At 32.1% G+C, this 72,089-nt stretch overlaps 2 protein-coding genes across 5 annotated transcripts; one reads left to right on the forward strand and one right to left on the reverse strand.

Annotated features, from left to right (window-relative positions):
• Positions 1 to 621: 621 nt before the first annotated feature.
• On the reverse strand, positions 622 to 43,313 carry LOC123671963. Of its 2 annotated transcripts, XM_045605881.1 has the most exons (10): positions 43,102 to 43,313; positions 42,793 to 42,865; positions 34,573 to 34,681; positions 33,936 to 34,041; positions 33,105 to 33,394; positions 31,268 to 31,427; positions 10,136 to 25,916; positions 6,752 to 8,201; positions 5,305 to 5,612; positions 622 to 857 (listed from the first exon to the last, which is right to left on the reverse strand). In XM_045605881.1, the coding sequence occupies exons 2-10, from the start codon at positions 42,857 to 42,859 to the stop codon at positions 850 to 852; spliced, it is 18,279 nt and encodes a 6,092-aa protein (XP_045461837.1). In that variant the 5' UTR covers positions 42,860 to 42,865; positions 43,102 to 43,313; the 3' UTR covers positions 622 to 849. The 2 variants fall into 2 exon arrangements, with proteins under 2 accessions (XP_045461837.1, XP_045461838.1); XM_045605882.1 differs by lacking the exon at positions 43,102 to 43,313 and having other exon boundaries at positions 33,936 to 34,494; positions 42,793 to 42,825.
• Positions 43,314 to 44,546: 1,233 nt separating this feature from the next.
• LOC123671964 (WW domain-containing adapter protein with coiled-coil homolog) lies at positions 44,547 to 62,341 on the forward strand. Of its 3 annotated transcripts, none has more exons than XM_045605883.1 (9): positions 44,547 to 44,838; positions 44,955 to 44,988; positions 45,441 to 45,716; positions 46,239 to 46,393; positions 47,994 to 48,210; positions 49,191 to 49,871; positions 58,337 to 58,521; positions 60,096 to 60,223; positions 61,332 to 62,341. In XM_045605883.1, exons 1-9 carry the CDS (start codon positions 44,713 to 44,715, stop codon positions 61,408 to 61,410), a joined length of 1,881 nt encoding a protein of 626 aa, XP_045461839.1. In that variant the 5' UTR covers positions 44,547 to 44,712; the 3' UTR covers positions 61,411 to 62,341. The 3 variants fall into 3 exon arrangements, with proteins under 3 accessions (XP_045461839.1, XP_045461840.1, XP_045461841.1); XM_045605884.1 differs by having other exon boundaries at positions 44,602 to 44,838; positions 45,497 to 45,716; XM_045605885.1 differs by having other exon boundaries at positions 44,706 to 44,848; positions 45,497 to 45,716.
• The last annotated feature ends 9,748 nt before the right edge of the window (positions 62,342 to 72,089 follow it).

Consider the following 72,089-nt stretch of genomic DNA (forward strand, 5'->3'; position numbering starts at 1 on the left):
ATCTTGCCCCACTGTGCGCCGTTTGACGCATGACATTGTCAACAATTTTTATGTTATTATTAAGTTATCACAAATACACGCCACTGGCGTAAATGTTTATTACAGAGCAGAAAAAATATCAAAATACCTATAGAAATCTTCTGACCACTCTATTTCAAATATTTTAGTTCTTCAAAATAACACCGATTGATTTTTTCAGAGGGCCCCACTTTACGGACCAATTTTTGACAGTAAAATTCGAGTAAAACGTGAGTACAACTAGATGGCGCTCAACATCAACAAAATCGAAAAAAGCACTACACTGGCTCACTATCTTTTCCTTATACTATGGTAATACCGACTTTAAAACACTATTACTCTTGAATGGGAACCACGGCATTCGATATTCAAATCTGCCCTGAAAATTTGAAGTTTCTAGGTCCTTCCATTCGAATTAAATTACACAGGCGGTCGGATAATAATGATTGAGGACGGATACGTCATTAATGGTTAGTGAGTCGGATCTTATCGTTTAAGACCATTCCCAGGTCAAAATTTTGGACATTATGACCAAATGATAGAGCGATCGGTTCGGAGAACAAGCGCTCAATATAATATCAGGAAAAAAGACAGATACCAATATATAGTAATAGCATTTATTAATAGAATAACATTAGCATAAATAATATTTTTCACATCATACACTATACAAATAAAATAGCTACTTAAAATAATCAAGAAGTAAATACATCGTTATTGTATAAGATAATCACAACAATAATAATTATTCACAATATAATTCACATATAGTTTTTATATACAGATAATATGTACATCAATAAAAAATCCTATACTATTCTTGCCAGTTGATTAGTGACCTGAAATGATAATAATTGAAATGAATGTTTGCAAAAACTAGAAACTGATCTTAGAAAATTTTACATTTTATGAAGTGATGGTTGGATTATGAATAAAAGGTAAGGGTCCCACAAACTAACGTGGCAAATGCGAATATTTGACCGCTTCTGAGTCTGGATCCTACCAATTCATTATCGATTGATAATGTTTGATAATCGGTACTACTATAACTATAATTCGATAATCGGAAACCCCCCTTTAACTTGGTCACTAAAAGAGGTACAAAAAAGGTTTTCTACAAAAGTTTCACGAAATCGACTAGTGTTTTTTAAAATGATTTTACAAAATGAAATATATACCGAGTGAGCAACATATTGATTGCAACTTCATTTTTTCAAATGGAACACCCTGTATATTTTTCTATATTTGACTAGCTCTTTTTCCCCTGACTTCGAATATATAACATATGTTTGGTCTAACTCTTTTATTGTGAGAACCACATAGTTTCAAATTTTAAGAACCACCTGGCAAGCTAAGTAATCAATTTTCAAGTGGAAGGCTGCGATAATACAAAATGCCTTTTTTTGAGTTATCTCGTGAGCAACGGTATGACATACGTTTTTCACTATAAATTGGAATTGGATGATTTGGATGCAACTCCATATATTCTTTCCTTGTAGCTTTCTTATTTTTATTGTTCTTCACATAAATATTTCAAATTTTTCAGCTTCTGTGTAGTGAATATTCGATGAATATGAATATGACCAATGAATGTTATATATCGTTGCTTACGAGATAACTCAAAAAAAGGCAGTTTGTATTATCGCAGCCTTCCACTTGAAAACTGATTACTTAGCTTGCCAGGTGGTTCTTAAAATTTGAAACTCTGTGGTACTCAGAATAAGAGAGACGGGCCAAACATATGTTATATATTCGAAATCAGGGGAAAAAGAGCTAGTCAAATAAAGACAAATATACAGGGTGTTCCATTTGAAAAAATGAAGTTGCAATCGATAAGTTGCCCACTCTGTATATATTTCATTTTGTGAAATCATTTTGAAAAACACTAGTCGATTTCGTAAAACTTTTGTAGAAAACATTTTTTGTACCTCTTTCTGTAACAAAGTTGAAGGGGGGGTCAAATGTACAAACAGAAAACTTCATATTATAGTTTATTATTGGTAATAAATTAATATAATTAGATTTCTGGTAATGCAGCTCCGAGTGTTATTCCGTTCTAAATGCATATTTTTATAAGAATTTTCATGATGGTTCCAAACTGGAAGACTGGACAAGGACGGATAAGGCGAAAGGTGCTGATGAAATATGAGTGTATTCTTGAAATTCCTCGTTATCACTCCAATGATAGTTTTGCAATAAAGAAAAATTAAAAAAACAATTATGAAATAAGGAAAGCAATCACGTGAACCAAGGACTTTCGAGCGCTCGTCCATTCATAAGCCGATTTAGCCACACAGTATACACACGATTGGTTCCCAAAGGTGAATGAATTTCGACCACTCAAAAGCTCCCAACTCCACTTCTGTGCTTTCCTCATTTTTTTTATGGTTCTGACCACGCTATCAATACAAAATTATGCCGCTCGGTTGTTTTTCCGATATTCTGTTTTAATTTTATGAGGTTCTGACGACGCCATCAACAGGAAATTTTGAACGAAGTTTGAAATTGTTATTATATATATATTATAAAGCAAAATATATTGTTACAACTCTTTCCCTCGTTGTATTATACAGCAAAATATATTATGACGACTCTTTCCTCGTCCTAATTTCCACCAATCACAAATGCGCAATTTTAAAGCACAAATAGTTTCTACATGAAAAAACTGTATAACAAGAACAGCAGTTTTTTCGAATTTACCCGCAGCCAAGATGCATAGAAACCCTGGTGTGTCTACTTATACCTACATATAAAACTTTCAGACTAAACAGGAGATTTTTTCAGGTTTATGCCTACTTAATTTTAAGAGGTCACTAGAGTTTCAGATGGCGCATACATCGTTTATATTTGACATTTCTCGTGATTCTCTCGAGTACAGTATAATTAAGATGTCTAAAAACCAGGTGTATGAACTGATTAGCTTTTATTTTGCCAATTTTGAAAATATTAGTTTTGCTTCGTTATGTCAACTGTAGGTAGCGCTATCAACAAATTATGATTCTTGTTATTTATTATTTACGAGTTTTGTGCCATTATGTACCTATATGTATATCTTTCATTATAGTTATGATCTATGGAAGTAATTCTTGTAATTGAAATACCAATAAACTCGCTCTATTACAAATAATTGAATTCATTCCAGTAAACGTTTCGTGTTTTGTTTCACGACTTTGCACGATCATACTCGGTTACACGTCGCTTTTGATTGCTCAGTATCGGGTTTTAATTAATGTATCCAATCAAAAACAACGGAAAAAGATCGAAATGACAAGTATGACATTGCGGCGCCGCCACGAACTAAAACTAATATTTTCAATTTGGTCGAATGTCATTGCATTCAAAATTTGACGAGTGCATTCACCATGATTTTAGACATCATAAGTATAATAATATTTATATTCTATGCTAGTGACAATCTTCTACACTCTGAATAGACTGATAGTCGTTTGTCATTATATATTCCAATAATGTCATTACAAATTCGATATTAACTGAATTGTAATTTCTTGTGAAAGGAATTCGAACACTTCTGAAGAGCGCCGCCTCAGAGAACTCTGATTAGTTCTAACCAAACAACAGGTTGGACTATCTCGAAAAGTCTGAAACAAAATCGAATCAGTGCACACACCAGAGTTTTAAATTTTAGCATCGAAAAGCTAATTCTTGGCAAAGTTCGAAATGTCAGCACATAGAAAATAGTTTTGGCCGATACCTCAAACCAAAGCATTCCACGAAGAAAAGAAGAATTAAGCTATAGCTTTAATTTTTTATCACCTTTGTCGGTTTGACCGCTGAATACCAAATTATGTTTGCGCACGAAAATGTATCCCGGAATTTTGTCCTTTACGCACTTTTTGTCCAATCGATGCGCCCCAATGCGCGCGATAAGGGAGCAATTTTTGCACAACAGAAATATCAAAGGTTCTTTTCTCTTTTTTTTAGTTTTTGGGTCATTGAACACGAATCGGAGGGTTTTCAGTGGGCATTTGTAAGAAAATGGTAATTTTCTTAATCTTTAACCCTTTGTCTGGAAAGACGAAAATTCACAGCAATGTAGACCAGACAACAGATCTAATCAACTGGAAGATCTAAATACACGTGAAGCTTATAATAAATTGGCATGTAAAAGAAATATGATTAATCCAGTAAACCTTTACTTTGGGGAGCTGCCTAAATATCGATATAACCTTAAACCATTTTCAAGAAGAGCATTTTGAAGTTGCAAGATTGAAGCAGCAAACGAAAAACTACTGAAATGTACCATTTGAGACCTCTCATTAGCTTCAAAGTCCATCAATCTAATCAGGATAATTAGTATTGTATCAAAATTGGTTGGCTCAATTTATTTCTTTTGAGTACATCCAAAGTTGAGTATGATACAGTCGATTATTTTCAGGCAAAAAAAAGCATGAGAGACGTTGAAACATCTAATTCGAAATTAGTGACAAAGTTGAAACTCTTGCCAAAATAAAATGAAATAGTCGACGACATTCTGTAAAATTGACCAAATTGTTTCAATGCTTCAATGCGACAAGAATTACAATGAAGCAACACTTCCCAGCAATATCTTCGTTGGATATAAGATAATAAATGTTGAACAACATGTTGTGTGTCTACACACTAGGGTTTCTATGAATTGTAGTTACACTAGAAAAGAATCACACTCTTTGTAGATAACTCATTATTTTGAGCTGAATATAATGAGAATATAGTGATCGTTGGAGAGAAGATCGATCCGTTCGTTATCCTCACGGGTCTGTCTCAACTGCTAAACATATTCTTCCGACCCCCTAGTTGCCTAGACACGCTATGCAAAATATATAACATTGGCGATAAGGCTCATCAACTTACAACCAAGAGAAATTTAAATTTTTAGAAAACTCCCACCATAAACCACAACTGTGCGGATGTGTAGCCTAGGGGCAACTCCAGAAAGCATTTTAGCAGCATGTGAAAGCTTCCTGATCAACAAATATGGGTACACAGGAAGGACAAAACTGCCTGAGATACATTAATCGAAGAAAGACATTATTCAAGGTTTCATCCAAAATACATACACTACTATCAACAGTAATGGCAACAACAACAACAAAGAACCAAAAATCGACAAGAAATAATAAATCGTTTCGGGTAAAATTTTTACCCACAAATTTAAAATTCGTGTTCAGCGACCCGAAAAGCATAGTTGAAGAAAAATCAAAATCTTCTCTTGGAAATTATAAAAAACATTAGTATATTAATGTATGTTGTAACATAATGTCATAATATAATAAAATAAATTCTAACCTGTACTTTGATAAACATTTCTTTCAAGTGGCCACAACTCATCCAACTTCTTGAACCATTCTTCCCCATTTTTGGAATCTGATTTCTGTTGAGACTGACTCATAGAAGTCCGACTGGATGAAGGCTTGTTATTACGGTCTACTTTCCTGTGTACGTCTCTAGAATTATGTCCTTCGAACATTCTTCTCCTTTCATCAGAAGGTATATAAGGTTCTCTCCCATGCCATGCGTCATTTCTTTTCGTTTCCAACGGCTTTGATCGTCTGGAGGTTTCTCTGCGATAATCACTTGAAGTTGATGTATACGCACTGAAAATTAATCCATTTCAACATTGAATGAGTTTTGTCAAAATATTATAAAACAGATTAGAATATATTCAGTAACAGCAAGAGAATTACACCTATGAATAATAAGTATATTTGCCTCAATTATTGTTTCGATGATATGGTAATATTATATAATAATTAAAAAAAAATGTATCGGTTTGGCGACCTTTTATGTATGTGTTTGACAACCTCATAGCTGAGTACACTACTCGCCACAAAAGAGAGGTAAATGTTTGCCTATAAATTCTCCTTTCAAGGAACTTGAACTTAAATTAACTATGCTAGGGTCGGTGATGGAAGATGCAAAGTGCAAAAGTGCACATAACCGTTCATTTGTTGGAGAAATGTGAATGTCATAGAGATTAATTCGAATCTGGAGGTTGTCTCAGCTGAATGAATGTATAATACCAATATTTTATGTAGGTCACCTGATTAGAATGATTGTACATAAAGGTTAAAACTACAGGTTTAAAACGAAAAACAATACTATAAGAAGATTCAAATTACTTTAATAATATATTCTAAAACAAGTTGCAGAATGGGCTCCTATTCCAACACGAATGCGAAATTCGAAATCGAGCGACGAAAGAGCGAGTTTCTAGTGACTTTTGTATTGTATCTTGGCAGTTGGTGTGACTGGTACGAAAATTGACAGATTACGGAATTTGAATAGCACGTTTCTAATTTCGAAATAATTTACAATTACGCAATAAATTCGCGAATTATGTCTGACTATATCGATTTAACTCCATCAGAATCAAGAGAAATTGTGAATAAAGTTGCAAGTCATTTCACTATTTCCAATTTATATTATATTGACAATTGCAGTGTGTTGAAGTTTGATAGGATCGGAGGTCAGTGTACATAGACAACCACAAAACGAAAAATTTAACCGTATTAGTACTGTTATTAGTACTGTAATGAACTCATTACGATACTGAAATAGAGAAAAAATATTCCATATTCGATGAGAACTATTGAATTTATGTGACCTATGTTCAGCTTTCAATTTTAGTTTGGTTAAGTTATATAATATAGAATATTTTTGATCAATTTTATAAGTCTGAGAAATGATTGAAAGAAACCCGATATTAATTTTCAAATTTAAAATTCGCATTTACCTTGATCGAGGGTATTGGGAACGAGACCATTCTGGAGCTTTAGGTTTTCTTCTCAAGTCTTCGCTCTTTCTATAACATTCAGTGTTCTCTCTTTTTTCACGGTCCTCTCTATTTCCACAGTCAGCATAGTTATGGTGTGAGCTTGTGGATGCTTGATAGTGAGAGCTACATGCTTCTTGAGCACTTCTTAAAATGCGATCTGTTCTGGTGTACTTAATATTTTTGGAGCCAGTGGATTTATATGGACCACTATTTTTTAGTTTATCAAATTCTGCATTCAAATCACGAACCACATGAGGATGTTGCACACCTAAAGGCATAGAAGCAACGTTTTTGGTTTCACATGTTTCATGCTTAACAGTATCTTCAATTTTTATTTTCTTAGTCTGACTTTCATACTCATTCAGTGAATTTTGTTTTTCTGAAATTTCTTCTTTAACATTTGGGAAGTTAGTGTGGTTACCTGGTTCTACCTTGATAGATATTTTCCGCTTCTTATTTTTATTTGAAGAGGATGAAACATCGTCAAAAAATTCACAGTAATTTTCTCTCATAGCCGCATTTCTTTTCATTGCTTTTGTTCGATCATACATATTATATTGCATTTGTAGGGAGGAATCATCCTCAGGAAGTTTTTCAGATTTCTTAATACTCTGTCCTTCCAATTTACGAGTTTTAGAATCAGTTTTACTCCTATTATGAATGGAAGGTAATGATTTACTCTTATATGATGTTTCGTTTGGACTGAAGAGTTCAGGCATATCAAGAGAGTTATTGAATTCCAGATCTGAAGTCAAATTTTTTCCTTTTTCATTAAGAGAAGTTTTAGATAGTTTGGATTCAGCTTTCTCTTTTGGTTTTTTAGTTTGATGCGCATTTTGGTTTCTTTGCTTTTTTGGAGGTGCATATTTACTAGCAGGAATTTTTTGAACTTTTACGGGTTTTTTTCCTATAGTTTTATTGGAAGATTTGTTACATTCTGATGAACTATTAGGAGATAATGTACTCAGACTTGAATTGCGTAAACTCCTGATAGTTTCCTGTGCACGAAGAGTAATGTTCGCAGTTTCTTGTGTTGGTGAAGTAGCAGAATGATTATTCTTAATATCCACTTTAGAACTATTAGCCAGTGACTTTTCTCTGACTGGTGTTATTTTATCTACATAATTTGAGGTTTTTTGATCTATCAATGCATATTCAGAATTCTGTTTACTGCCTGATTGAACAATAGAATTTTCAGCAGGCTCTTCCAAATTTTTTGTTTGATTTAATTGGTCAGCAGCAGATGATTGTCCTGTTGAATTAACATCACAATGTAAGAACAAAGCATAACGATGCATCATTTCTTCATCAAATGATAATGCACTTTCTGGAAAAGGAACTTCATCAAGAGTCGAATCTTGTTTGGGGTCAGGGACAAGTTCTTTTTGACCACCCACCATTGGATCAGCTGAAAATAATTGATTTTGAAATATTATGAAAAACCTCTAACAAAAAGGTAAAACAGGATTTGTAATGAATTCAATATCAATATTTGAAATTTCAAACCATGAAAATTTTTTAGGCGGACATAACAGTAAAGCATATACTACAAATTTTATGGTTTTATGCTATATTTTGTATTGGTTGATATCTTGATTATCGGTTTGTTTTATCATTTTCAATTACAAATCTTTAAAATTGTCTGAAAAAACAAATTCTCCTACTTCATGATCACACTATGTTCAAACCAGGATTATATTAACACGTAAACCTGCAGACCAATCAGAAACTACTTCATCTAAACACTCTTCTTCGGTCGGTATCGTTCGTTATCGTGAAATTCAAATGCCGCACCATAACTCCGATTTGATTTCCCTTTTACTCATTGGCCAATTCTTTTTTCATCTCTCTCCAATATTCTAATATAAATATTTAAGACCTTATTGTAGAATATAATTCTAAAGTAATATATCGTATAACAAAATTCGGAATGAATATCAAAGTTTTGGTGACAAATACCAATGAATTAATAAGAACATACAGCAAATTCAGTGGTCTGATACCTTCAAAATGAAGCAGTCATAGATAAAAAGTATTTTTTTTCCCTCCCTGTATTGTAATAGCGTATTCGACTGGCTGCACCAGTGCGAATTAATTCGAATTTTTGTAGTGCTAAATGACATAATTAGCTCGACTTAATTCGAACTGGTGCAGCCAGTCGAATACGCTATTAGCAACCTATTTTGACACTGCTTTAACAAACGTAAGTGAATGTTAGTCAACAATAAGATGTCTAAAAACCTGGTGTATGGACTGATTAGCTTTTGTTTTGCCAATTTTGAGAATATTAGATAAGCTTCTGATAGGCTAGGATCGGGTTTTAATTGATGTATCCTGTCAAAATCAAAGGAAAAAAGATCGAAATGAAAAGTATGACATTGCGGCGACGCCACGAAGTAAAACTAATATTTTCAATTTGGTCGAATGTCATTCCATTCAAAAATTGACGAGTGCATACACCATGTTTTTAGACATCTTAGTCAACAAGGTATTGGTTGCCCGTAACGACACCATAAGTTTTGATTTAATCAACGTATTACAAAAATCCCGACAAACATCCGGTGATATTAATTGAAATGAATACTAGTGGTACAATTATTTACATTATCAACAAAATGCTGAAACACGTTTTCTCGTTTCTTCTCGATGTGTATTACATTTTCTGACTCCACAGACCCTTCATTTCTAATCAAATGTTTCTGTCACTGTTGAAGTAGTGCAAGAGACTTCTGGCTGGGTCTAATTGTATAGTTACTTCCTTTTTATTGTTGAGGCTCTCAGCTACGTAACTTTTCGCAATATTAGCGGATTTCTATCCAGCATTTCGCTTGATAGCTAAAACATCAACTCCAGTATGTATTTGCTAATAAAGTTGCCGACGTTCTTCTTTAGAAATTTCGCAATTTTACTTGGAATTGACAAAAATGTATTTTTTCCGACAGGCTCATTTAAGCACTTTCCATCATGATATCGCATAAAAAGCGCGGATTAATAGTCGTACTAGAACTAGACTAGAACATTCCAAGATTTAAGAACAAAGTGGTTAAACTGAGCGAAATTATGTATATTACTTCCATTTGGCGCCCGCGGGAAAATCGGTTCGGTTCGGTTATTCGGAATTGACAGTCAACGATCATTCGGACAACTTCGGATGAAGTGGTTTCTGATTAGTCCGGCAGATATACGTTTTAATGTATCCTGTTAAAACCTATTAATACTATAAGAAGGTTAAATGGAATGAATCCATAAGATTATTAGATATACTGCACCTCAATTACTGTGATTATAAATGTCTGTAACATTAAAATTTTTCGTTTCGATAATAAAAAGTAATTCACTTACTAGGAGCATTTGAATCGAATTCCTCTTCTGCGATGAAAGGTGGGATTTCTAATTGTTCTTGGATCAGTTCTGAAGCAATGTACTCGGCGGGTTTTGCGGCCATATCTTCTACATTTGTATTATCTACAGTTACTTCACACCCTACATCATTAAGGTTATATAAAAGATGTAGGAACTCTGGATTATCAAAAATCATTTGTAGGTTTTCACTCGACATTGTTCCATTCACAAATGAATTTGAATAGGTGCTGCCTGATGCAGTTTGATTAACATTGTTGAAATCAAAATCGAAAATATCATCTGACATGTTAAATATTGATTCATCTGCTTGAGAAGTTCCTTGTGATCTTATAGGTGTACTTTGTGGCAGGTTCAATCTGTTGTTTAAAAACACTTCGGGTTGGTTTATAGGCAGAACGGCCTTCTCTTGAAAATCAGCATGTAGAATTTCTTCATTTTGTACTTGATTCTGTTGGGCGAATTGTATATTATCAGAGTTGTCTGAGAATAATGAAAAACTACCTTGAAGACTCTGAGCTATAGTTATAGCAGATTGAAAACTTGTTAGAAAACTTTCCATTCCTTCAGAATCACTTGACTGAACCACAACTTTATTGACAAAGCTATCTGAAAGTTCTGGATGTTCCATATTACTATTTAACAAAGAAGAAACTTGTGTTGGAGGATAGTTTGCTCTTATTGTTTCTATTCTGTTTGATTCCAAACTCGAATCATTCAGATGTTTTCTAGGTCCAACTGTCTTACTATCAGCTCCTACTTGCTCCATATTGAAAGTAGAACTTGTAGAGGATTTCACTGAAATATTCTGTTGCTGGTTTATATTTTCAATAAAAATTTTATTTCCAGAATCTTCATTCAATTTCACAGATTGTGAAATGGGATTCATTTCATTCAATGGCTTCAAACTCAAAGATTCATTCAAAATATTTGTAGATTTTTTCAGGTTGGTATTGAGACCATTGAATTTGTCAAGATGTAAACCTTGATCACTTGAATGATGTTTTGATTTTCCAACCAGTTCTTTTGATTTCGAGCAACTTAAAATAGACTTGCTACATTTTCTGGATTTCTTTGTCTTGTGATTAATTTCACTTTTGAAAATATCATTAGAGCAATGATCATCAAAAATATTAGCGTTATCAATATTTTCAGATGATAATTTTTTTTTGTCATTTGTTTTCTTCATAAAAGTATCAAACTGTCCCACTTGATCTGGCTTATTTTGAGTAGAAATGAAAGAAAGTGAAGGACTTGGTGTATGCTGTACATCACCGGCATGTGAATTTTTATTATTCTGGTTTGATAAAATAGGTTTATCCACGTTAATTGTGACTCGATCAAGGTTTTCAGTTTTATTTTTAGGTTTTTGGATTTTCACCGAATGTCCAAATTTCTGAATCTCAGATGCAGTATCATTTTGACCTTCTACTTGAATGATTTCAATGTCATTTTCAGATTTGCAAGGAACAGTTGTTTCAACTAAGGTTTTATATTTGGATTTTAGAATTTTTGTATCTGCAATTTTCTTTTTTTCTACAATGGATTTAATTTCTTTCTCAAGAATGGAAGTTTCTTTTTTAGTGTCTTTTTCTTCATAAACAGTTTTCGTCTTGATTCTTGCATCAAGGTTAATAGTATTTTTGTTTGAGGTCCCTTCATTCCTAGAATGGAAACAGGAATCATTCACAATAGTTTTTTCTGCTGTAGGAATTACTGTATTGTAGATACCATATCTATAAGGAATGAATTCTGTGCTGATTGGTAATATGGGCGCACTACAGATGTTCAAACATGGACTAATGGGTGTACCAACAGCTAATTCATCCATTGAATAAACCCTTTCTACAATTACTTTTCGATTTTCCTCCATTTTGAATTTCGAATTTGGTTTTTCTTTCTCATTAATTTGTTTCATTTCTTCTATTTCGCCTAGTGAAGTGCTTTTAGTTTTTTTTATTCCTAAATTATTGTAATTCAACAGATTTGGATGTTTAAATGTGTCTGATATTACGTTGGTGCACACACTACCTTTGTTTGCTTGCTCCTCTGATACAATAATAGAATTGAGTTGTTTAGAGGTTTCAATTTTTGTCATATTCTGCAAGTTATCACAATTTTTCTTTTGTTGGTTTTTAGAGCAAGGCTGTAGCATTTTTTCTATGGAAAAGCTTAATTCATTCTTGGGTGGGTTCAGACAGTGAACTTCAGGTGTTTCTTGACATATAGATGAAAATAAATATTGTTCTTCAACTGAAGTTTTTCCTTCAGTACTGCACATTTCACTTTTATGTAATGAAAGATTTAGGGCATGTTCGGGTTCTTTTGTAACTTCTACATATTCAAGGCATTTTTTAGTGATCTCAGTGGAAGTGTGGTTTTCTTGGAAATTATCTGTATTAATATTAATCTTTTCAGTTGAATGGCAACTGCTTTTAGTTTTTGAAGACTTAATTTCTGGAATATCTATTTCTGAGGGTTGCATGTTATTCTCTGCTTTTGAATCAATAGATATTTCTAAATTTTTAGACGTCGATAGCTTACAACTATTACTTATATTTTCACTGGAAATTAATCTTTCTTCATTTAATACAAGCATGCCCTCAGTTCTTAGATTAATAGTATCCAAAGGTAGAGGGCATTCAGTGACCGGAATGGTTTCTTGATATTTAATTGGGTTGGATGCGTCATTTTTTGAATGTTCAACAGTTTCTTGTAGAACGTTTGGTGGGACCTGCAAAACATATTGCTCATTTTCTTCAGGTTCTGATTCATTCAAAGGTAACTTTTCACCAGATTGATGAAAGATCTTGAGACTTGTTTCATTTTCTGATAATTTTTCTTCTTTGTTAAGGATGATTTCAGTATTACATTTCTTAGATACAATAAATGTGTCTGTTTCCTCCTGCCCTTCAAAGTGTTTCCTTTTATTGTTTGGTAACTTCATAATTTCACTTGTCTGATCCATTAACAGTGATTTTTTCGGAATTGAAATTCGTACATTACCAAGTTTTTGTTGTGATGAAGTATCAGCTGTCAGCTCCTTTAAAGGAAGATTTTTTGATTCATCAACCAGTGAACATCTTCCCCACTTTGTATCCACTAGCATATCTTTTTTTGCATTGAAATAATATTTTTCATTTGCTCCGTATTCAATGCCTACTATGTTCTGAATGATGGGTTGCTTTAAATAAGTTGACTTTGAAATATATGGACAACCATCTGGTGTCGACGTTAATTCAGTTTCTCTTGGTAATTTATCTTTTTCATTGCCAACGGCAACATTTTCATTAATAACATTTTTTAAATGATTATCCAATTTTGGTAACATTTCAGAATCACTTATTGATATATCCTTTTGGTCACTTTCAGATATTTGGACTTTTTGAATAATGTTTCCAACATCAAAATTTTGACGAATTATATCTTCTGAATTTTCATCTGGTTTTGGGAGTACTTCAGAATCACTTGCCAATTTATGTTTTTGATTCTTGAGTAAAATTGCTTCAGAAATTTGGATAGTTTCAATGGTCCTGTTGATACCAAAATCTTCATGATTAACATCTTCTGAATTTCCATCTGGTTTTGGTAGAAATTCAGAAGCACTTGATTTATCTTTTTCACTTGAAGGAATTGCTTCAGATACTTGAATTTCAGTCTCAGTGATGTTGCCAAGAGAAAAATCTTTTACACCTGAGTGATTATCTGATTTTTGTACCACTTCATAATCGCTTGTAGAGTTATCTTTTTCGCAAGTTGAAGAAACAACTTCAGATTCAATTTCATTCCCATTGATGTTGTCAACAGGGAAATCTTCAATGATTGCATTTTCTAAATGATCATCTGAATGTGACAATGTTTCAATATCCTTTGTTCTTTTATCTTTTTCGTCACATAGAGAAACAGTTCCAGATACTTTAATTTCAGCCTCAATATTATTGCCCAGTGAAAAATCTTCAGTGATAACATCTTTTACATTATCATCTAATTTTTGTATCACTTCATAATCGCTTGTAGAGTTGTCTTTTTTGTCACTTGGAGAAACAGCTTCCGACTGACTTTCATTCTCCTTGATGTTGTCAACAGGGAACTCTTCAATGATTACACCTTCTAATTGATGATCGGATTTAGGTAATATTTCAGCATCCTTTGTTAAATTATCTTTCTCATCACATAGAGAAACTGCTTCAGATACTTGAATTTTAGATTCAATATTGCTGCCAACATGAAAATCTTCAATGGTGACATTTTTTGAGTGATCATCTGAATTATCTAATACTTCGGAATCACTTGTTGGTTTATCTATTTCTTCACATAGAGAAACTGCCTCAGATACTTGAATTTTAACCTCACTATTGCTGCTAACATGAAAATTTTCAATGGTGACATCTTTTGAGTGATTTGAATTTTGTAACACTTCAGAGTCACTTATTGATTTATCTTTCTCATCACCTAGAGAAACTGCTTCAGATACTTGAATTTTAGATTCAATATTGTTGGCAACAGGAAAATCTTCAATGGTGACATCTTGCGAGTGATCATCTGAATTTTCTATTACTTCGGAATCAATTGTTGATTTATCTATTTCTTCACATAGAGAAACTGCCTCAGATACTTGAATTTCAACCTTAATATTGCTGCTAACATGAAAATTTTTAATGGTGACATCTTTTGAGTGATCTGAATTTTGTACCACTTCAGAGTCACTTATTGATTTATCTTTCTCATCACATAGAGAAACTGCTTCAGATACTTGAATTTTAGATTCAATATTGTTGGCAACAGGAAAATCTTCAATGGTGACATCTTTTGAGTGATCATCTGAATTTTTTAATACTTCTGAATCAATTATTGATTTATCTATTTCTTCACATAGAACAACTGCCTCAGATACTTGAATTTTAACCTCATTATTGCTGCTAACATGAAAATTTTCAATGGTGACATCTTTTGAGTGATTTGAATTTTGTAACACTTCAGAGTCACTTATTGATTTATCTTTCTCATCACATAGAGAAACTGCTTCAGATACTTGAATTTTAGATTCAATATTGTTGGCAACAGAAAAATCTTCAATGGTGACATCTTTTGAGTGATCATCTGAATTTTCTATTACTTCGGAATCAATTGTTGATTTATCTATTTCTTCACATAGAGAAACTGCCTCAGATACTTGAATTTCAACCTCAATATTGCTGCTAACATGAAAATTTTTAATGGTGACATCTTTTGAGTGATCTGAATTTTGTAACACTTCAGAGTCACTTATTGATTTATCTTTCTCATCACATAGAGAAACTGCTTCAGATACTTGAATTTTAGATTCAATATTGTTGGCAACAGGATAATCTTCAATGGTGACATCTTTTGAGTGATCATCTGAATTTTCTAATACTTCAGAATCACTTGTTGATTTATCTATTTCTTCACATAGAGAAACTGCTTCAGATACTTGAATTTTAACCTCATTATTGCTGCTAACATGAAAATTTTCAATGGTAACATCTTTTGAGTGATCTGAATTTTGTAACACTTCAGAGTTACTTATTGATTTATCTTTCTCATCACATAGAGAAACTGCTTCAGATACTTGAATTTTAGATTCAATATTGTTGGCAACAGGAAAATCTTCAATGGTGACATCTTTTGAGTGATCATCTGAATTTTCTATTACTTCGGAATCAATTGTTGATTTATCTATTTCTTCACATAGAGAAACTGCCTCAGATACTTGAATTTTAACCTCATTATTGCTGCTAACATGAAAATTTTCAATGGTGACATCTTTTGAGTGATCTGAATTTTGTAACACTTCAGAGTCACTTATTGATTTATCTTTCTCATCACATAGAGAAACTGCTTCAGATACTTGAATTTTAGATTCAATATTGTTGGCAACAGGAAAATCTTCAATGATGACATCTTTCGAGTGATCATTTGAATTTTGTAACACTTCAGAATCACTTGTTAATTCTTCTTTTTCATCACTTATAGAAACTGCTTCAGATATTTCAATTTTAGCCCCAATATTGTTGCTAAAACGAAAATCTTCAATGATTACATCTCCTGAGGGATTATCTGAATTTTTTAAGATTTCAGAATCACTTGTTGATTTATCTTTTTCGTCACTTGGAGAAACAGCTTCAGATTCAATTTCTCTCACATTGATCTTGTCGACACAGAAATCATCATTGATTGCATCTTCTAATTGATTATCTGATTTTGGTAATATTTCAATGTCCTTTGTTGAACCATCTTTTTCCTCGCATAGAGAAATTGATTCATGTACTTGAATTTCAGCCTCATTATTGATACCAACGGAAAAATCTTCCATGTCTTCTTCTAAATGATCCTCTGGTTTTTGTATAATTTCAAAATCACTTGTTGATTCATCTTTTTTGCCACTTAGAGAAACAACTTCATATAGAATTTCATTCTCATTGATGCTGCCTGCAAGGAAATCTTCAGTGTTTATACCTTCTAAAGGATGATCTGATTTTGGTAGTATTTCGATATCCTTTATGGACTTGTCTTCCTTGTCACATGAAGAAACTGCTTCAGATACTTGAATATCATCTGATTTTTGTAGCATTTCAGAATCACTTCTAGATTTATCTTTTTCATCCCATGAACAAACAGCTTCAGATTGATTTTCATTCTCATTTATGTTGTTAACAATGAAATCTTTATTAATTTCACCTCTCGAACAATCCACTGATTTTGGTAATTTTTCAGTATACTTTGTTTTATCTTTTTTGTTACAAAGAGAAACTGCTTCAGATACTTGAGTTTCATCTTCAATATTGTTGCCAATAGAAAAATCTTTGATGATGACATCTTTTACTTCATCATCTGATTTTTGTAGCATTTCAGAATCACTTCTAGATTTATCTTTTTCATCCCATGAACAAACGGCTTCAGATTGATTTTCATTCTCATTTATGTTGTTAACAGTGAAATCTTTATTGATCTCACCTTTCGAACAATCCACTGATTTTGGTAATATTTCAGTATGCTTTGTTTCATCTCTTTTGTTACAAAGAGCAACTGCTTTAGATACTTGAATTTCATCTTCAATATTGTTGTCAATAGAAAAATCTTTGATGATGACATCTTTTACATCATCATCTGACTTATGTAACATTTCAGAATCATTTCTAGATTTATCTTTTTCATCCCATGAAAAAACAGCTTCAGAAAGATTTTCATTCTCATTTTTCAATTCATTTTTCGAACAATCCACTGATTTTGGTAATATTTCAGTATATTTTGTTTTATCTTTTATGTTACAATGACAAACTGCTTCAGATACTTGATTTTCAGCCTTAATATGGTTGCTTACAGAAAAATCTTTGAGGTTGACACTTTCCGAATGGACATCTGATTCTGGTTGCACTTCACAATCACCTGTTGCTTTATCGTTCTCGTCATTTGAATGAACTAATCCTAATACGTGGATTTGATTTTCAATTTTGCTTTCAAGTGTTGAATCGTTTTCACTATCATCAACCAATTGAACGTCAGCTTCTAGAAGTGGTTCAGATTCATCTAATTTAGTATATCCATCACTCCTGGGAACTACTTCAGATTCTTGAATTTCTGTCTCGATGATGTTACCATCTGACTTCTCATTAATTACATCTTCTAATTTTTCATCTGATTTTGAGAGGTCGTCCGAATCACCTACTGGCTTATCTGTAGAATCTTCGATAACGGCACCCTCTAAATGAGCATCTACTATTATTTCAGAGTAACCTGTTGATTCATCTCTATTGTCACTTGGAAAAGCAACTTCACATACAGGGATTTCAGAATTTTTTGTCAATTTATCATTTATGTCTCTTAGACTTACTTGTTCAGTTACTTGGATTTGAGTTTCAATTATATTGTTAGCTGATGATTCTTGGTTGACATTTTCCAAATCATCTGTTTGTATAGGTATTTCAGAATCTATCGATTCATCTTTTTTGTAATTTGTAGAAACAAATTCTAATGAAACATGTTCTGAATGATCATCTGCTATTAGTGATAGTTTCACATTACTTGGTGTTATAATGCTTTTCTCACCTGAAAAAACAGGTTCAGATGATTGCATTTCAGTCTCAATTATGCCTTCAACTGCTAAATCTTCATAATCATTTACTTTAAGAGATGATTCATAACTACTCATTAATTCATCTTTTTTATAACTTGGTGAAGCTACTTTAGATTTTTGCAATTCGATTTCAATATCTGTTGACAAATCTGCATTGATTGTTTTTTCTTGATTTATGGTAGTTGAGGGATAGTTTTCCTCAGTTTTGAAAAAGTTAGAATGTGCATTTTTTCCACTTCCATATTTTTGAGTTTGATTTTTAACTTTGCTCATTTGATTTTTCTCAACACTTCCATCACTCTTGCTAAGTTCAATTATTACATTTTCTAATTTTTCGCATGAATTATGAATTATTTTAGAAGTTTCAATACCATCAGCAGTAGATTTTTGATCAACATTTACTTGAACAGAAAAATCAGAACTATCTTTTATTACATTGAAGATTTTTGTATTTCCTTCACAACTAAAATGACTTGATTCATTTCCACATTCATGATTATCTTCTTCACATTTGTTTCCTTCATTTCCTTCTGTTATTTTCATTTCAATAACTACTGATTTCTGACCTACATTCCAATCTTCATCAAGTTGTGAATATGGTTCAACACTTTCGAACAACTTATTTCCTTCATTTTGATCAGAATATTCCGAATTTGTTTCACTTAAAATTATACCAGTTTCTCTTGCCAAGTTGTCCTTACAAATATTTCCTTCAAATAATTTTTTGGATGTCTTCTGCTTTGGACGGGTTACATTCTTTTTAACAAATGGAATTTTTTCAGGCAGAATTGAAATGTTGTCTATTACTTCTGAAGGATCTTTGTTGTTTCTTGTTCCAGGGCTATGTGCCAATATTTTTTCAGTAACTGTTTTCAAAATTATTGATTCACCAATCTCTTGTTCGACAAGTTCTGTTCCAATATTCAACTTTTCTTGAAGCATATTTGAACAAGATTTTTTACCACTAAGAATGGTTTTTGAAGATTCACAGAGATTTCTCTCATTACTCATACTCTTTTTTCTATTAGTAACAACTCCATCTGTGTCTTCGGGAGATGTTTCACTTTGTGATCTCTTTCTCTTAGATCTTCCCGATTTTTCTACACATTTTGCATCATATTTCTCAGCAGAAGTGGATATTTTGAGAATACAAGATTTCGGAGTATTTTCATTTTTAACCTTTTGAGAATCAGCTTCCTGACACTTTATTATATTCATACCTGACCCCAGAACATCAGAATCGTTGCCTTTTTTCTTATTAATTAATAACTTTTTGTAAGTTTTTCCTTTTTCATTAACAGATATTTTTTTGATTTTCAGAGAACTATTATCTGAAGACAGTTCTTGCTTTGTATCATATAAGGTCTTTGTTTTCTTTTTAAATATTTTATGATTTTGATGATGATGATTTTCTTCTACTATAATATTTGGAGATGATGTAACACTTTTATCTTCTTTAGGAATGCGTTTTTGCTTTGCATTTTGTTTTTCCTCAATGTCTTGAGGAGGTTCAAGAATTTTATCCTGGGCATTTTCCTTCAAAGGTGAAGAATATTTCAAGCTTTTCACTTCAACATGGCCAATGGTACTTTTAGTATATTCAGCTTTTGTTGAGTTTTCTTGCGATATAGATTTATTTATGGTCTTTCTTCTGTTTTTAGATAGGGAAGGTGTATCTTTTGAATTCAATTCAGAACTTGAAGATGTATGTAGTTTATCTCCTTCAAACGTTAATTCAGAATTTTTAATTTTTGACAATGGATTAGCAGGTAGAAGGAGTGATACCTTTAAATCACACGATTTATGTGAATCGTTTTCTTTGAATTTATTTACTTTTTGTTGGCAAGACTGCTCCGTTTCTACAAGCAGAGGTTCATCAAATCCAACATTTATACGTTTATTCTTTGAATTTTTTCTTGATTTCACCTTTTCTTGAGATTTTGGTGATGAAGATTCCATTAAATCGTTTTCAGTATTGGGTGAAACAAATTGTATTTTAAAATCTAGTTGATTTTCTGGTTCTATTGCTTTAATATTATTTGGTTTGTCAAACTTAATGTGATTATCAAATTCTGTAGATTCTTTTTCAGAATGTTTTGGGAGAAAAGACGAATCAGCCATACCAATATTTGATTTAAGACATCCTTTTTCCTTTAAATTTTCATTGGTGATAATTTTCGTTTTTATTAATTCAGATTTTACTGTAGATGGAATAAAATTTGAGATGGAATCAGAAGTTTCAGCAACACATTGGATATTTTTACCTGAATGTGTTGAGGAAATGTCAACAGCTTTATCGGTTTTTTTATAGGTATTCATGAAATTCTTTTCCAAATTACCGGAATTATTTCCAGAATTTAAATGACTTTCAACAATTGGAGAAGAATTTGAAGGGTTCATTGTGGAGCAATTTAGATTAGCAGATAAATTATCCTGATTACTCGAAATTACTTTATATTCTACAATTGTTTCAGATGCAGTGTTCCACAATTCCGGCTCAATATTGTTCATAGAGCTTGAAGCAGATGAAATTTTGTTATTAACGATTCCTTCACAATGGGAAATTATTGATGAGCTGTTACTGTCTCTTTGATTATCATTCGAAATAAGTGAATTCAAATTTGTCTCTGGTACATTAGTATTTGAAATATTGCTGACATTTTCATCTAAGTCTTGCGATATCAATTCCAGCATTGCTTTCTTGAAATGAACAATTCTTCGTGATCGATCTTCTTTAACTGGTGAAATGGTGATATTTTTATCAATTTTATCCGAAATAATTGATGTTTTTGTTCCAATTTCATTTTTGCATTCAACATCTCTTTTTTTTGCTGCATTTTTCTTCTGGAAAATAGATAGTTTATTTTTAGAATATCCTTTATTCTTGGAAATTCTCTTTCTGGAACTATTTCTGCTTGGAGGATCCTTTTTACTAATTTTTATACTTGTATATTCTCCAGGCGATGATTCAATCTTCTTCATCCTTATACTCAAAGGTAAACTATCATCAGAATCAAAATTCTCAGGAATATATTCCTCACTAGCCCCATATTTTAGTTTAGGAGATTTTTCTTTTGATTTGATAACTTTAATTTTTTTATCCTTACTTAGAGAAGAATTCCTTGTAACAGATTTTTTGTTGTGTTTAAGTTCTTCTTTTTGTGAATTTTCATGTCGTTTTTGCTTCACATTTTTGTTGTTAATATCTGTAACTTTTTTACTTGCAGTTGAAGAAGTAGCATATGAATTCTTTTTTCTTCCCGACTTATGCGATTTGGAAATCAACTTGTTTTTTTTACATTTATTTTTCATAGATAATGAATTTGACTGAGCATCACTTGTATGAAAACTAGTATCTGATACCATGTTTATTAATTGTGGATCACAAGGTAACTGTTTTATTTTATCGTGGGTTGACTTTCCCTCTTCTTTTAATATGCTTAACAGAGATTGCTTATTTTTGGGATTATCGGATGGAGTAACTGTAGAATATTCATCATCTTGTTTTATATCTACTCTAAGAGGTTTCTGTTTTGAAGCAACACTTGCTAGTATATCTATGTTAAATTGTGGTTTTTGAGTATCACATTCTACCGATGAATTATTTGGAACATTATCGAACATTGTAGAAGGATCGTTAATTTTAATTGGGGATGTAAATGATATATTTCTTTTCAGCCGCCTTGGTTCTGTTTGGCTCATCAGTAACATAACTTTACCAAGGTTACCAACAACATTATGAGAATCTGCGCACCTGCTTTTAGTCATAGCTGGAAGGGGTGAAATAACTAATTTTTCTTCCGAATTTTGTTGAATTTCTTTCTCCCCTAATATAGAAGATGTACATTCATCATCGAATGGTATCTTTTCTTGAGGTCTATTATCTTCTACAAAATTCGGATGTTTCTCTTCAGTCAAATAATTAGTAGAGGAAATGTGTTTTTCTGAGTGTTCATTTCCTTCATGAGTGAACCAGGTGCCATCAAATGTTCCACTCTGTTCTTGACTAACTTCATTTCTATTTGTAACTTCATTTGATTCAGTTATTGAAACTGATTTTTCTGTTATATTAGAAAATGAAGTTTCACTTTTTCGATTCTTGTCAGTTGGTGTTATGGTTAATTTCTCAACTTCTATGATCAGTTTCTCATCAGCCTTGTGTTTGGAATCAACAGAACAGCTAATTTCATTAATATTCTCCAAATTCTCTACTTCCTTTGTTGGAAGAATTTTATTTTCTGAATATGAAGTATCAGATGAAGCAGGTTCAACCTCTGTATAGTGGAAAACATCAACAACCGAATCTTTATCTTCAATTATTTTCATGTGGGTAGAATCCTCTACAATTCTAATTATTGCTTCTTCATCTTTGGAGGAAAATGATTCATTATCTTTTTTATTGAATTTCTCATCGTCAGTGTTGCCTGAATAATTTTTGGTGAGTAATAATTCTGAAGAAGCTTGAAATTCTGCTTCAACAAAATTTTTTACTCTTTCATTTCCATTATTTTCCAAATTTGCTTCATTGTCGGGAGAAGTTATATGTGGATTTTCATCAATCAACAAATTGCCTAAACTATCATCTTGAAAATTAATTGTTGAAGTTGAATCTGATCTAATAATGTCGGTTTCAGATACCTCGTCAACATTGTCAGAATTTTTGAGTTGTGGAGAAGCTATTGTTGCAATGATCGTTTGGTGATTAGATAATATGTCAGCATTTTGTACAAAAAATGACGAGGACCCATATCGTGAGATATTATCACAACCTTCTTGTTTTTCCAAATTAATAATTTTATCTTCATTTTCAGGACTTGCAAGGGCTGAAAGTGAAGTGATATTGTCGTTATTCTGCATTTCTACATTGAAAGATGAATAAGCTGATGTTGAATTCATCATTTCGGTCCTTAATATATTTGAATTCTCATGTGCCGATTTTTTCATTTCAAGCAAGTTTCTACTCATTTTTGTTTCCTTATCAGAATTTTTTTCTTCAGTATTAATTTCTAACAACTCAGATTCAATCAATAGAGGTTCTAAACTTGAAGGTAGTGCTTCATTATTTGATTCAGAGTCTGTAGTAGTTTCAACAATGTCACCTTTCATTGAATTTTTTCCATTATATATAAGTGCAGATAATATATCAACTTGTGATATTTCTTCAGTTGAATTGTCTTCATGGAACGCTCCAATGTCAATGATTTTATTCTCATCCTGTGATAAATTTTTGCTAGTATTTTTACTACTTTCATTTCCTTCTATTGTGACATCTAATTCATTATTCTCCAATGGAATACATTGCTCTTCATATAAAAATAAGTTCGAAGATGTTAATTGATCAAGGTTATTATCAGTCATTGTTTTTTCTGATGGTGCTTCACAATTGGAAATCAATTCCTCACTTCTAACATTGAATGTTTTCAAATTCTTATTTTGAGGAATTTTTTTGGTATCATTTTTACTCAAAATCATTTGAGTGTCAACATCCATTTCTTTCAGACCTGTTTCGGTTTCCTTCAAGATGTTACTTGGACCAAGCTCTGTGTGAGAATTATTTTCAACATATTTTTCTGGTGAGCATAAATCAATAAATAAAGATTGTGACGAAGAAGTTGACCTGTGCACTGCATCTCCTGCATCTTTACAGTTTTTATCAGACTTTTTATCTGATTCATTATTCTGCAATGGAATACATTGCTCTTCATATGAAAATAAGTTCGAAGATGTTAATTGATCAAAGTTATTATCAGTCATTGTTTTTTCTGATGGTGCTTCACAATTGGAAATCAATTCCTCACTTCTAACATTGAATGATTTCAAATTCTTTTTTTGAGGAATTTTTTTGGTGTCATTTCTACTGATAATCATTTGGGTGTCAACATCCGTTTCTGTCAGACCTTTTTCGGTATCCTTCAAGATGTTACTTGGGCCAAGCTCTGTGTGAGAATTATTTTCAACATATTTTTCTGGTGAGCATAAATCAATAAATAAAGATTGTGACGAAGAAGTTGACCTGTGCACTGCATCTCCTGCATCTTTACAGTTGTTATCAGACTTTTTATCTGATTCATTATTCTGCAATGGAATACCTTGCTCTTCATATGAAAATAAGTTCGAAGATGTTAATTGATCAAGGTTATTATCAGTCATTGTTTTTTCTGATGGTGCTTCACAATTGGAAATCAATTCCTCACTTCTAACATTGAATGTTTTCGAATTCTTTTTTTGAGGAATTTTTTTGGTATCATTTCTACTGATAATCATTTGAGTGTCAACATCCGTTTCTGTCAGACTCTTTTTGGTATTCTTCAAGATGTTACTTGGGCCAAGCTCTGTGTGAGAATTATTTTCAACATATTTTTCTGGTGAGCATAAATCAATAAATAAAGATTGTGACAAAGAAGTTGACCTGTGCACTGCATCTCCTGCATCTTTACAGTTTTTATCAGACTTTTCAGGAGTTCTCAAAAAATAACAATCCTTATAAGATTCTGTGAGATTTCCAACCGTTGTTAGTTCATCTAGAGATCTAGAGAAAATGTTTTCCTTTGGCAATAACGACCTATTCTTTGCAGCCTCAATGTCAATGTTATCGTCAATTGATATTCTTTCCTTTGAATGATTTGAGGACAATGATTCCAGAGTAGTGCATGTATTTGTCACAAAAGAAGTAGACATTTGTGTCTGAGTATTATTTATTGAATTGTTCTCATGAATCACTTCATTTACATCTATATCATTTGTAATAGTTTTTTCTTTCAGTTCCATGTGTGTTTGCTCTTCCTCATCTGAGGAACTTATATCTATGACTACTTCTGCATTGATAGTTTTGCGACTATCATTCAATTCTATATAGTTAATATTTCTGGTGATATTATGCTGATTACATTCATCAGAACTTTCTTCTTTGATAGAAATAGCTCTATCTGAACGAGTCAGTGATAATTCTCCATAACTAACAGTAGCTAAATTATCTTTTTTTCCTTTTACTTGATTAGTTTTATCCTTCAAATGTTCTTCAATTGATTTATTTTTGAGGGCATTCAATAAACTCTGTGTCTTTTTTTGTTCTTCCAATCTTAATTCTAAAGCATCAAAATCAGTAAGATTATCCTCAAAATCATCTTCCTCCTCATCAGTACTAACAATTGCAATTGTATCATATATTCTATATTCGATATTTCTTTTATCCCCTGCTTTATTCCTACCTGTTTTAGATTGATGATTAATTTTGTTGCTACTTGTGGGATTTTGTCTCAATTGGGGCTTACTTACAGACCATGTGATACTTTCTATATCATCATCTACATTAAAATCAAAGTAGAAATTTCTGTCGTTCTTTGAGATTGAAGAAAATACTTCGTTGGAAGTGGGGAAATTTGGTAATGATTGACTACCTGAAGAATTACATAGTGGTTTAAGATCACTTTTATTTTCTTCAGTGTTTTGGCAATCTATTGAGGAACTCTGGGATGATTCATTGGTTTCATTAACCAAAATGTTATTAATACTTTCATTTGAACCCTGTAATGATACAAGGGAATTTGATGTATCTTTTAGTGTATCGGTTGATGTTGCGTTGCAGATGTCCACATTATCATTAGAGATTTCTTTCTTTAATTCCTTTTCGTAAGTTCTTCTAGAAAGGATAGTCCTGAATGATGCCTCCTGAAAAGATATTTCAACATGAAAAATAATCTTGGTTTCTTTAAAGTCCTTCAACATTTATTCAGTATTTCATTCCAAAACAGGGTTAAATGAATACATGAAAAAAGAACACAAAAGATCATTCGAAAAGTCGATCAGCTGTTGCATGCTTTTTGTAGGAATTGGTGATATATCTGTTAACATAAAAGGAAATTCTCGAATTGACTTTACATCAGACGTCACCTTTGTTCCAAGTAAGATGTCCAAAACATTATTTAGACTTCTTAGTTCCAAACCTAGCCTCTAACTTACTATCTGTAAGTCAAATGGTTGTCAAAGGTTTTGTAACTTTATTTGATGAAACTGGATGAAAAATACTTGCAAACTGTTTGTAGTTGAAGGTGATACAATGGCTGCAGCAACTCAAATCTATTGCCTAGATGTCAACACTCAGCAAGCCTTTTTCAAGCACAAAAATGTCTCAAGAATAGCAAAAAATAGTTGAACAATTGAACCGTTTCAGTACAACACTTCTTGGTGATAAAATGGCTACTGATATCGATTTTTCAAACGAAGGAATTGATAATCCTTGTGGATCCTGTTCCAGCAGAAAACGTTTTCTGAAGCCTTTGTTACATTGAACAGTTTCTACACATGCAAAGTTCGAACTCATACTTATGGATTTGTGTGGACCAATCCCCGTAAAGTCCTGTGGAAGAAGTTGGTACTATTTTTGTCTAATAGATGACTTTAAAGAAAAAAATCTTTCTCTATTTGCACAGACAAAAATGTGAAGCTACTAAAAACTAAAAAAAGGTTCGATGTGACAATGGTAAAAAATTCAAAAATCTCTCTTTATCAAATTTCCTGAAAAGAAATGGCATCAAGTTCGCGCTCGCGGTTCCCCACACACCCGAAAGAAACGGTTTTGTGGAAAGAATGGATAGAACCATTATGGATAAAACAAGATCAATGATCCGAGAATCATCCTTGGATCATCGTTTTTGGGCTGAAGCTGTCAATTCTTCAGTTTATTTGATCAACCATTTACCAGTGAAGTTATTCAAGGACATGACACCTGAAGAAGAGTGGTCCAGTAAAGCCAGCACATGGTTTTTGTTGGCCGTTGGATCCAGACTTTTCTACCCAAAAACACATTAAATATCCAGAGCTAGAGATGTGATATTTTTGGATGGAGCTTTTGGTAAATGAAATGAAAAACAAAAATCAACAACCCTTTTCGAAAATATTTGCCCCCATATTGTCATTGTACAAGTCTGAAAATCAGAGAGAACAAAAAGAAATTTAATTTATACCCAATGATGAAACAGAAGATATAGGAGGAGAGAAAGTTCTATCTGAAAAAGACATATTACAACAACATAACCTTCCAGATCAAGAGTTAATAGATTACATCACAGAAAGATATTCAGTTTGTGATAGAAAACCAAAGGATTTTCCAGAATTTGTATTGTATCAAACTGTGTGTGATATCAATGAGCCAAAAATATACAAAGAAGCAATTTTTAATGACTTCTCTTCTGAATGGAAAGCTGCTATGCAAGATGAAATTGACTCTATGAAACCGGTACTTGGGTGTTGGTGGAAAAGCCAGCTCATGTAAACATTGTTATATCTGAAGAGATTTTCAAAATGAAGCAGAATGTCAATGGACACACTGTTCGATACAAAACCAGGTTGGCAGCAAAAGATTTCACTCAAGCATATGGTATAGACTATTTCAACAATTTTCCCCAGTTATTAGATACTCATCAATAGGTTTACTTTTTGCACTGGCAGTTCTATACAATCTTGAAATGGAACAACTGGATGTTGTTACTCCTTTTCTGAATGGAAATCTGGATGAAACAAACTACATTTATCAACCAAAAGGTTTCATCATTGAGGGAGGGGAAAGTAAATAATGCTTTCTTCACAAAGCCTTATATGGCACAAGCTGCAAGATCATGAAATAAGGTCGATAAAGTGTTGAAAGAACTGAACTTCAAGAGGTCTAAACATTACACTTGCACTCTAAAAAAAAAGAATAGTATGGTTATAATTGTTCTTTACGTCGACGATTTCTTTTTATTTCACAAAGAAAGAGTTTGTGAAAATAAAGAGACAGTTATCCCAATACTTGAAAAAGAATGATTTCGGAGCAACACATAACTGGGCATGAAAATACAGAAAAATTCAGATGGAAGTGTCAATATTTGACAGAAAAAGCATATTCTCGACTTTCTATGCAAATTTGACATGTGTAAACTGTGTAAAATGAAGAACACTGGCAAGCTGCTAAGCGTGTGCTACAGAATATGTAAATGGCACTCAGTGAATCTGCTAAAGAAACTGTTCATCTAACAGGATTACTTTCAGAAATTGTGAATTTTTCAAAGGCTATAAAAATTTATAACGATAATCAGAGTGCCAATAATCCCATTCTGAAAAGGAGAACCAAGTACATTAATTTTTTATTTCATTTCATAAGGGAGAAGATAGCCAATGGAAAAGTTGAGTTGGCATATTCACCAACCAGGAAGATAATAGCTGACATTTGTAGAAAGCCATTACCGATACCGAAAGTGGTGTTCTGTGTTGAAGCTATATCATAATTTTGTCAACTTCAGAAGATTGCTGTATTAAGAGGGAGTGTTGAAAAGAAATATTCTAATACACTAATTAAGAAGTATGATGTTCAAGCCTGTTACTTCATTGTATAGTTGCTATTTTTCATTGTTTGATATAAAAAAAAACCCTCACTTCAATATATAAAATATTATTGTCTTTCCTGTTGAATTTAATTCTTCATTTCCACTGCCACTCAAATATCTAACAACTACAATTATTCCGAAAAAAAACTGTTGAGTAATTCAATAATTGTATATTGGGTTTCCTAAATTCTATGTCCAGTGAGGAGATCTCAGAATCCCTTCGATCAAGAAAAAATGAATGGCACATTTTGGGTTCAATTTTTGAGGGAATTTATTTGGTGAAAACTGTAACCTTATAAATTCAACTCAATGATTACACTATTGGGTTTTACTGAAAAAGGTGACTGTAGAATGTTTTTGTTTCATGTTTATAGCATCAGCAATAAAGAAGTTATGGGAACTTTTCATTTCATGCCATTTTCCTATTTTCTCTTATAGCTTGAAAACAGTTGAATTTAAGAGGTTGCAGTTTTCACAAAATTAATTCTCCCAAAAATCAAGCCCTAAAATGTGCCATTCGTTTTTTCTAGTTCAAAGGGATTTTGTGATCCCCTCACTAGACAATGAATTGTCACTCTTCAAAATTAAACTAAATACTTGGACATATATCATATCTATTCCTAATCTAATTCAATTATCGAATGTAAAATCATAATATAAGTATTGGAATCAGAAAAATAAATAGAATTTTTTATACAGAAATTGTGTGTGTAGAAAATAACTTGCTGGCATCACAATAGGAATTGTTCTTTATATTTAACAATTTACAATTTACTTGGTATACCAACAACTTTTAAACCATGGCCAAAATAATAGAAAGCTCTCCAAAATGACATTGAATTTTTATGGCAATTATATGGTGGAAAGCTTCATCATAATAAACTCCAGAAGGAATGATTTTGGTTTTTTTTTATAGATATTTGAAATCATAAGAGAATGTAATAGTTTTGGTAACTTTAAATCAACTTCAAATTGTATAACTTAAACAATTACAAATTATCAAATCCTTACTGGATTACGCTTTCCAAAGGTTCTTTGAGCCAAAAATTTATATTAACTTTAAAAAAACAATGTTTGAATCTTGCAAAGCGAAACCAAAGATACAGGATAAGTGAAACAAACACTTCCTGCTTCTACAATATATTCAAAAGTATATCATCCTTTATCAACAATAATGTGAAACAGTTTTTTTGTAGAACACTTATGGCTCAAGTAGTTTCATTCGAGTTATAGTGAGTATATCCTAAAAAACAATTGAGAACAGTTTTAAATAAAAATATAAATCTTTATGACGCCTTCTGAAGGAGAACCTGCAAGCCATTGATTGGCACAAAATAAAAGTGCCACAAGGTCCATATTATTTTCTATTAGAATCATTAAATTCAACTCACCTGAAAAAAAAAAGAATGTGAGTTCAAATGTTCCACTTACAAAAAGTTGGCTCTCTAATTCTGAAATAATATAGTGCCCATCGGTTCACATATAAGTGTACTTCAAAGACTAAAGCTTTGTCGTATTTTTGATTTTAAAAAGGATGGTCTGGATTAACAAGAAATTCCTCAATTTTAACCCTTTAAAAATTAATAACCGCCTTTTTGACCTAAGACAATGATATGAATTGGTAATATAGTTTATATAATGAATTAAAGAAATTAATAACTAATAGTAGAAAAAATTTACACCTAACGAATGCCATACATTCATCTTACTTGCAAAAATGGCACTCAGTTATTCATTAATAACTGTAAAACTTCTGGGATCCAACTAATTATTTGGTAACTTTGACAAAAATAATTCGTGGGATCTATGGCTTGAAGAGATATAACTCAAAATATCATATCATGGTTTGCAAATTAAGAGTTCAATTCCTGGCGAGACAACAATAGACATTAACAACTATTTGATTGGGTCTGCACATGACAGTAATTCACTTTATATGAAAAATATACACATCTACAATATATTCACAAATATAAACATCAATTCCAATAATTTTCAATACAATCAAGTATTGTTTTTCAACACTGTGACTTAATGTAAACATGTTTATTGAGAATTGTGTAAAGCTTATATTATCCATACCAATAAACTCTGCTTTAATTGAATTCAAAGGTATAAAAAACATACATTCAAGCACAATTTCTTAGATCTACACAAGTTTCTCAAAAATAAAGAATATGTAAGAGAAAATGCTATATTTTAAATAACTAGAAAATAGTGGTTTCTCCAGTTGTAATGATATTTATTTTTTCCTCAGTTAAATATTAATTGAATATAAATTGAAAAAAGTGTAATGCAACATATTTTAACAAATAATTGTTTTCATTCCATAATACAAAACTTCATACTTTTAATAAAGGTGAGCACACTTCCCCAATTAATATCAATAGTTTCGAAATAATAAAAGAAATAAAAAGATTTATTCTTTCAATTGGTGATATCATATTGATATTTTCTGAAGGAAAATATATTATCGAGAACCAGATATATTATTATGGATATATCTAAATTCAAAATTGTTTTATAGTACTTAATACTTTTTTCAGGTATTCATATAACCCTAAATTTGAAAAAAGTCCATTTCAATGGAATAATTCCAAAAATAACAATTCACATTGCAGCATTTTAATATTAATACACAAATACATTGATACTTACGGATGATACAGAAGCAGTTTCTTGACCATCATCGTCTGATCCATAATCACTATCCTTCAATGACTCTTTTAATCTGATTAATGAAGGGTTATTGAGATCTAAATGACCGCTGGGATTATCAGTTGACTTTTTTATTAATCCTAAGTTATCTAATATATTCCTGAAAATTGAAAAATTACTCAGTTTTTATGAGGGATTTGAGTTGAATATATTTATTTATTCATTCTCTGATGGAAAAAATAATATTTTAGAAACTAAATCATTATAATGCTTTCCGAATTCATGTGATAATTTGTACTTTTGATGATCTCTGATATAATTGCATGTATTTTGACAAAATATTTTCAATTTGCTGAAAAACTCAACTATTCAAGTACACCTATTCACTCAAATCTAGACAATTAAACTTGCTATGCCTAAAATGGCTATGAGACAGTGACAAAGTCTTCATATAATATAACCGTTCTCCTAACTTGTAAAAGGTCAAAACGTTTCCATTGTTATTATAATTGTTCTTTGACCTATATCTGGTTTTCTCGCGATCATCCGGAACAATACTTAATTTGGGTCAAAATAATTTCTAATTTATTGTACCTAATCTTCACATTTTCTTTTTTATAAGCGCTTGCTCCAGGGTAACAGCAAGCTATCATTTTGCCTAAATATCAGTAATTCTCGAATTTTGAGCCGAGACTGCTCTTAAATGGTTGGTTTCGACTCGCTAATGAAGAATACAAAGACAAAATCAATTCTGTCAGAATGTGCTACAGAATTGAAATTCCGAAACATCGGTTACGTTAGTTAATGAGATATATATATATATATATATATTCTTTTGAGAAAGAGCAATACGAAATATTAATTTCAAACAATCAAGCATATGTGTCGATGAATCTCAGTATTAGCAGAGGAAATGTAACGGGGCATCATACATTTCAACGTATGATACAAGAGAACAGATAAAAACCTCAGCAAAAACTCTGTCTCCCCGTATCGGTGTAGTGACTGGTTTGCGTAAACATTTACGGAATAAGCTGACATAATTTATATTGGAGGACTTCCTCTTCAACAAAATTTTTTTAATGAGATAAATCCGTTCGATAGTTCTAAAAACTATTGTTTTCCCAATAATTGAAAAATACCCACCTGATCGCACAAAATTTGAGAAATCAGGACTGCAGACTAAATTAAGAGAATAAGTTGCAAAATAGTAGCAAATCGAATGTTCATGTAAAATTTCGTTGAAATGTAAAAAAAAATTTTTGGAAAACTTCTTTATCTCAGAATCTATCAATCACTTTCCACTGAAATTATGTGATTCTATAAAGTTTATCGATAAAATGAGTTATCTATTAATCGAACTGTATAGCTTCAATAAAATCGAAAAGATAGTCGAGTTTTTCTAATTTGATAATCTGTTGAATCACACAGGACCGTCCGATTCTTTTTGAATTTTTTCAGGGTTACTCCCGACTTCAAGTTACTGCTTTTCTCATTTTTGAGCAGTCGTTTTCTCAACAGATTGTTCTATCTTTTTGTCACTATTTATGTAGTTGTCAAATTTTGAGTCGGGAATAGCCTCAGCGATAAGATGCTACTCACTGATGACGAATCCTTGAGACAAATTCAAGTAGATCCGTACTGTTGAATTTGATTCGTCATTAGTAATTCGAACATTGAGACCATCTGCCAAAAATTTTGATAAATACGGACATTGTAACAACATGATATAGAGCTATGTTCTGGGAAGAGAACTCAGAAAGGGAGTTACGGAGAGATTAATTTATATAAAAATTTTCCCACAACATCTATCAACAATTTGATTGGTGGAACTTACTTCAGAATTCTGGCAGGAAATTTATCTTCATCATGAGTATACTTGACTTCAACATATGACACAAAAACTTTAAGTGCTTCATTAAATATATGTGTTCTCTCATCATTTAAATCATATTCTGTTGAAAAAAATCTCTTGAGAAAACATACTATAGTATTAAATACTCTACTTTCGACCTCTTTCTCATATTTGAAAGTATGTTCATTTTTATAAAGTACTTCGCTTTCCAAAGCGACATATTTACCAAGTAGTTCATATATTTCTTTTGATGTAGGATAAGTATAGACAACCTGAAACAAATACAAACATTGTAATGGTGTAAGATGTCTCAACATACTCAAAATATAGTTTATATTAACAAAATATTAATGCCATATACAATGCTGGCCAGACAGTAGCTTGGGATGGTAAAATCAATTTGTTAGAAATATTGAATATTTCTCATCGTTTAGAAAAATCGAGTTGCATTAACGTATGTAGTAAATGATATCATGCTATAGATTTAGGCTTAAGGCTAATCAATATTCAAAGTTTTCAAATCACCGTTATATTGTATCGTCACCGTGAAAATATCGCAAAATACAACCATGAGAATACATCACTTTAATTTCCCGTATAATATGTGCTCAGAATTTCAATGCTTGCACTGACTTATTTCGAACACGCCTCTTAACTCCCTTCCCTCAAAGCAATGTTGGAAAGTGAATTTTTCAAATGACCCAATTTTTTTATCATAATTTAACTCATCATATCGATATTCACCATGTCAAGAACTAGTATGGCCAAGACTGTATATTGAGTAAAACTTTTTAAAAAATTCAATATTCCTACCTTTGCCACATGTGTATTATAGTCATGGAGGAGGAACAATTTTTTCCTAAGTTCTTGAACGAATTCAGCTGTTTGTTCATTATAACTTGCAGTTTCATTGATTTCCCTATAAAATTATGAATTAAGTTGAACTGTTAGTCATTCATTTCTACAATTTGCAAAAAAATTAATTCTTTCAATTTTTATATAAAAAATAAGTGTTTTTGCGAATAACTGGATCTTCTTTCTTCTTGTCTTCACTGGTTTTGTTCTAGTTCACATTCAGCCCTTACTTTTCCTCTTCTTCTTTCTTCTCATATATGAGTTCTTCAAGGTTTGATCCTTTCTTCTTTCTCTTCAAACTCTTCAATTCTTCAAAAATCTTTTCATCTTGATACACTTTTAAAGTACTGAGTTACCTAATTCTTCAAAAATCTTTTCATCTTGATACACTTTTAAAGTACTGAGTTACCTCTAATAAATCAACACAAAACGACATTGTTCTACAGATTAAATGACTACATACTATTCAATATTGATAACAAAGAAAAAATATTGGGATTATTGTCCTCTTCTTGAACTATGGTGAGTACATAAATATTTAATTAGTTAGCAATAGAGACTATCGAAAATATATACAAAGATATTAGGACTATACCTTATTAATTTTTCAGTTAATGAAACTGAAATATAGGATTTGTATTCTTGAGTGTTAACAATTCGCAGGATTTCTTTCTTGCTTGCGTGCTGTCTTTTTGAAATCCTTCCTGCAAAAAAAATTAATATATAAATCAATGAAGATCTCTTATTGTAGTATTAATTCACACTAGTAATTTCAATGGAAATTTTTTACTATTATAGTAATATTCATTTTTTACTATTATAGTCCATACAATGATCAAAAGCAGTTTTTAATGGAATTAATATTGTCACAAATGATTTGCACGTTTCCCCTATCAAGTATTGAAATGACACTCATTAGATCAAAAATAATACCTCAATTCATCACTTAAAATGCCATTTCATATCTTCCCAATAGTAACATGCAATATTGCTAATATTTTTGTATTTACTATATTCATGCATACAATTAATAAATTACTTTATAGTGATATTAAAAGACTAAATTAGGAAAATGGGGAGTGCAAGCATTGTAGGTATAAGTCACTCAAAAATGTGTAACTTCAATCACTCATACCAACACATACTCATTCTACAGATAAATATTCTTCATTCATATCATAAATATTGATTTGATAGAAATAAAGTTGAAGTGTCAATATTCTAGGTCTTTTAACACTATACCTCAATTTCATGATTGCATGTTCTCAAACTTATTAGTTATAAATTATTTTGAATTCAATCCTTGTATTTTTATCCTTAAAAATTAATTCATTTATCAAGTAATAACATCCGTGACATATTATAAAAATTTCATAGTTTCATAAATAATTCCTGTATGTATAGCAAACAAATGGATTATTCAACCAATTTATAGGTTTTTCATTACTAAAAGGTACAACCAGATTTTTCAGAAGGTGGATTTTTTCGATTTATTGGAATGGTTCATCATACAAAAATATTACACCAATGAATATTAATTAATGAATTCATCAATAACTATTAAGGAAAAAACAGTTTCAGAGAATATGAATTTCATTGATTCACTAGGCATTACAATAAATAATATTAACAAAATTTTCTCATTTTCTGTTGTTGATTTTTTGTAGAATTGCATGTATTATGGAGACGTCGGCAATAGTATATTAACGACACTTTTGGTCTTAGCAATAAACAAGACCTACCGCCCTGGGAACAGATGACATAAATAATAAATAAAAGTGGATCATGCAAAAATAATATGTTGTGCAACAAGTGGGGTCCAACTTTTCTCACGAATGTGGAAGTTTGTAACACGAGTGTGGAAAAGGACTTTCTCCATAAGTTGCACACTATACTTTTCATACAACTGCACAAATTTAAATAATTCAAGTAATGTACCTAATTCAAAATGTGTCAAGTTTTTCGTTTTCCATAGAAACGACTATCAAAAGCCCACTTTCATTGGCCTACCAAGCGAGGTGTTGGCAAAGAGCCGTATGGAATAATATTTCTCACAGTATGGCGCCTTCAACCAAATCCAAACAAATCAATACATAGTTTTGAAATTGAGTAAGCTATGAGGAATACGCTATTTTCCATAGCAGTTGTAGGAAAACGTAATTTACGACAATATTCAAATTCTCTAAAGACTTGTCATCAAATCAATTGTACCCCTCAATTCAGCAGTTGGATATTCTTGTGAAAAACAATGATTCATAATTTATAATGTAATAGATTAGAACTGCATAAGACTGAATTTCTCTATGAGCATTTGTTGGGGATTGTGTCGTTTTAAATTGTAAACTTAAAACTGAATTTATTTTTGCTTCTTAGCAAACAGCGTTAAAATATATGAAAATTAGATAACTTTGTGATATATGTTAAAACTTTGATTGCTAGCTGGATACCGCCTCTCCATCAGCAGCTAAATGCTAACGGGAAGTTTGGGGTCAGGTGTTGGGTACCAAGGTCGGAGTTCGACTAGGCATTTGAAATGTTCAATCATTAGGTGAATATAATATTTATGGACAATTATTGATTTCACCAACTGTCTTAGTTTAATGTTATAATAAAAGAGAAAATAAGTTGCATTTATTATTAATTTATTCAAAATTCTAAATCCCAGTAACAATATTAAAAATTATTTAACATTTTGTTTATAATTCAACAATATTTAAATAATATAGAATAATCACACATTCAATTAAGTGGACCTTCTGATTCAACAGCATAGCTCTTAACTCTTGAAAACCATAGTGGGGGAAATTTGCTGCCAACCAAATCAAAAACGCAAATATTTTCCTCTCCCCTGTTTCTTGTCCTGATAGAATAGTGAGTCCACTGTAGCTGGATATGTTTTCTACTTTTATGATTCAGTATCATCAGTTCCATATCAAAAGTTTGATCTGAAACTGGATGCAGATCCCTCCTAGTATTTCTCTTGATGTTTTGATTATTTTTATTTTCTTGTCTATATACTGTAATCACAACTCTATCATCTTTCAAACGATAATAACCAGAGAGAACAGGAGATCTGGGAGTTCGACTTTTCAATTGGGATACACTCATATTTGGTTCATCTGGTGTGGTTAACATAAGCACTGTTCCATCAGGGAAAAACCTGAAGTACCTATAGTATGTAATCAAATGCCAAGGTCTATAAAATTGATCTTGAAAACTATTCTCTCCATGTCTAATATAGGTTGTTTTACTTATATAACAGCCATTAAATAGAAGCCTTGGTCTTTCAAGAAACATGTGTCTCCAACTAATATATTTATCAAGTTTGCAGTTTGGACCCCAAACTTTGATACAGGCTAATTTCCAAATTTCAGTATCCCTGGCACAAATATAAAATCCTTGACACACTTGACCAAACATCTCTAGGGATCTCATGTCCAGATCTTGAGAAACAACCCATTTCAAAATATATAAAATCAATTCTATTGGGAGAGAAGATATATGGGTGGAATTCTGTTCATGTTTAGGGAAACAAATTGGTCCTGATGTTTTGTTTTGTAATTTGTGAAGCACATCTCCTTCAGCATACATGGCAGTCATCTTTTTATTTCCAGTTTTCGCTTTTTTGTCTTCAGAATTATTATTCAACATTTTCATTGACTCAAAAAGTCTGTGGTCAATGTCAAAAACCAAATCGAAAGCTTTCTTATAAAACTTTACTGCTTCAAACATTTTACCAGTTTTTTCCATCTCCACCGCCATCAAATAAAAAGTTTTTGCTCTTTCTTCATCAGATGTCTTATCGGGATCATCTCCTGTGATATCATTAACATAGCATTCAGAATTCTTACTCAATTTTGGAGATATTAGCAATTCCTTCTGCCATTTATCTCTAAAATCTTGTAGTTCATCCTCCATATTTTCCTTAGGACTTGATGACGAAGAAGGATCCCCTGGGTTTTTATTTTTCATTGTATCTGAAGGTTGAATGTTTTTGTTGCCCTTGGAACTTCCTCCTTCTGGATCCATTATCTCCTGTAGGTAAGATCCAGAATTTTTATCAAAGTTTAAAGTGGGAAGCACTAATTATCATATCTTGAGAACTATCAATCAACATAATCACTTCTTCTTGACATTGAACTCATTGAATCTAAAATAATATTTGAACTCCCAAACTAAAATAAATTAATCGTTTTTCCGAAAAAACTCCTAATTTATGAAAAATAAGAAATGGCCCTATTATAAAATCCTCCATCAAAGTAAAAATAGTGCTCCAGGAGTTGACACTATCCCATGGAGGGTTGTGAAAATGCTACACAAAGATTTGCACACCGAAATAATAAAAATATATGAAAACTGCTTGAATTTGGAATATACCCTTTGATTTGGAAAGAAAGCATTATAGTAACCATACCCAAACAGAATGCAGATCACCACAAAGTACAAAATTACCAACCAATAACTTATTACCAGTACTGGAAAAACTTTTGAGAAGTTCATCAAAAACAGACTAGAGAAACAATTGGGAAAAATCATAACCAAACATCAATTTGGATTCCGTCCCGGAAAATCAACTACGCACCCAATCGCAATTTTTATTTCTAACACGCAAAATGCTCAACTCAATCCGAAGAAAACAGCCGAGATTTGTCTAGTCATCAATAAAGCATTTGATAGCATATAGCATAGAGGTCTGCTACCTAAACTACATAAACTGGACACTCCTTACCACTTAATTAAAATAATCAAGGACTTTTAAGAACAGGGAAAATTAGCAGTCAAAATAAATGAAACGACCTCTCCTTGGTTTTCCCCATATCAAGGCACACCAAAGGCTCACCACTCTCCCCGTTCTTATATAATATACAGCGACCAGCGACATCTGTAATGAACCCAACCAGTCTCAATACATTCTACAATACGTTGACGACACAATAGTAATTTCGCACGAAAATACCTTGCAAAAATGCATACATGGCTCACAACTATACATGGATAAACTGACAACTTGGGAGCTTGGTTCCATAAATGGCGGTTTCAACCAAATCCAAACAAATCTAAAATGATAATATTCAATCATAAGATACGTCTCAACTCTCCTACAATCCAAATTGAAAACATCATTTCACAATCTCCCTCAATAAAATACCTGTGGACAACAAGGCCAATATGGAATTAAATTGGAACACCACAAAAAAAAAGACATATAAATACAAAGGAATTACTCTGAAAAACTCCACCAAAACTTACAAAACCATTCGTTGACCAATTATTAAATATGGATATCCATGATATGTAAATGTTGCAGACTCGGTAATGAGAAATATAAAAGTTGGAGAGAGAACAGCACTCAGAACCATAACACGTTCATCCGCTTAATAAGCTTCACAACCCAACAAATAAACTACTATATAAAAAAAAACTAACATAAAAGAAAGACTAATCAACCTGAATAGAAGATTTTCGCACAAAATTAAAAGACCTAGAGGTTGTAGGAATCATGTTCCACAAGGATCCAGTAACAGGCCTTCCCAGAAAATTTGCAACACAGGGGGTGATCGATGGATTTTCTGAACTTATGTAGAATTACTTATATGTAGAATTTTGTTTTTTCTTATATGTAATATACTAAGCTGAAGGACTTCGGTCCATGGCCAATAAGGAACAGTTATTATTATTATTAAAAATTAAACCGCACACCATCTTGAAAGCCAAAAACAAAGTAAAACAGTGAATAAACAAACAAATTCTTAAAGAACTATCAACTTCATTTCTTTGAAAAATATTGATTTCCACATATCTTTTACTAGATCAACTGCTATTCAGCAGTTGAACTAGTAAAGGATATGTGTAATGTAATTCCAGTATTCACTGGATATTTATTCAGTTGTTCATCAGCTACATTTATTATACACTGTGTCCGTAATTTTTTATTTTAATTTACCGTATTTTAAAATAATAATCTAATATAAAGGGTGAATTACTTTCGAGTAATGACGTCACCGTCATTTTTTTTTAAACGGAACACCCCCATTTTGTCTCAATTGTCCGATTACTCTAGCTGAGCTGATTACAAAAATGTATCACATGTTGATTCCAATTGGTACAGTGTGGACAAAAATACAATAGTTTTGTGTGTGCTCATAAGATAACACGTAATATTCTTTATCTACTCCTATTGAATTATATATTCATTATTCAACTGCTTTTGAGAAATTAATAGTATCTATTAACAAACAGCGTGAGCTATAATAACTCACTGCTTTAACTCACTATAATGAATCGGAAAAGATGGCTCTGTGTTTCTATACTTCTGTGCTTCTATTCGGTTGGCCGAAAAGGAACATTCCATTATTGTTATTAAGGGGAAGAATGTCACTTTGATAATTTTGACGTTTATAGATAACTTTTGGGGTTTGTCAAAAAAGTTCTTTCTCTATTCTTGAATTTTTGTATTTATTGTCGTAGATAAAGTATTATATTGTATTCAACTTGCGGTAATGGTCATAACTCACTTGATGAATTACAAACTTCAAACTGAAAACTTCATCTGCGTGAGTTAAGACCTACATTACCGCTTGTTGAATAATATGCTATTATTAGTTAAATTAACAATATTATCAAAAATACTTATTGTCTAGCGGCAATTGGTTTGAATGTAACACCCTGTAGTTTGTTAAGCTGTTTAGCTAAGAATGAATTTGTTCCATACTTTACGGACACAGTGTATAATTGTTACTGATTTAGGATACAAACAATAACGACATATAAACAAAGTATTCACATAGAATAATTTTCAAATTCAAATTGACAGCACAAATCAGACAAGAGCTCATCAAAATTTAAAATATCTTCCATCAAAAACTGAATATTTTGAAATTTTATGAACCTCACAAAATTGTTGGCCAAATACAAAATTTCCATATGCAGAGGTTCTTTGTCGATTCTTTGTGAGGTTGAAATTCTATCTCAATTCTTAATTGTAAACCCTACTAAACTAGCTTTCCTAGCTAGTTAGTTATCCAAAGTTCCACATAAAACTTTAAGTTGATTTACTACTTGAGTTAAATCTTCCATTTCAAACCAAGCCATGAAAATCATATGTATTAGACTAAAATAACAATGTCATGTAAATTGAACATTGTGAGCAATCCCCAAACATTTTATTTATAAACAAGATATTGTGGAAAATAGTACAACCATCCGCATACAGTGTGTAACAGACTTTCGTAAAATATTGAGAAATATGAAAAACAGGTCAATTCTTATAAAAACATCATGGTTTTTAAGATATAAATTTTTTGTATTTCTCAGAAACTTCTCTGTCCTATTCCTTAAAAGACTAACACTCGGTAACAATATTCAAAAGAGCCATGAATATACTCTACATCGAAAGACCACCAAATTGTACACTGTTTTCACAATTGTAAAACCAATACCTCATCCCAAATTTTTTTGAGAAAATTGTGGATGAATTTCATGTTGATTTCTATTTTGGTATGATGTTCTCACTTCACCAAAGTGTACACTGCATACTTAGCTTCATTAGGGCAAATTTCTAAAGAAACAAAAGAGCACAGTTCTGGTTCTTTAGAAATTTCCTTTCGGTTTAGAGTAAATTTGGGACTCTACCTACTGTTCTTACAGAGATACACAGTCTATTCCGATGCAGGGTATGAGGGCTTCCAAAAAATTCAGAAAAATTGATATCCTATGAAACATGAGGTTTAAAAAACGGAAAAATCTTGTCTGTAATGTTCTATCATATCCCAAAATATGTTACACCAGGTCTGTTACACCCTGGTCATCAAACTGTCTAGATCTAATCATTTTTAGGATCAATTGAAATGGACCTCAATCTACATTATAGATTAGAATTCTGAGCTGATTATATTACTTAGAAAGTATTAAAAGAGTAAGATAATAGAAATCGTATGCATTAGAATATTGTCCATGTCCTCGTAAGTTCGATAATGGTTGAGTTTTGAAATTGCTTGTTATTCAAATTTAATTTCTGTCTATCTATCTGTGGTCTAATTCAAATAAATTTTAAAAACATGCATGTAAGGTTGAAGTGCATGCAATAACAATATATCAAAGTAAATGTCGGTAAAAACATGAGTTTTTGAAAGTATGTGTCAATTTTTTTTTACGATTTCATCTGGTTAGATAATGACAATAACACATTAAGTAAGAGTTCAGTCATTAACGAAAGTTCAAATCCTGTACTAAATGTCAGTTTGAACATCCTCCAATCCTCAACTTTCATGAGGTATAGAAATTTGTTTGCAATACAATTATATACAATGACTATTTATAGAGTAAAATCCACAAGTGACATAAAATGTAATTGAGGTGTCCAGAATTTATTTGGCATTCTTATGCAGGCAGTTAAGCACCAAAAGTATTAATTTTCAATTAGAAATAATATTTTGGACTGTTTTGAGATAACTCACGACAGAACTTATCAAGTAAATATGATAAAATTATAGAATATTCAACTATGTAGTGATAAAATTATAGTACAAATGCAAAGAAAGTTTCAGTACAGAAAGAGAAAAGCAAGTGATTATAGCTTATTGAAAAAATTATTTGTTTTGGCCCAGACGTCCTTTCCAGTCCAAAACATTCGTTCATTGTTTTAATTGATATGCATTTCATAATGCAAAAATGTACACAATAATTATGTATTAACACATCCTATTTAGCAAGAACCACTTATAGTTGAATATCACAAATAAGATATATTTACTTGGGGTGAATACTTTCTCAACAAAGGTAAGTAAGATTTCTTTATTTCAAATATCATTCTTACCTTTTGAATGTTCGTTCTTCAATCTGGAAAGTGATGGTTGTTTCAATAGATTCTTAGATCGTAGCATTGTCCACTGCAATAAAAATTTAAGTTAATTAATTAACAGAACTCATAAGTAAAATCGTTGGTAATATATTAGAACAGAAGAATAGAAAAAATAACAAAAAGTATATGACCATAACAATTGGAAGAATTCAAGATCATTCGATTTCATCACAATTCATGTTGAACAAGAAGTTATAACTTTCATACTATTGTATCATAATAAAATATTTAAACTAAAAATTATATTACGATGTTAAAACTTACTCAGAAAATAAAATACCATCCCCATATACTGCGATTGCCAAAATTATATTGCACTTAAACAATGAACTAAAATCACAACAAAAGCGTAAAATTAAAGAATCATTCCAACATACGCAGATTCTTTTCATGCAAATTTTTTTTTCCAGCTTTGAACCCTTGAGAATTAAATGGTGTTATGTTATGATAAATGGTAGAAAGATATCTAGATATTTTCGATTTGTTATGTTGGAGAACATAGAATACCAGTTGTCACTATGCAACGTTGCCAACTTTTCTTAATTTCGTTTTTTGAAGGGTCATTCCCCAAACCGATTCATTTTTTTTGCTATCCAGATTTCCTGATAAATCAAAACTATCTAAATGAAATAGGTATTATAATTAGATGTGGAATAACAATCAGAAGTATAGAAAATTCAAACAAAATATCGCTACAAATAAAATCAGGAGCTTTTGAGTCCTTTGAGTGACATTTCTACTGGATCCTTATAAAATAATTATATTCTATCATCCCCATCTGAAATTTTTAACGTTTTCGTTCTGGAAAAATCCAAAATATCGAACAAAAAATTCCTTCCGTCTGCAATCCAGTGCTTTTCTCGTATAACAGTTATTTAATAAGAATTGATACTAATATTAATTAATAAATATACCGAAACACAAGAATACTATCCATGAATTTTGAAAGAAATTCGAATTTTAAAAATTCAAGGTTGACTTTACAGAATCACAACTTTTCAAACGTACATAAACATAATAAACTGAATACAAATTTTTTGACAGCAATGGATCAAATAGTTTCAGGGTTATAAAGTTTTCAGTAGATATTTACAAACATTACATTTTTATCCCTGATTAATTCTTTTGAGATATTAATGCAACTTACTTTATCACCATTAAAACTAATTCGTAAAATTATTATTTGACATTTCAGCTCTGAAAAAGAATCACACAAGATTCGAAACGTTGGCGATGTATTAATGAGATATTAAATTGAAGTTGTCCAAATTCCTATAATTTTTATTTAATTATTGAAAACATGGACGTCACCAATAATCAATTATCTCTACTTATTATTTATCAATTACTCTCAATAATTATTTTTGTGTGCGAATAGTTGAAATTTTCAATTTTAGAACTACCGAGTTGACAGTGTGACTGGATATTTTCGAAAAACTGTTTGATTCCTAAAAAAAAGTATTTTTCTAAGGAATATTGTCAACTTTGGCTATGCAGCATTTATCGCCTGAAATTGAAATTCCCTGTTTCTATGAGAAATGTCAAGTTCTTTTCTTTCTGGAAATAATTGATTCTGCATTTCATCTTAGGTCACTCTCTTGCACTGAACGATTTTTTGTACTATTTAATTCAATACAAGTTGACTCGCAAAAAATATTTAACCAAATGAAAATTATTCATTGAGTTATTTGTCATTCTAACGGTCGGCCTAATGGTTGGCATTATTGAGTGAACTTGACGTCAGCCAATGGAACACTTCATTTGGACGATCTGAATCGTTTTCATTTACCTTTTACCTTCTGCACTACAGCTGCGTTGCGAATTGTTGCCTATGTAAAATGGCGTCCAGTCAAAAAGTTTGTTCTTAGGGGTCGGATGAAGTGGCTGTTAATCAATTTTATGATATTTCTTGAAACGGCTTATTGTAGAAGCCAAAGACATATTTTAGGAACTTGCATTGATGGTAATGCATGCAAGGAAAACTCAGCGGATGAACGATGGGTAGGCATTGGTGTGTTATTGACACAACTTGGCAGTATTGAGTAAAATATGTCAATTTCCTCAATTTTTTGCTCTCATTCGATATAATATCGTTAATTTAACTTTTTTATGTTCAGGTACTTCGAGAAGCATCAAGCCCATCCTTATCAGGTAAACAATTTTGTTTTAGTATGCATCTCTATGGAGGGAAATTATAGTTTCTCTAATCTAATTATTCTATTGAATTTTTTCGTATAATTGCCAATCGTAGAATTCCGACAGTTTCACTGAATTGTTAAAATTTCAGAATCTATATTCGCAATATCTTCCTTGAAATTTTGTAGGATATTGGAGACTAAATTGATTTTTATGTTTATATAAACTCTAAGAACGTTTTTAGTTGATTATCAAGGAGATTTTCATTTAAAAGGAGGTCTGACTTACTATTTGTATCTTTAGTTTGGCAACCTTCTCAACATAATTGACAGGTGGAATCTAACATATGAAATTAAGAAAACAAATGTGAAGAAGTCAACCAATAATCAAAAATTTAAATGAAAACACAATGAACACCTTTGAGAAGATCATTGAAGTTCTTTTCAAAATTTTGTGTATTTCTACAGTGGTTGACTTCCAAGTGACTTCCATAAAACCATACAACTCATTTTTTAACATGCAGAGCTCGAAGTACAGTTCATCAAAGAGTTATGGATCAAGCAGTGATAGATATGAAAGACTTAGGGATTCACCAAATGGGAATTATCGTTCAGATAGCCCTGATACAAAATCACCAAGAGACAGGGATAGGTCCTATCAGTCAAAAAGCTCCTATCTACAGAAAATTCGTGAAAAGGAGAGAGAAAATAGAGACTACAAGTCATCTAGAGATAAATATTCAGGTATGGTTTCATTTGATTTGAAATAAGGTGGTATTTCATAAAACATTTAACTGGAATAATTAAATAGATATATCTAATTTAACTTGCAGCAATTTGTTTCATAATATATACATATGGAGTGGAATGTATTTGTTTATATCACAAACCAATTGTAAATACAACATGAACCTTTAAGAGTACAGTTTGAAAATGAATCATTAGAATGTTGTATAGGATATACTCGAGATCAATAACTTTCATTAGAAATTTATTTTAGTTGTGTATAAAATTGGAATGGATATGAAGTGCAGTTAACTCCATTGGTTATTCTAAAGTCATTTAATTCTCTTTATGAACTGAACATTTTTTTGACATTTTAAAAATATTCTTTTAAGTTTTTTAGATTTTAATTGGTATCAAATTTATGATGGATGTTTTATTTATATTTTCTGCATGAAATTCTAAGATTTGTTTGTTATTGGTAGTTTCTTACTATTAATTTATGCTGAAGGAAAATTGATTCCTATTCTTAACACTTTTCAGAATGCACAAGGTCTCCCAAAGAGAAAAGGAGCCGAGATTCTGACCATAGAAGTACCAATGATAGAGGTGATGAAAAAGGTATCTTGCATCCACTGAAAGTTTCACAAAACTCATCGAGAGATAGAAAACCAATGCATAATAATTGTAATGATAAGGTGAGTAAAATATCTATTGTTATTTTCTGAGTCATGTAATGGAACTTGTGTCTCATGTTTTTGTTTGTTCATTTTTGAGGTTAAATGCATACTCTGGAAGATTACAAAAGTTTATATTTATAAAAACATTCTCTCTTATCTTTGAATTCAAATCCTAGGTTTTCATTAATGATTTTGATGCAATTCGAATTGAAATCATAGTGCTCCTTTGCAAAGTCGAGATATTATTAGTTTCTCAGGGCTAAATTTCCAAGAATCTTTGGAATGGTGGTTATTTGAAGAGAAGGGAGAGAGCCTACAATATTGGGGAAAAACACAGATAACCCTAATATAGAATCAATTGGAATCAAACTCATCACGCTCATCTCAACCATTTCTAAACCTGTGTCTTAATTTGTGATTAAAAGAGCAAATAGTATGACAATATTACTTTAATGATTTGAGAATACAAGTAAAAAGATGTAAATTTAACCACACCAAGAATAAAATCATTGTATTCTGAAGTAACTGGTGAAAATGTATCCAGTCAAACGTCAATTCAATTATCTAAGAACATTACCACAAAAACTTTTAGAAACCAATGATAATATAGAGTTAATACTCTATATAATATAACAAATCAATATGAAATTTTTTTTGAATTAACACTTCTTTATTATCCTAATGTTAACTTACGAAGAGAATTTGAGAGTTGGAACTTTGGAGTTACTGATTTACTAGCGATTTTATTTTGGTCCATTATTTTTAATACTTCTTCACTTATTGTTTGAGAAAGAATGTCTATATTTAAAATTTCTGTTACCATAGTAGATACATTTGATAGTGAGTTGTGAAATTTTTAGTTCAAATTTTAATATAATTTGTATTGGGTGCATATTGGAAGTTAAGTAATTCTGTGAATTCACAAATGAATATCTTACTGCAATTTTTTTGTAAAAAACTCCAATATAAAATATACATCAGAAAAATGCTTGCAAATCTACGGTAAGGTTTATCATGTGCTTCTATTATTAGATCAGCTTTTATATAGCTTTTGTAGGTCCTTTACTTAGATTTGACCAAATATACTTTCATATTCACAAATATAGATTTGTATTTACTTTCTTCTTGCTATGTCATCATAAATGAAATTATGTCATAGTGAATAGCCTTCTTGCAAAAGTATTTTGATATCAGATATATTTTTTTCACTCACCATCAGATTTTTCAAACCACGAAAATTGATGCCAGAGAGCTTCAAATTTTTATATCAAAATTCATGTAATTTATTCTTATAGTTTCAGCAAAAGGCTGTGGAAGATGGACATGGATTTTTTTTTCAATTATTAGGGGGGTTAGTATTTTTTCCTCAAATGCCTAGTTGAAATAACATACAAAAGGTGATCATCAGATGGTGAATGAGAATAAGAAAAAAGGAATTGACTTATGAAATGATATTTAAAGATTGACATATCAAATATTTCCAGATAGCATAATATGTATACCATAATTTTTCTCACAAGAAAACTATATAATTAGTTCTGAATAATATTTATCCTGTAACGAATAATATATCAGAAAGTTAGTTGAAGTTGTGACATGAATATATTTAAAATTTCAGAGAGATGACCGTGACAGAGTGGCTAGAGTTGGAGATTGGACTGAACATGTAAGTTCATCAGGCAAGAAGTATTATTACAATTGTAAAACTGAAGTATCGCAGTGGGAAAAACCAAGAGAATGGATTGAAAAAGAGAGAGATCGTTTCAGATCAAGAGAAAGAGACCGAGATAGAGAGTCTGACAGGTGTTGCAGTAGCTCCAGTCGTTCAAGTACAAGTAAGACATAATTTCGAAATTCTTCTAGTTTTGTTCCATCTGAAAGTCCAATTTTAAAGTAAGGAGAACAGGCAATTTCCTCTAAAACGAAAATGAAGTTGTTTTTTCAGAATATAGTTGAACATCATATTTCAAAATACTATTTCAATATTGAATTTCAAGGAAAATTTAAATGAAAACAAATGAATAAGGGGATTTTAAATTTAAAACATTTTGTTTTACCAGTATCAAATCCAGACAATTTTCCCCTAGGGGGCAAAAATTCTTTTTGATTTTGAGAGATTTTCTTCAAGGGGGGTATCGGTCATACTCCGGAGGTGTAACACCCTTGGGTTCAACCCTGTATGTCAACATTTACTGAAGATTACATGGATATAAAAGAATATGAAATCTGTTATGTTGATTACTTAAAGATAGCTATAATTTGAATAATAAAAATAGAAAAAGAGAGCACATGTTATATCATATTTTCCATTGAAGTAGGCTTTGTAGAAACTGCTGTTGCCAATTTTTGCACCTGAAACAAAGCATTTGAACCATTTTTAAAAACTTGATTCAAATATTTTATGCAGTTAATTAAAAAAAAAATCATTAATAAAACCCATAATGATTAAATTTAAACTTAGTTAACTGATAATATATCAACGGTAATGATTTCCAGATTTTTCTTTTTATATTACATCAACAAAATATCAAATTTTAATGGGTGCATTAGTCTGTATAAAGTCTGCTTTGATATAGGTAGAATCAACAAGTATAGAATTCTAATTGAAATTCAGCAATATTGATGTATCTGCAGAGGGTGTGATTAATTGGTAATAATTATAAATTCACCTTCCATTTTTATGTATGTGAGTTTATCAGTGTTATTTGCATATGTTTTAAAATCTAAGGGTTAATGATCGAAGTTATCTTATATACAGTTGACAAAATCAGTTATATTCTCATGTATTCATAGCCAATTTCTCATTGAATTTCAGGGCACGAAAAACATTCCAATTCAAGAGCCACAAATAGCAGTAATAGTGGTAATAAGGAAAGTTCTAGGGAAAGTGCTACAAGCAGTCGTCACTGGAGTAATAGCAATAGTAGAGATGACAATGAAGTATCTGCCAAAGAATCATCACGAACAACAACTAGAAAACACTCCGAGGAGAACAGTCATTCCACCCAGGACATGGATATTTCCCCAGGAGACAGCACACCTACATCCGAAGTATCTTACAGTAACAATTCTCAAGGGGTTCAAGAACAATCGGCTCCAGTAGGGCCAGTTTTATTAGCTACAGCTCTGCCTAGGCTAATTTCGCATCCGATTTATATGCCTCCCACTCCAGCAAGAGGAGAAACCTCTCCTCAAACCACCCCATCTATGGTACCTGTGCCTACTACAATTACAGTTTCAAATACCCCGGGACCACCAGTGGTAGGGGGATTGCCTATTTTACCAAGAATTCCATCGCAAACTCCTTGCTTAGACAATCAGAATATCGAAAAGAATGTTCTTAGTTCTGTTTCCAATTTACAAAGACCTCCTGTTTCAACCATAGACAACAGTGCAGTGCTGACCTCTTTAAGTGTAGATACTAGTAATCACTCAGGAACTGTGGTTGAAGGACCCCCCACCCCAACACATTCAGAAAATGCAGATTGTATAAAGGGTGAGTAGTCAGCTAGGTTTGTCCCTTCAAATTAAAATATGATACATGATATATCTTGAAATATATTGCACTTCTCGATCGATCAAGGTATTTTATTTCAATCGGTTTACAAATATTGTTTTTTCTATTGCTTCGTCATAATATAATGTCTGTAATGATAACAATTGACTCGCTGATGATTGGTACATTATTATCAGATTTCACCATAATTTTAACCTATTCTGATTTCTGATAAATTTCATTTTTACCAATGAAAATATTTCAGCCTTGGGCAATGGAGGAAAAAATATCTGATTATTCTCAATATTGTGGCTGAAGAGCTTCGGCTACTCTGCTGGAAGCAATAACATTTATTTACTTCTTTATTCTTGACCTCTAATATAGTACAAGTATTGGTGACAAGGCCTATTTATCAATTTACAAAAAATAATCTTAAAATACTATAAAATATTCAAAACAACAACAAAGTTAGACTAAACAAAATAAATCTTTCAGGTACAACTTAAGCTTAATATTAAAGTTTTTTTAGTTCTTAAATACTTTATTTCTGGTGGTATTTGGTTAAATGCTTCTATTGCTCGGTAAATTGGGGAGTCCTGGGCTTTCCTTGTAAACCTGAGTTCACATCTGGTGGTTCCTCTATCTCTGGTATTATGACTATGCACATCCTGTACTAGTGTAAATCTATAATTTGAATTTAAATAATTGTTTGTCATGCCATGTATCAGTTTAACTTGTTCCAATTTCTTTAGGTTATAAATGTCCAAAAGTTTAGTGTCCTTATATAATATTGATGTAGGTGTTAACATGCCATAGTTGAATAATATTTTTATAGTTCTATTTTGGAACACTTGTAGCCTCGTTAATAATGACCACACAAAACACAAATAGTTTAGACTTGTAATTTACTCATGTCGATTAATTTTCTATGAACCAATTTAACCAACTAATCATTGAATCATGATGTTTACACCGTGGTTGGTTGGGCTTCTGGTGCATGTATAAATATTGAGTGTCTTCCCTTTCTCTTAGGGTCAATTCTCACCTCTCTGTGTTCTATCTACTAATTGTTATATCGTTGGCCTATATATAGTGGACTCTTGTTAACTCGAATTATTTTCAATCTCCTTGGAAAAACCTGTCTAAGCCGAAAAAATTTCCATGCATAACTCGAAACGATTTAACGGATATATTTTACCATTTTACATCTATAAATCGAAGACGCACTAAATTTACCTCTTTAACTCCAAGTTAATAGTTTTGTTTTATTTGTTGCTTAGTTATGAAAAGGTTGTTGGAAATACATTTTTTATTTAATGTTTTTTATTCCGACATTCTTTAGCCTCTAAAAGACCTCTCGGTAGATTGGAATACGGCCCTGATCAAATTTGTATGAAAAAACCAGAAGGTCGCAAAGCGATAGCTTCAGGCGTTCTGGAGTTATGGCCGAAAGAAGACACAATTTAGTTTTTCAGTGCATCAGTTGAAGAATATCTTTTTTCGGCCATAACTCCAGAACGCCTGAAGCTATCGCTTTGCGACCTTTTGGGTTTTTCATACAAATTTGATGGGATTTCTGTTTCTGTCAGAACTTAAAGACATAATTTGGTTTTTCGCAGTGCATCAGTTGAACAACATCTTCTTTCAGCCATAACTTCAGAACGCCTGAAACTATCGCTTTGCGACCTGCAGGTTTTTTCTTCTGTTTCTGTTCAGAAAATCCTATCATTACATTTGAAATTTCGGAGTAAAATGAACAAAACAATGAACTTCTGACTTAGCGCCCCATATCGAAAGCAGCAAAAACAAATTTATCATGAGTATTTTTGTCCTCAATCAACAAGATATTATCTCTTAGACGAGATCTAATTTGCTCAGAAATGTTGAGCCAAACTGCAGTTGAAAGCATTTCAATCAGTAACTTTTCTCCCTTTCACCTACCCATATTTGTCGTAAAATCGAAAGTGACAATTCAAAAAGATAGAGAATTTTACAAGGATTGCAGTGATGATATTTTTTCTTCAACTTCATATGAAACATTTTCGAATAAAATTCATTTTTCTACTCGACGATAGCTATTACGACCCCTAGCGGTAGAGGTATGAACTTCAAAAGTTCAAAACAATTTCCAGTGTGTTTTCTTGTACATTTAACTGGTAAAAATTTTTACCGCAAGTCTCTTCGATGAGTGGATCCTGAGATATAGCCGCTTACCTCGCTTATTTACCCACCCTGTACATACTCATAACACCCGAGATAGAGGTACCATCAGAAGTGAACTCAGGTTTACAAGGAAAGCCCAAGAGTCCACTGTACATATGAGCATAGAACATACATACTTCCCGATACTCGGTAGTTCCTCAATCATTTTGATGGAACCAGTGAAAAAGAATAGTAAATATTTTTATTTACTTATTTATAACTTGTTTATATAATGTTATTTTCTCAAATTCCTATATGTTTTAGTTTATTCATATTCATAGAATATTTTTCTATTATTCGCATTTTTCAGTTTCACTTTTACCTTACGTATTTTTCAAGCCAATAAATATTTTGTTCTACATCTTCATTCATTTAGTTCTCATCATTAGGCATTATCCGTCACTTCAAAATTTCAACATAATTTCTTGTGAAATCTGATTATTTTGATAACGTGCTAATATCATTCAGCTGCAACACTTGTTCCATAAATATGGCCGTTCGATATTCTTTATTTCTATTAATTTCAAAACGACATCTTCAATGGAACCATAGAAAATTCAAGAAGAATATTAAAAGAAAGAATAGTTGACAATGAGAGAAACATTTGTTTTTTAAGTCAATACCAACCATTGAAAATATTTATCCCTGGGACTTATTAATTGTTATTCTAAGAAGAACTGTTTTATCATTTTATCGACAGTTAGATACTGCACGCCATCAATCTGCCTAGCGATAATGTCTTCATTTCACATTAACTCTCAAAGCATGCGTTCAAATGAAAAATTTTGAGGGACAAAGTTCATCTTCATGAAATTACCTTTACGATGATGTCAATTTTATTAGTAAGGATTCAAACCTTTGCCTCATAAGGATGCTGGAAAATCACATTTTAATTTGCTTTAATTTTTTCATATAAAATGTCTAATTGTAACTTATTTATGAAAAATTGATATATGCTGTCACCAACTTTTTTTTAGATCTACTCAAAGCAATAATTTTTGTAAAACATTGTACAGGGTGGGCAAATTTCGATGTTTTAGCACTACAACTGTTAAACAAGAGGAGATAGACAAAATATGATACCCCATTCTCGGTCTCTTTTTGTGAGAACCTTACAAGGGTAGTATTCATTTTTGGCCACCTTCTTTTGTTTTCGAGTTATAAGCGAAAATTGGAAAAATGGCTATATCGAAAAAAACATTTATATCTCCGCTAATACTGATGATAGAGCTCTGAAATTGAAACATTATACAGGCACTTTTTTACGTAGAATCCAGTGGCGTTTTCGTATTTTCAAAAGGGTTTTCAATTACGAAGCTATGACCCAAAGTTATGTTTTTTCAAATAGGAACACTGGATTTCTGTGCCATTTTTTGAAAGCTTAATTTTCCTGATTTCAAAAATATATAACATTGTATGATTCGTATCAATATAAAAATAGAAAATGGTCATAAACCTCTTTTCACCTAAGGGCCAGTTGCACCATTTGCCTAATCGTTGATTAAAAATTTAAACATTGATTACTTTCTGATTTCTCTTGTCAAATGACGTTTAATGTGGCCTAATCACCGATTACACTAAACAGAAAAAGTTGGACGTTTATTTTCCCGATTAGTTTTAAACAGGGTTCTGCGCATAGACCTAACATCAATTTGATATAATGTCTATGGTTCTGCGCAACTCAAAACGTCAAAACATATGACTTATTACATAACCATAAACATTATAACTTTATGGACATAACCTGATGGTGTCACATTATATGTTTCTGTGCTTGGTTTTGTGAGGAATTTAAAAATAAATTGGATTCTGATTCAGATCGTGAATTATCATTCAATGACAATTTATAATGATAATTTGTGATTTATTTCAACTTTGTCACCACAAGAACAGAGAACATTATACTAGAAAATTGAAATTCCTGATTTTTCTATGATCACCGTCGATATTTTGAATGTTGCCAAACATATCTCATGTTTAGCTAAACATCGATTATTATCAAACGGTGCAATCAGTAGAAATTATAATCATCGATTAGTACTGAACATTGATTAGGTTTATTTTTGTATTGTTTGAATGGTGCAATTGGCCCTAAGGGCCAGTTGTTTTTGTGTTGATAGTCAGAATCATAAAAAATTCAAAATGAATATGGAAAAAAAATTAGTAATGCACTGACTTGAAATCAGGAGCTTTTATAAAACCGTTCATTCATGAGCCAATTGCACTCTTGGAAACCACACACAGATTTATATACAGTTATGGTATCCAAGAGTGCAATTGATGCATGCATAAATTAGCGCTAAAGCTCTTAGCTTCACGTCAATGCTTTTCCCATTTTTTTTCTTACTTATTAATCAAATATGGATAATTTGTTACTAGATTTATGAAGTTCATCAGACAAAGATAATACCGAAAATTATTTACGTGTGGTAGTTCTCAGTAAGAAATTCTTTACTAATTTGTGTTAGGCTAAACTTCTTTTTTCTTAAAGTTTCAGCACACCATAGTACGTTATTTTCGGTCTAGTAATACTTTTAGTATGAAACACATGTTCAATACTAATCATATATTCCAAAAAACATTGAATTTCTTTCATTTTATTAGCTTTCATAGTGAAATATCATACAATGGAGGCTTTAGCGTATGTTAGACCGGTATAGGCGGCGTAAATTACATAAGATATAATGAATTCGATGCACTACACGTTGATGTACTAATAAGACATCTATTGTAGTTATTTATTTTATGTTTTTTTTTTCCTTTTTTATATCTATCTTTTTTTTTTTGGAGTACTTGCCATTTCGTTTAGTTTTTTAGGGAATTCACATCTATTTTCTTTGAGTTGATGTAATTTGTTACCCTGTTACTGGGAACGTTCCTGTTGGGTAAATAAAGTTATTATTATTTTGAGTAAATAAAACTTGAATATGATAAAGTGAAAAAATAGCTTTAGATTGAAATAAGGTTTTCTGGGCGTTTTTTTTTTTTTGAACACCCTATACCAAGACAATTATTCTCTAATAAAAAATGTTATTAGCTTGCATCAGATTTACACAATAGTCTTCATGGAAAAAGGCGGTATGAATTATATCAAACATTATTAAATATGTGCGTAAAACTATTAAAATATGAAAAAGTATTAAGAATTTAAAACTTTATGAACAATAATCATAACTAAACTGCATTTAAAGGTACCCAAAATTTCTCCCATTACATATTCGCCATACACTAGCCGAAACGCTTGTTCATTTCGCGATTGACCACGCTTGTCTAAACGTTACCTCGAATGTTCGCACGTCCATCCCTTATACAATCTACGTCGACAGGTTGGATCCTGTAAACAAAATGTGCTTTTCAGTCAGGTACATCTCACTACGGGGTTCGGTACACTAGAGTCTCACGCCCTTGCTATGACTGGATCGTCTGGAATACGCTACAACCAAACTGTCAAATTGTACGTAAACAAACCAGAGTTCAGCACCTGTCTCGTACTTTATGCGAAGTAACGGTCATCTTTCTCTCCTGTTCAGTGGCTAGGCCAGGGGAGCGAGGGCTTGACGCTCTGTTTGCTGCAACAGTAAAAATGCGGACTGGTTAGGTACGGAGCTGTAACGGGGAACTCCAGGCTGTTACTGGAAATCACTAAATGTCTTAAATATCCCCAGAAAAGTTACCTGGTGGTGTAAGTTATCTGGTTATCCCGGTGGCAGGTTACACGGTCGAATTGTCCTAGGCACCTATTTAGGAAAGCATTATTTGCATAAGTAGTTTTACATCTCTACTCGTATAGACAAGGGCTGAAACCATTGTTAATTGAACAGCGGCAGCATCAAATAAAATAACCATTTCAATGCTAAAATTTTTTGTTGATTACTTCATTAGAATCATAAAGTCTATCCAGATATTTTCTCGGACACCATGAGTCCACTAACCTACAGTCTTTTGTAAACTGTTTTTCAATTTTTTCACGTAATTTTTTTGAGTTCACTGTTAGAGAGTTGAAATAACGACTGTACGTAATACTTTCCGTATACATTAACGTGAGAAACGTGACATTTATAGATGGTTATAACATAAGAGTGAAGTGTAAATTAACCTATATTCATCTTAGATCTGATTTGTTTGTATTATATTGTCTCTGAAGAAAACAAAATGATACATATGGGATTTGTTGAAATTCCACGGAAAATGAGATATACTCTGAAAATGAGATAAAAAATAGTTTCTCTAATTCTGTGGTTATTCCGTTCATTCTTCCACATCTTGTAGAACAAAATCGTGCGAGAATATATCAGAAACGCACAGTTTTCATGGTTATATTTTATTATTCTATGTTTGCACTCCGAACTTTCCGCTACGGCTTTATCTGTCAATTCATCAAATTGCCTTAAAGAAATTAGTTCTGCCAACCAACATTTTTCAATGCAAAAATCACTAAATTATATTTATGGAAATATTTCATTAATTTCAATGAAAATGCAATGAATTAGAGAAAATAATGTATAATACTCGTACAGAAGGCTCATTCTACCACTCGTTCATTCCAAAACTCGCCACTTCGTGGCTCGTTTTTGAATTTTGAACTCGTGGAAGAATATCAGTGCCTTCTGCACTAGTATTATAAATAACTATTCATGAACAGATATCCGCTTGATTCGTATGTCCTCCAGTTCCAATGACACTATCCTCAAAAAATTCATCATATGAATTCTTTACATTATTTTAAAGCTGATTCTTCAATTTCAGCTTGATTGGATGGGTGTTTTTCAATTATTGAGAAAATAAAATTTCATATGGGTATAACTCCAATTATCAGACGAATTTTGCCCATTAAAGAACTTTACTGATATATTCGGAAATGAACCTATCATGACACTTTTAAGTCTAGCACATTCTGTTCGAAAGTTATCGTGTACGACCGTATGGACCAACAAAATCGATTTTAATCTAGAATTCTTCATCAGCGAGACAAACTCAGTTGTTTGGGAACACTCTTGGTTCATAATTTGAAAATTATTAAAATTGGCCAATGATAGCCCACATGTTCCTCCAGAATATGCTTACTAAAAATGTCCCCCTCTTGTATACTGTGCTCCAACACTTGAAGCAATATGAGGAAGATTCAAATATTTGTATACTTGAGGATGTATTTGAAACAAGATTATAGTAGACTCGTCGTCTCCTGAACTGCTATTATTCATTAATTGATTAACTGTTATTCTTAAGAGATTTTTTAAGCTGAGACAGTGATAATTTTCAAAATTTTGATATGGAACATCGTTTTTTTTAAGCTTTTGGATTATATTCTATGACCAAGGAAAACTGTTACATACTCATGCTGATAGTTTATAATTATAAAATCCTTCACATGGAGTCTTAGCTAACCATGTTATACAGTTTTCTTATAGTAATAGTAGTAACAGTACTTTATTGTTCATAAACAAACAAATGGCCATTGACCTAACCTAATGTCCTTCAGCATCGATTTTCTTAGATTTAAACTATTCTGTATGGAAGTAATGATTTGTTTTAAAACGACTTTTCTGCTTTCAATTCATTTTGAATGTGTTCTACTTCAGTAATGTAAATGATGTTTTCGGATTGCATGTGTAAATTTCTTTGTAGTTATTTCTCATAGCTTAAGTTTGTTGATATTGAAGAGTTTCAGACTTCCATGATATTATGATGATGATTTTATTTTGGACATTCAGGTACATGACCGCATAAGTAGTTATGATAAAATAAGTTTTTAGTCTTAATATTGCTGGGATAGGCAAATGGGCATTTCTTCCTTTGCCGGAAGTTCAAAGTACATAACAAAGAGCTAATATTTCAGAATTTATTTGAAAAAAAAAAAAGCAATTATAACCCAATTAATGAGAGGCTCTTCAACATATATATTTCACGAATTTTTTCGAATTTTTTATTTGAAAATTGCAGTTCAGCTGTCTTCAGTAGGAAAACGGAAAATGACAAGTTAGATGTTTCTTCAATTTTATGGCACAACATTCACAAGTTGGATGTTAATGGTAAATGTTGAATTTTAATTTAATTTTTACATTTTTCTTGTTATGAACTGGGAACCTATCTAAGCCCTCCACACAGCAAAAACCTAAATTTGTATATTCTATAATTGTCATGACAAAATATCCTATTTTTCTATTTACACAAATTTGATTCTCAAATTATTTTTAGCTTAGTAATATATGTTCATTTTGAAGAAAGTATAGTTATAGTAATATTCAATGCTTTTTTATTTCCAGCTGTCTCAGCACCTGTAAGTAGTCCACCTGGTACAAATGTTTCAACCCTGACAGGAGTTCATTCAAGTTCATTACAAGCTTTAAGACCACAGGGACCTAGCATAACTCCGTCATTAGTAAATTATTATAGAGATGACCTGGTTAACCATGTTCGAGGATGGCCAGCTGATATATTAGAGAAGCAGGTAAAATATAAATTGGTGACTCTTGACACAAAACAAATAAATAATGACAAGGGTTATCTTAATAATAAGCTGCAAACTTGAAGGTTGCAGTGATCCTTGAACTTTATGCACAATCTTTGGCACTTTTTTAGTTTTTGGCTTGTATTTCAAATCTCCTAAATGTTTCTATTGTTAATTTAAGGGCTTGGCAGAAATTGTACCAAAAACTTTTTTGATATTATATTTCTTGCTCAATTTTCAATTGATTTTTTTCTATATACCAGAAAGGTTAGAGATTCAGGGCATGGTGAGGAAATCATAGGTACTTAAAACAACTAGAGCAGATAAAAACTCTTGGCCCTACGGCTGAACTTTGGTTCCAGTAGGTATATAGAAATAGTCTTTATAAACCTTATAATGTAGGCTAAGTGAATATAAATAGATAGATGCACTTGTAATCATTTAGGCATTTATGTTTACATACCTCATAAAATTTCCATTATTCAAAATACACAGTTCCCTATTCTGTTTTCTTCTGCAACTTTCTTATAGTCCAAAAAACATCTACTGTGAGGTTTCATTTGAAACCACTCATCAACATCATGGCAACATTTATTTGAGATGATGAGGATTGTGCCAAGTTGTTGGCATGTTTGCAAGAACACTTTCAATTTTTGGAGATTCGTAATTTATAGCTTCCTAAGATGAAAAAATATTTTTATCTCCGATTCGATAATATCTGTCGAATAAATGCATTTCAATGTTGTGTGTTTAACTTGTGAGGAAACAGCAGTCGGTTACTGGCCATAGCGTGTGCAAAAATAGGAAGAACTCATCTTTCATTAGGAACATTGATTTAATAGAAGCAGATTTCAAGGTTTCATAGAAGAAAAGCTGCTATCAGCAATGGAGAGAAGATTGGAGTAAGAAACTATGTAACAATAAATCGCCTGAAGTCTATGATATAAGGAATAAAAAATGTAGAAAATTTCATGGATAGGCTCAAAAGTGAAAAAGTGCCATAACTACAATGGGTGATAAAATCCAAGCTACAGCAAAAATTTTCTGAAAATCTTAAACCCCGTTTCATACCATGCCTTTGTCGTCTTTATTTTTACGCCTATTCTTATGTTTATTTTACGGCTGATGTCTGACACTATGACCGCTTTTTTTGTGGTCTTTTTTGACACTTGTTTCAAGGCTACAGAGCTGCATACTTTGAAGTCATTTTATGTTTCATTCAAATATTTGAGAGGATAATATCAAATTTTCTGTATTGAAACAATTATACAAAAAATAAAACATGAATTTAAAATAAGCTTTTCTTATAAATGCCCATCCTAGTTTGAGTTATGTCATGCCAAACAAATTGAAATTGTTTTGATCAACCGGCACATAGACTTTTCAGGGGGAAAAGTTTGGTTGAATTTCATGCTTGACTCGAGCATTAATAATAGATCTGAATGCATGCGGATTATGGGATATTATGTCATATATGAAGATTAAAGAAAAGTTCTCGTATAGAAAAAATATAATACATATTTTTGCTTCAATAAATTTTTTTCTTTTTTTAATTATAATTTTTTCTCATTCAGGCACAAAAATTGGCTGAAGAAGCTCATATAATGGGAAGCATTCAATGCTGTAAAGTATCAGCAGAACTGAAGTCTGCTAGATCATTGGTACGCCTAACTGAAATACAAGCAACCTTACAAGAGCAGAGGTGAGTTTTGAATTACAAATTGAATTAGGTTGGATTATTATAATTTGGATCATTCCTAATGAAAAAAAAGACAAATTTTCAGTTTGTATATGTATGTACAATTTTTGCAAATAGTAAAGTATTCTTTTCTCTTGTACATGCTTGTGGATAGGTAACTGATATACAATTTACATTATCTTTCAAATTCTGATTGAATACAAAAAAAAACATTGTCCCTTATATCCATTAACATTTTTTTTTTCAACAAGTATAACCTGAACAAGTTTTGACAGATGCGTCACTTGTCCCATTGCCATTTCAAATTCTTAAGGGGGTTTCCTGTGCTTTTCGGAAAATTCATATTCACGGAAATAATCCAGCTGAACAGTTTATAGTGTACTTCTGTATCTTATTTTGTTATAAAGAGTGATGCACTGCGAATCCTATTAGACGTTTATGAAAAACTAATAATAATTTTGTGCTGAAAATGATCTTTCTCCCTTGAATATTTTCAGATCTCTACAGCTTCCGATTATACCTGAAACAGACTACGATTTCCTTATTTCAAATGGCACACCCAATATATTATTGCATCATTAGATAGCTTTTATGATGAAAATTTCAGCAAAATGCCATACCTTGGGTAAAACTCAACGGTTCATCAGTTAATGAAATTCTTATGAAAAAAAATGATGGCGACGAGGACTCACATTTTTTGAATATTTTTGCAGAAAAAGTTTTTTTGAAAAATCCTTTTTTATTTTTGATTCTCCAAATACTTAGTATCATAAGACTGTTTGCGGTTTGGATCGAAAATGTACAGGGTGTTTATCATAAGATCATGAAGTTGGACAACTGAAATTCATCAAAACTCAAGATTGTCTAATGTCTAATGATGCAATAATATACCGGGTGTGCCATTTGAAATAAGGAAGTAGTGGTAGTTTGTTTCCAGTATAACCGGAAGCTGTAGATATCTGAAAATATTTTAGAGAGAGATGTCATTGTCTCAAACCTCAACATGCAAATTTTCAGCACAAAATTATGATTAGTTTTCTAGAAACGTCCAATAGGCTATCCCGGTGAATCACCATGTAAATGTTACTCAGACTCATCTTTTGAATTTCAGGGTATTGTTTCTTCGTCAACAAATCAAAGAACTTGAAGAGCTGAAATCACAAAATTCTTTTATGTCGGAGGATTCTTAGTGGTAGGATATCAGGAGAATGATAGTAATGATTAATCATATTCATACAAAGAAATTTGATATGTTCGATAAAATTCAAACATCATCTGTAATTTATAATTTTCAGAAGTTCATCAAATTTCAGCTAGAAAGGCAAGGATTAAGCATTTTGTTGTTTTGTTATACTTAAAGACTTATAGGTAAAGTTTATGTGTATTATACAAAAATGGTTTTATGTTTTAGGTTAGACAGATTTGATGTAATATAAATATAGTAAATTATGTGTATATTTTCATTTGGTCCCTAATTTCAACAAAATTGAAAATTAATTTTCTTGTATAAATGTATTGTATTGTTTTCAGTTCAATTTTCATAAAAATGTGATTTCTATTCAATGTTATATTGTTGATATTTCATGATTTAATAACTTATTCTTCAATATAGGTATAAGTTTACCACTTTAAAATAATTTCATTCACCAAATGGAAGCATACACTAAAGCAAATGCATTGCATTGGCCTTTGAAGGTAAATTTTATTTTTTCAATGTGTTGAAAATCTACATCTTGTGATATGACACCGTTGATTTTTCTGTTCAATGTATGATATACTAAGTTGCGATCTGCCATTCACGAATTCTCTCCCTTCCGTAATTGAATAAGAAAAATCTGAAATAAACGTTGTTTTTAATGGCATTATCTATATAAATATATATATATAATGATTTATTTATAGTTTTGTAAATTATTTTCAATTCGATTAAAGGAAAATAGAATTACAGTCCTATTTGCAAGTAATGGTGATTTTTTCATAGAAGCTGCCTCTTTCTCAACATCAGCAACTTTTTGGCTGATACTTGTATAGTATATCAATGTATTTGAGTGTATGTATGTTGAATATAATCTTATGAATTCAAATGTTCCATAACAGTGACATTAAACTTTTTAATCTATATTTTCATGTTATTCATTTGAATCAATTGAATTGAATCTATTGTTGATGATAAATCTTGGGATATCACTCCTGGATTAATATCAAACTAAGATGCATAGAAAACCTGGTGTGTGCAATTGATATCGATTTTGTTCAAGACTTCTTGAGAGATCCACCTGATGCTTTGGTGTTAAGCATAACCAGAGTTCTGTAAGGTGGCGCTATTCAAAATTTTTCGAATTCCCGCTATCTGTCTGGTGCCGTTTAAAAAGGAAATACTGATTTTAGACACTGCAAACATTCAAAATAAATTACAATTCAGTTCATATCTAATTTTTAATCAAATGAATGGAATATAATGACAGACCATAGAATATAAAATATTATTGTTCTATACTCAAAGTTCACGGTGTTCCTAAATTGGAGATGAAAATGATAGATTTCTGGATCATTTTAAGAAAAAAAATCCTATAACATGAGTCCCCATACATTTTGTTTTGAGATATATGCGTTAAAGTTTTTTTCTCGTATAACCTTCTCTTCACAAGATATTCAAATTGAATTGGCCATAGATATTCCAGTTCAAACTTTTCACCATGTGATATGCTAATTTTGAATGCAAATCTACAGGGTTATATTTTTTCTGGAAGGATGCCTGCTTCCTTCAAAACTATATTTTGGTGAATGGCTGTTAGTTTAGAAAAATGTTGAAAAAAGCTCTGGTTCTGTACTACACTTTTTGGTTTGTTATAATTTTGTCGTATCTGCTATCGATTTCGAGAAAAAATCTCTAGTAATCTTCAGGAAAATCCAAATTATTATAAAGATCCAGCTAGAAAGCTCTAATGAATGAATTAATTATAAGTTTTGGTATTTATTTACCCAATCTGTAGCGAAGATTAATAAATATTTGATAAACTGATATAAGCATCACAAAAAGTACGACACACTAGAAACAATCTGTACATTGAAAGCAAAGCGTTTGTGGGCTCGTATTCATGAAACATTTTTTTCTCAAAATTATCCAAGTAATTCTCATTTTCCTTCGTAACTCTAATTTGAGAACAACCGAATTAGTAATGAAAAAAATTATTTCGAGTAATTTGGTTCAAACTTCGTTATCAAACTTCTTTTTCTAATATTACAGATATGAGTAAAAGTTGTCAAAAATTTTTTTTTCGATTATCCTCCCCCCCAAGAAAAAAAAGACCTACGCCCTTGGTTCACGAGAGTCAAGAATTGAGAGAAATGTCAAATGTAAACGATGTATGCGCTATCTGAAACAGACCGCGATCCCTCGAAATCAAGTAGGTTTAAATCTGAAAAATCTCCCGTTTTGTCTGAAAGTTTTACAGGTATAAGTAGACACACCTGGTTTTCTATGCATCTCATATCAAACTAAATTACTTCGTCTCTTTTAAGTAATAACGTCTGATTAGGTCAATTACGGAGAAAAACAGATTGTTCGAAATTATAAGGAAAAACTCTAATGAAAATGAACAGATCTACAAGTATATAGATAAACTTAATCAATTGGTAGCTGTAGGGAATGTATCTACAAATAGGGTATTGCCAAGGTTTAAAAGAATAGAACCCGCACTTTTAAACCATAAGGAGAAAGCTGCCAATGCTAAATTACTTTGGATATATGTAGCGTCAAGTAGAGATTTTTTTAATTTAGGTTGATGACAATGCGACACTGGGGTTATGTAGCTCGGATGGATCGATGACTGAAAAATAGCATAAAACAAATAACTGCATAACCATTGGTATTTATATTGAACTTCTGTGTCAGGATGGAACATTTTCCATTGGCTTTAAACATGCGATCATAAAATAGATTTTCAAATAAACTTGATGTGGATAATATTTATATATAACAGACCAATATTTCTTACCTCGAAATCTTCGACAGATTACTTAAAAATCGTATGGATCGTTCCTTACAGAAGATTGATAGTATGTAAAAAACTTGGGTTCAGGGAAGATGAGTCGACTGAGGACACAATAGCGCTGATCTTCTTCGTTATGTGTGTTTGTTAACCTGGCCAAGGCTTTCAACAGCGTGAGCTATGAATAGTTAATGATGGTGCTTGAGAATGAAGGGTTCAGAGCGCCTGGAAGGCTTTCTTAATAATAGAAAACAGTAAGTACGAATTATATGATCTAAATGCAATACCGCAAATGCGTGTGGAATATCCCAAGGTACAGTTTTGGGTCATATGTATGTTAATGACCTTTTCAAACTTGAACTAGAAGAAGAAATAGTGGCATTTGATGATGTAGTGATGTAACTGGAGAATGACTTCGTCAAAGTAGTAAACCTGTTAACTTATCAGTCAAATTTGACTAGATTTGTTTTTTGCTTATTATGTACTTCATATGCACGCTACAAACGAATTACTGCTTCTTGGCAGTGAACTGTGATAGACTACTTAAGGATATACTTACTAAAAACCTCCATTACACTTAAGCCAAACCTGTAGAAAAAGGTTCCAAGGACGCCAACCTTCCTCTTACGCGTTCAGCCTCAGTGCAGCTGACTCACCAAGGGTTTGGTACTCTACGGCGGAATGTCCATCTTTGTGGCACGCTGTCCTGCCCTAGGAGTTTAGGATAAGACAGAAGCAATTCGTTTTCAGTGGCAGAGCCATCCAGTAGGTAGCGTTAGACAACTACCCACCTATGAGCTCCCTCGTTTAGTGGTTCCGTCATAACACTGATTACGGAACTTAGGCCTAAGGTAGTTCGCCGAGGGGACATGGTCGGCATGTCTCCTCCGAACTTAATCTTCCACAAGGAGACGCCTCTGGACCCTGGTCTCGACCCAAGGGTCTTGCGACTTTTGCGAACAAGCACGACTAACTCAAATCCTAAGTCCTCACATAATAGCATTCTCCTGAGTTCGTGCCAGGAAGTTAAAAAAGGGGAGTTTTTAAATGTTGGCATCTCCTTGCTCCCTATTGTGTCTCGTTCTGCTAGACCTGTCAATAATTTCCATCTACCTTTATGGCCTCTGTCTGGTCGGTTCTTAGCCTCTACCTTCTCCTTGGTGGTCGCAGCCATCCGGCTGGCTTGCTGCTGTGCTTCTCTTTTCGTGTTGCTAGAACGAAGGTTAGATATTTGAGGGTGTTTTTAGGGGTGAGCGAGGTATTGGCAAGAATGTTTGGAGGAACATGTGATTGTTGAGGTATGGAAATGTAGCAGGCTGGGATTAGCCACACCATATTTTCTAATCAGTCTTAGTTTCACTGGCCACTTTACAGCAGGCGGGGAGAGACTGCTGCTACACCTATATCTCTTATCTGACTCCCATACTTCATTCTGGAATACCTTCAGGATTAAAGACTATAAATACTTTCAAGCTTTTTGAATTCAAACTGTAGAAATGGTAGAACTTAGATTATGGGTACACCATCGGTGTGCTGATATAAATATTGTGTACAATTAGGTACTGAATGTGGAATCTTCCTTCTCTATCTTGATTTGCATGTACCTGATTTCTCTTTGTTAGAAAATTTTATGCTGTTTGTTGATGTCATTGCGGGGTTTAATATACAGGGTGTTTCCTAAACATGCGGCAAAAATTCAGGGGGTTGTTCCTTGGACTATTCTAAGAATATTTTGTCCTTTGATGATTTTTGAAAAACCTATTTGTTTCGAAGATATAGGGGAAACAAAATTTCAGATAATAACATTTTATTATGAAAAATTACATGAAAATTCAACTCAACCTACAAAAACTGTTGAAAATGACCACCTCTAGCCAGCATACAAGCATCCAATCTTCTCCTCATTGACTGCCGAACCCTTTCAAAAACACCAGGATCATTTCTTATTAAGTTACACCCAGCAATGATCCGATTTCGCAAGTCTTCCACATTTTCTACTGGAGTGGTATAAACTAATGATTTTAGATGGCCCCATAGGAAATAATCTAAGGGGTTTAAGTCCGGGGAACGAGCAGGCCATAAATGAGGTCCACCTCTTCCAATCCAGCGATCTCCGTATGTTAATGTTAAAAACTCACGAGCAACCAAACTAAAATGCGCTGGTGCACCATCGTGCATAAACCACATTATCCCCCCTGTATCTTCGAAACAAAGAGGTTTTTCAAAAATCATCCAAGGACAAAACATGCTTAAAATAGTCCAAGGAACAACCCCCTGAATTTTTGCCGCATGTTTAGGAAACACCCTGTATTTTAGAATGTCAAACTGTGGCTATGCTATCGCTGCCGATTGTGGATATTAGTGCGGTAAAGGTAAATGCAACAAGTAAAAACGTCTTTAATTCATCAGATATGGGATAGCAGTCCATAAGGTCTTACAGTCTACTGCAATACAATAATAATAATATTATTTTGGATTGTTACGCTTTCAAGGCATGCCTTTTGCCTATTACTCCCCTTATTCACTTAATATTTCTGTGTTCTGTGTACTTGGTAGTGGTCTCTCAGATCCACTGCGTGCCAAACTGATGATTCCATCAGTGATCCCGAGATGAACCACGGCAATCCCCTGAGAGAGGGGCGAGGGAGCACCTTCAAAATTGGCTGAGGACCTATCGCCAAAGTATTATTCCCTCCGTTAAGACTTCTCAGTAATTTTTTAAGTGAACTTCCCGTAATACTCACTCTTGATTATTATTTGGATGGTCTAGCTAGATAGTAATGGAAATGACTTAGTGGAACCCATATCGCCGTACTAGGAACCACACTTTTCCTTCCCTTAAATACATTATCGAATATGGGAAACATCGAATAAAACATAAAACGAATGGAAATAAAGAAACTAGACCGAAGCAAAATGTGGAGTTGATAAAACAGGAAGATTGAAAATAATGGATAGATTAAAAATTGAACCAAAATATAACGGCTACGAAATAAACTCAGCTGATTCCAGAGACAAGGTTATAGAGAAAACACATAGGGGTTCTATATGATAAGACTTTAGAACTTCTATAACTATCCAAAGCATCGACTTATTAATTCTCGGTAAGAGTGCAGATGAATTTCATATAACGAGCGTTCATTAAAATTCGTGGTCAAGAGTGCTATGGAGAAATACAAGTACCGCTTAGCTTGTACCATATATAGTTCCCAGATTTGAAGTATGTAAACAAATGTTTGTGATATGGTACAAGCTAATAAGCGCTACTTGTAATCACAGAAAATCCACTCTAATTTCTCCCCAGCACTCTTGACCGCGAATTTTTATGAACGCTCGTTAGTTAATTTCAACACCATTGTAATTGATAACAGATGGACATAGGCGTACAACTATTCTTTCACCGTTTTTTTTTCGAGGCTTTATTGTAAAAAACTAGTTATACATTTATGATTCCAAGTATTGTCCATCGCTGGCCACTACTTTCTCCCATCTTTCGGGCAGCGTACGAATCCTGCGTTGAAAAAAATTATTGTATGATTCTAGTGACTCCCCATGTGTCAAAAAAACTTATTTACCACAGTTTTTATGTAGATAAGTGAATAAATAAACCTACTGGCCCTAGGACTATAAGATTTATAGATATTAGGGGCTTTTAGTGATAGCAACATATGATTCATAGTTTATGATTCAAAGTATTGTCTATCGCTGGACACTACTTTCTCCCATCTTTTGGGCAGCGTACGAATCCCGCGTTGAAAAAAATGTCCATCTTTTCAAGCGATCCACGAATCGATCCAATTTTTCACTTCTTCATAAGACCGGAAAAGCTGGTCAGTCCGGCCGTGTGCCATTGATCGAAACAGGTGATAGTCCAAGGGAGCAATGTCTGGAGAATACGACAGGAGAGGTAGGACTTCCCATTTCAACGTTTCCAAGTATGTCTTGACCACTTTCGCAACATAGCTCGATGATTGTCATGCTGTAAAATCACTTTATCATGTCTCTCGTTGTATTTCTGCCGATTGTTTTTCAATGCTCGGCTCAAACGCATTAATTGCGTTCGATAACGAACGTGAGAGCGAAATCTGGGTGGATTTGATTTTAAATCTTGATCAATCTTACGAATGTAATCAATGTTTTTTCAACGTGGGATTTGTACACTGCCCGAACAATGAGGGAAAGTAGTGGCCAGCGATGAACAATACTTTGAATCATAAATGTTTAACCAGTTTTTTACAATAAAGCCTCGAATTTCGTAAGAAAAACGGTGGAAGCATGTAATAGATTTACCTACATCGGGAAACTTTTGTTACTAGTTAACGTTAGATGACAGTACATTCGAGATCCCGATAAAATATTCTCACCCTAAATAATGATATATGTACCTATATTTTTCAGCACTATTTTATGGGTTTTTGGTTGAGCGGTGTTTGTTTCGTATAATTTTACTAATTTTTAATGGTAATTTCGAATTTTTCGGTGAAGCAGTATCTTGTAATGTTTCATTTCATGTTGATATCAATTTTAAAATTTCGGTTTTTATCTGCAGGAGTATGTGCATCGAAAGAAAATTAAGCGTATTCGGATGACACATTGAGGATCATTAACCACCAGCCCCTTGCTATCTGGCATGTCGTATTTCAAGTTGTAGACAGATCATCGCTTCGCAATCTAATTAACAAGGAAGAGTCGTTTCATTATTCCCTTTTATTAAGAGGGGTGCTCAATTGGACTGCTCTAATCCGTGATAGATCATTGTGATACGAGGCGTCGTATTAAGTTTCTTTGGTCCACAATATTCTTTGCTTTGTTTTTTTTTTCTGAAATATTTTAATTCATATTTTGACGTCGTTGAATTTTTTCATTTATATAGGGTGTTTCCAAATTAGACGTGAACATTGAAGGAGGTGTTAGTATCACTCATTTGCTGTCGATTGAGCCATATTTATTGATAACCGAAAATCAACAGTTTCCAAGATATTGAGTTATTGTGTTTTTTACAAAAAATTTCTCACCTTACTTCAATTTTTTCTACGTTTACCAAGTTTAATTTAAATTTTTTATTATTTTCATTGGAGAAGGATATGATATGTATGAAAAAAGCAGAACTATGCTGTATTATATGTTGAGTAAGGACTAATATGCTTTTAAAGTGGATATATGAAGAAAAGAATAGTAAATTTCTAATATAACTTTGCGTGCAACTTCCGCATTCCACAATTTATGTATGACAAAATTATTTTGAAAACTTGTCAAATTCCTTCTTCATTTCCTAAAAAAGTTTTCGTTAGAATGCAGGCACTAAATGTGTTTCAGCAGATTTTGATTTAAAAGGGAAAAGAAGCAAAGAAAGGAAAGTATTGAATTAAATATTTTTTCATTGCAATTGAACTGAAAAATTCAGTAGAAAATGTATTAATGAATTATGTTATGAAATGACTTCCACCATTCCTTATCTTTCTCTTACTTTTCAAACGCTTGTGAAATACGAAAAATTAATAATTTTTTGCATTTTTCATTTCAATTTTGAGTACAAAGTGTTGATCAACTTGTTTGAATAGGAAAAATCAACTGTTTTTTTTTTATTTTATGAATGCCAAAATACCTAGATACTAGTGAAGAAAACATTATTCGACTGTATATTCCTGAATTCAGAGGCGCTTCCAAGGGTAACATCATTGACATTCAAAATCCTGAACACGAGATATGCGAATAACGAGATGTTCACTTTTTGATTCCAAAAGGGAATCACACTGCTCCCACTACCTTCGGAAATATCATCAGACATATCATCAACAAAAACAATTCAAAAAAAGGTAAAAAATATGCAAAAAAATTTAAATGGAAACGAAGAAGCGAAGCTTCTAGGAAGATATCGTTGAAAAAAATAAATAAATCAGCGCAATTCTTCAAAAATTCCTTATGCTCATATGTTCCAAAATTAATCACCACTAAGGCTTGTTTGCTCTTGAAAAACAATAATGATTACCTTTATATCCACTTTTAAATAGTATAAAAGCAAAAATCATGATTAATGAATTGTCCTTTTTCTATTGGAATTCTCGGCATACTTTGCTGTTTTCTGGCTAGACTCCTTCGAGGGTTGCAGCTTCAGGGTTGGTGGGTTATTCAATTAAAATTTGTAGCGTAAGGTTGATGGTGTTTCCTACTACGTTTATTAAATTCGTCGCGCTTGGAATTTCATTTGAAGGGCAGGGCTACAATGACTCATAAGACGAGCATGCGAAGGGTTTTCTGATTATTTCTCTCATCCAGCTGTTCAATTGGAAGGATATCTCGAATGTCAAGCAAAGTTTGTATTGAAAATGTACCTTAATTTTCTCGCTATCTGAGACTTCCTTATTTTTTATTCAGAATTTGCTCAAATTTTTCAAAAAGTTGCAATTTTTTCTGCTTTAGGTAGATACGCTTACTAAATGCAAGCCGTATATTTTTTTAATATGGATTTCATAAAACTTTTTTTTCTTAAACAGTGTTTGGAATTCTACTTTACGCACACAAACTGTTTGTGAAAACTATTTTTTTCTACAACCAGTCCTAAATAACTACTTTCTCGCATTGTTTTCGATTCGGAAAGTGTCATTGTGTCATAATTGGCAACAATTTTAGTCATCGGCAATAAATATCCAAAATGCATCGAATTGCAGCTTCGGTAATAATATTGAAAACAATTATAGGAAATAATTGTTGAAATATGTATGCAAATGGAAGTTATATCTCTCATTTCTCTTACAAATGCAAGTTCTGTATTTTTTCTTATAATATGGTTGTAGAAAAAATATTATTCTTATGGTAAAAGTTCATAGGTAAAAATGTAAGAACAGCTTTAGTTAAACTTTTTTCCTTTTAAAGACTGTTATTATAATGATTATATCTTGAGCGAAAAGTAGAATAATGAAAATTTGAAAACAGCTGGAAATAGTGAAAAAGTTAAGTATAAAAAAATTCATAAATAATGTATCATAGAAAAAATTTCTTTCGCAGATTTTATCAGATGACAATAAGTGATGGGGAAATTGATTGTTTCCCTTCGATTGTTTCACTTCGATCTACAGTGATTTAATAAAACATAGTGGCGACAATACGTTCAAATTGAGCCTAAAAATGGCGAATGGGACGGGGCTCAACCATAGAACTAAAGAATACAATTGACTGAACTGAACTGTCACTTCGTCAAAATTAAAATTATTGCGCCTGATAGATTTGTATGTATAGAACAAATTTATTCAACTGAAAAATATCTAGTATAGTGCAGGCGCGGATCCAGGGGGGGGGTGAACTGGAGGAACGTTCCCCCACCCCAAATGACCAGGCACCTCTTAAATTTTGCCGGCCCTCCTAGAATTTGGCATACTAAGGCTCAAATAATTACAAGATCAGCATTAATTTCACTTTCAATGCATTTTGTGAAAACCCATATTAATGAACGGCAAAAAAAATGACGTCCCAAAATGGCAAAAGTGTCTGGGGTCCACATTTTCAGTATTTTGAGTATCTAAAAGTTCCCCCCCTCCCCCCCAAAAGTGGGTCCTGGATCCGCGCCTGCTACAATGATTTAATAAAATGGGCCTTACATTTTTAACAAATCACAAAAATCAGGTTAACGCAGAATGTAAACAAAAAGTCGCCATATTTAGGCTCAGAAGCTGGCAGCCAATCAAAAACGAGACCACTCGTGCCGCTACTGTGGTCATTAAGTCACTGTACTTCGATATAGTGAACAGTATTTCTTAAAATTTCAATGATATCATACATCAGGTTCATGAGATAAAAAAACATTTAGTTTTTACAATTTGAATGGGTACATTTTTGGATATAGTTCGCAACAGTCCAGTGACTCTCCAATTACACATTTT

Source organism: Harmonia axyridis, chromosome 2 (assembly GCF_914767665.1).
Source record: "Harmonia axyridis chromosome 2, icHarAxyr1.1, whole genome shotgun sequence".
Taxonomy (NCBI): Eukaryota; Metazoa; Arthropoda; class Insecta; order Coleoptera; family Coccinellidae; genus Harmonia; species Harmonia axyridis.

Bases quoted from the DNA above. Each gene is read 5' to 3' on its own strand.
- LOC123671963 (XM_045605881.1), bottom strand. From the start codon at position 42,859: ATGCTACGATCTAAGAATCTATTGAAACAACCATCACTTTCCAGATTG. The intron at 33,395-33,935 runs GTAGGAATATTG...TATTTGTTTCAG, and splicing joins ATAATACACATGTGGCAAAG to GTTGTCTATACTTATCCTAC. The intron at 5,613-6,751 runs GTAAATGCGAAT...ATTAATTTTCAG, and splicing joins TCCCAATACCCTCGATCAAG to TGCGTATACATCAACTTCAA.
- LOC123671964 (XM_045605883.1), top strand. From the start codon at position 44,713: ATGAAGTGGCTGTTAATCAATTTTATGATATTTCTTGAAACGGCTTAT. The intron at 44,989-45,440 runs GTAAACAATTTT...GTATTTCTACAG, and splicing joins ATCAAGCCCATCCTTATCAG to TGGTTGACTTCCAAGTGACT. The intron at 58,522-60,095 runs GTAAAATATAAA...TTTCTCATTCAG, and splicing joins CTGATATATTAGAGAAGCAG to GCACAAAAATTGGCTGAAGA.